The sequence below is a fragment of the Alnus glutinosa genome, chromosome 12, assembly GCF_958979055.1.
Source record: "Alnus glutinosa chromosome 12, dhAlnGlut1.1, whole genome shotgun sequence".
Lineage (NCBI taxonomy): Eukaryota > Viridiplantae > Streptophyta > Magnoliopsida > Fagales > Betulaceae > Alnus > Alnus glutinosa.
Window position 1 is genome coordinate 6,149,999 of NC_084897.1, and position 71,687 is coordinate 6,221,685.

A 71,687-nucleotide genomic window follows, 5' to 3' on the forward strand; every position below is an offset into this window, starting at 1 on the left:
AGAAATTATTGCAAGTTTGGCTCTTCATGGAAAACAAATCACGTATCTCAACAATTAATGCAGCGCATGACTTTTCCATGTCTCCATATATGTGTTGGTGAGTTATGCATGGAAAGAGTTGATTAGGTGCTGATCCTTTCATGGTAGGAAATATGTGTGAGTTAGGTCCCCACGGATTTATTCTTTATTTCCTTGGTCCTCCACGCGTCTTTCTCCTTTTAGTCTTCTACAAAATAGAAATTCATTGCATTAATACCAATTTAAGCTCAACTTTAATAATTAAACAACATTCCTTAATTAAATATAAAATGCAAGAATTATGATAAAACATAGTATGATAATGTTTATTTTAATAGAGAAAATATGCACTTTTAAGCTATTATCACTGCTTTCACAGGGATGCCGTATATTTCAGAGTCTTCAGATATTCAGAGTTTATTTCTCTGATGTGGAAAAAGCTGTATTATGACAAGTTGCAAGTGTCACAAGCTTCATGAAGGCTATTTCAGTGTTCAAGGAAGATTCTATGTAGATTCCAACTCAGAGAAGTCGGATCCCAAGCAACCGTCCGGACGATGTGGTGTTCCCGTCCAGACGCTCTTCAATTATCAACATCCGTCCGGACGACGAGAACTTTCCGTCCGGATGCCCATCAGTGTCTAGAAATTTCAAACTGTTCAAGATTGCATCCGTCCGAACGTAATGGCAAATCGTTCGGCCGCTATTAAGAGTTTGAGAAGAATCTAGTGTTCAAGTGCATCCGTCCGGACGACGTGGCAATACCGTCCGGACACCATTCAGTGTTCGACGAGTAGTTGGATTTCATGTTCAGACACGGATCGGGAAACAGCAACCGTCCGGACGGAAGGGCAACACCGTCCGGATGCTATTCATGTTTCTAGGAAGCTTTCTGCACACGTCTTAGTGTTTTTATCATAACTCTCTGCTTGAGTATCGGATTGAGATAAAATTGGTGTCATTGGAAAGCTAAGAAAAAATCCTACAACTTGAACATCCGGACGGCCAATAGAAACGCCCGAACGTCCCACCGTCCGGACGGAAAGAGAGTAGCGTCCAGACGGTCTCTAGAATTGTACTATTTCTGAAAGGCGGTCGCAGAAGACTGTCCGGACGAGTCTAACTTCCGTCGAGACGGTCCGCAGTCAAAGTCCAATTTTGAGAAGATTTAGGGCGCTGTTTCTGAAGTATATCACAGAAAATCGTCCAGCCGTGACTAACTTCCGCCCGGACGCTCGCCAGCCAGAGTCCGAATCTCAACAGTTTTTGAGGTCTCTTGAAGCCTATAAATAGGGGGCTCTAGGCTAGTGTTTTGTACAGAATTCGATGGTGAATTTCATAGTGCTTTGAGAGGGTGTTTAGGGAGAATCGAAGATCCACTAACTCTCAAGCCGGTGCCAGTGTGTGCTCAAGTGTTCGTGTGAAGTCTATCTTAGGAGTTGGCTCTAAGATAAATGAATCCATTAAGAACCCCTTCAGGTGGAAGATCTGGTTGGGAAGCGTTCGTGTTGAGTTACACGTCAGAGTTAAAGGTATGACTACTGCATAAGGTTATGTGCGTACGAGTGTCTTGTAACTAGCTTTGTTTTTGGATAGTGGATTTCCTGGGTTTGGCTGCCCCGAAATGGTTTTTTTCTCTTCATAGAGTTTTCACTTTGTAACAAATATCTTGTCTTATTTAAATTCCGCATTTAAGATATTTGTTTGCACACAAACACACACTTGGTTTTAATTAGAAGTCAATAAATTATTTTCATCAACAAAACTTTTCTTTGGACATTCTCAGTGATGTTGGTCACTTGGCTGCTAAGCCATCTAAATTTCCTATGGGTTCTAATGCCAAGTTTTTTGCTATGGATGGACTTTTGCTTGAGGATCCCACAGTTTATCGAAGGTTGATTGGACGATTGTTGTACCTCACTATGACAATATGACTAGACATTACTTGACTTGACTTATTCAGTTCATACTTTAAGTCAGTTTATGTAAGCTCCTCGGCAAACTCATTTAGATGCTGCATATCAAATTCTTAGATACATCAAGGCAACTCTTGGTCAAGGACTGTTCTTTCCAACTTCTTCCACTAGTGATTTGAAAGCTTTTTTAGATTCAGACTGGACTGGTTGTCCAAATACCCGAAGATCTGTTTTAGGTTTTTGTGTTTTCTTTGGTGAGTCTTTGATATCTTGGAAATCCAAGAAGCAAACCACTATCTCCCGATCTTCAGCAAAGGCTGAATACAAATCCATGGCTTCTACTTGTTGTGAGCTGACTTGGTTATTTCATCTACTCCAAGATTTACAGATTTCTCATCCACAAGCTGCACTTTTAATTTGTGACAGTAAAGCAACTTTGCATATAGCTGCTAATCTAGTTATCACGAGATGACTAAACATAGTGAAATCGATTGTCATGTTGTGCGAGAGAAAATCCAACTTGGCTTAGTTCGAACCCTTCATGTTTCTTCTTCTAATCAACTGGATGATTATTTGTTCACTAAAGCTCTTGGTTCTAAGGTTTTTCGACTACTTCTATCCAAGATGAACATTCTTAACATACATTGTTCCTGAAAAAATTTAAAATGACTTCTAATATAAATAAGTGTGTGTGTGTGCACAAAGTGTCAACAAAATAGTGTCAAGGCGGAATTTAAAAGACACAAGAATTTTGTTAATGAAGTGGAAACTCAATATGAGAAAAACCACTCCGGGGCAGCCAAACATAGGATATCTATTATTCAGAAGACAAGACTAGTTACAAAGTAGTAGCACTCACATACCCCTGATACAGTGGTCGTACCTCCCAACCAGGTCTCCTACCTGAAGGGGTTTTCAATGGAATCCTTTACCTTAAGGCCAACCCCTAAGATAGACTTCAGATCAACACAGCAACAACACACACAACAATGGCTTCAGAGAGACTAATTCATCACAATAACTTTACAATACCGAATTCTTGCTGTTCTCAAACCTAGGAACCTCTATTTATAGGTTGCAAGTTCAACTGAGTGTTTGGCTTGATAAAACCTAGGCGTCGTCCAAACGGTAGTCATAGGACGTCCGGACGGACAACTGTGCATTCGGCTTTCCAAAATTTCAATGAAATTCTTTTCTGATTTGAACCGCGTCTAGACGGTGGTGCCCTGTCGACCGGACGGTCACACTTCCGTTGCATGCAATTTCCATACCAAGGCTTCAAGCGTTCGGACCAAGGGAATGGTCGTCCAGACAGTTGATCTGATGCACGCAATTTCCATATCTGATGCACGCAATTTCCATATCTGGATTAAGAGGACTGATGTCCGAACATCTAGATTTTGAATGCAATACTTGCCTTATGAATGAGCGCGTCCGGACGGGATTCCACATCGTCCGGACGGTTGCAACGAACTTTCCATATCTATGTTTTGGAAAGAAATCTCGTAGCTGGTTGAACACTGAGTGTCGTCCGAACGTGCTGTTGAAACATCCGGACGGATGCAAGCTGGAACAGTTCAAAGCTTCTCGACACAGAGGAAGGTCCGGACGGAAAGTTCTAGTCGTCCGGACGGAATATGCTTTGGACAGGTGGGCGTCTGGACGGTATATCACATCGTCTGGACGGCTGCAAAGGATCCAATTTTTCTGACTTGTAAACTATGCATAATCTTCTGGAAGCACTCTAAATAGCGGAATCCCTGTTTAAAAAACATCATTACAAAGAAGTGATTTTGTCCAACAGAATGTGGCCAATTACAAACTAACAGTTCCTCTTGGGGGGTATTAAACAACACGTGGTGAATGTAACTGATGATGTAACTGCATGTATGAAACATGTGGTGAATGAGCTATAAATAAGCTGGATCTTAGTTACAATCTATTTAATTTAGTTACCCAGCTGGAAGTTAGTTAGTTTTTGGTTAATAGCTTTGGTTCATTACGTTTTTTACTCTAATAGAGAGTTGTTGTATATATATACTTTTTTAAACTCTGTTTTCAATAATACAATCGAGTTACATATTCAATCCAACAAATTTGTCTATTTTTGGTGTAAATGCTTCACCAAAATGCATCACGTCTCACAAGAAATCCTTCAAATAGAAAGAAGGTACTCCATTGCTCACCAAACCCACACAATGTTCTTATTCATAAAAACATCTAATTGAAGAAAAAGAAAAAGAACTCAGGACCTCATGTGAAGTGATTATCATAGTCACTAATTCAATCTGAACAATACTTTCATCAAAATTCGTCTTACACCATCAAAGATACACAAGAATGAACATGAATATCATTATGCACACTGTTGCTTCAACTTCATACATTTAAAAGACAGATTTCATTTGAACCAACTAAAGAAGAAAAGGAAAAAAACTAAGTCCCAACCTATATCAGACTTACAAAAACATAATAAATGGAGGAAAATATAGCAGATTGGCAAGTGGGATATATTTATAAGAATGAAAAACAAGAAAATATAAGTTGTATCAAGCTCAGAGACATTGTTAACTATCTTTTCTTGTCAAACTTTGTCAACTATCTTTGAATCCCAACTTGAAGATGTCATAAGCCTGAAACATTACTTTCAAAACCTTAACAAACTTCAATTGTGGAGCTCCAAACTACACACAAAAGTCATCGTCAATAAATAATTATTGTCAAAAAGAATTCATCTAACAAATATTCATCTCCATCCGATACCTCATTCTTCCCACGAAAGCGATCGTGGTATGTGTTAGTATTTTATATTAGCAACATTCTGGTTGACAAAAACACTTTATGTAACGGTTGCTTTTTAATAGGATTATCGGTTCTATTCAGAGTCTTCAAGTAATATGGACAGTGTCTCATTTCATGCCTTGTGTATGGCCACAAGTTTCTAAGAAGATGTCCATGAAGATTCCATGCAATTTCCAAGTCAGAACAGCCGGTTCCTGTGCAACCGTCCGGACGGGCCTTTGAAGGCGTTTGGACGCCCCTCAGTGTCCAGCAGATAACGATGAAGACGTCCAGACGTCAGAGCAACATCGTCCGGACGCTAGGTCAATCAGTATTCAACAAGGAGTTGGATTTCAGAAGTCGACACTGTTTGGGAAGTCTCTGCAAGCCGTCCGGACGATGTGGCAACACGTCCAGACGATGTCCAGTATTTCAGAATATTCCAGAGTTCCGTTCGAGTGTGGAAAGGATTTTAGCGAAGACCGTTCGGACGCTCGGTCAAGCCGTTCGGACGTGAACCTGATAAAGATAGAATTGTGCTGTTTCTGAAAGGATATCGCAGAAAACCGTCCAGACGAGGCTAACTTCCGTCCGGACGCTCACCAACCAGAGCCCAAATCTCAACAGTGTTAGGTTTCCTGTAAGCTTATAAATAGAGGGCCCTAGGTTTGTGTTTTGTACAAAATTCGACAGTGAATTCCATAGTGCTTTGAGAGGGTGTTTAGAGAGAATCGAAGATCCGCTAGCTCTCAAGCCGTTGTCGGTGTGTGCTCAACTGTTCGTGTGAAGTCTATCTTAGGGGTCGGCCCTAAGGTAAAGGAATCCATCAAAAACCCCTTCAGGTGGAAGATCTAGCTGGGAGGCGTTCACGATGGGCTTCGTGTCAGAGTTAAAGGTATGACTACTGCATAAGGGTATGTGAGTATGAGTGTCTTATAACTAGCTTTGTTTTTGGATAGTGGATTTCCTGGGTTTGGCTGCCCCGGAGTGGTTTTTTCTCTTCATAGAGTTTCTACTTCGTAACAAATATCTTGTCTTATTTAAATTTCGCATTTAAGATATTTTGTTGCACACAAACACACACACTTGGGTTGTTTAGAAGTCTTGTTTTATTTTTAGTATGCATCGATGAAAGGATTCTCACTCCTCAAACCTACCCCTTTGCTTAGTTCCTATGCTTTTGTTTAGTCCCTATGACTTGAATCTTTCCCTTTGTTTAGTCCTTATGCTTTTGATTGTTTAATTTCTGTAAGATACAATGTCTTTCATTAATTGTTTTCTACAAATTACAATGTTCTCATTAAACTCAATTCAGCTTGTTTTGCCCTATATAAGCTTGTAGATGTTGTATGGCAAGGACACTCAAGAACAATTACCTTTGCTTGAAACAAATATTGGAGGCCCGATTCCCTTAAAGTGATCTTTTCTTTCTCATTTTCTCCTATTTCTTTAATTTCTCTTTATAGAATCCATTGGATCCTATCAATCGATTGCCTACAGACACTAAACAGGCATAAGCACAGTAGACGAAGGGAATTAGTTTTACTTACATCATTCTTCAAAACTTGTTTCATGTATTTGGCTAATGAATTCTTCAAATATGGATCCAATTCATGTTTCCCTTTCTCATGGATTTGTTTCGTGTTGTCCACAAAAACCTCCATGGATCTTCCAAGAGAAACAAGGCGAGTTTGAGGTTGTTTTTCTTTGGGAGTGAGATTTCTGACATCTGGAGACTGTCCTTTCTTCTCCTCCTTCCTCTCCACTACCTTATCCATCTCTCTTTCTCTCTCTCTTTCTCTCCAACAAACAAAAAAGCCACCGTGCTCACGTTAGCAAACGACACCGCCTCAACATGCACTATCAAAACTTTTTTTTTTTTTTAACCTTACTTAACCCCTAACTTCCATCACATTTGCAATTACCCCCTAAACTTAAAAAAGTCTCAATTTTGTGTATCCATCTTTCAATGTTTTTAAAATTTCACCTCGCTCTTTGAGAATTTTGATAAGATTTAATGGAAAATTCTAACGGATTGATAAAATTGAAAGATAGATACACTAAATTGAGACTTTTTTAAGTTTGTGGGTGTAGTTACAAAAGTAGCTGACAATTTAGAAAAGTTGAGTGAAGTTTTCACCCCTTTTTTTTGTGTTAAATGCCCTGTCAGTCCTTTGATTAAAGACTTTATTTTTTTCCACTTAGGTTTCATTTTATATCATAGACGATACCTCGTTTATGGCTAAATACGGAGAGTGTACCTATGTTCATTAAACTAATGGAATTCCACATCAAACCAATCAAAACTTGCTACATGTCATATGCCTCATAAAAAAAATAAAAAAATAAACGTTAAATTTTAAAAATAAGAAAATATTAAAAATATTAAAAAACAATTAAAAGTATTTCTAGAGATAAGTGGTATATGTGACTACCCATTTTCTTTTTTCTTTTTATAAAATAGATCATCGCAATGACATGACAAAACGTCATGAACAAAACATCAACACTTGACAACTCACAATATGAGTATGACTCATCAGATATTACACATAGCAGTGGAAATTACTAAACATTAAACTCTCAGAAATATGTACAACACACAGAGCCAAATAATACATCTATATGATTAAAGCTTAATCATTGTATCTTTTACATAAAAAAAGTATGGCTATACAAAAGATGTCACATGATGTAAATTTTAATTGTACTCGCAAGTGCACGAATCGTTTGCAGTTAATAGATTGTAAGTGCGAAGTCGATCCCACAGAGAATTATTTTTTAGAACAAAAGTTATGTCTAAACTAATTAAATCTTAACCTAGTTTAAAAAAATTGAGAGATTGTTTTTGTGAATAAAAGAAAACATAAATTAAATAAAGGAAAATAAAACAAAAGAAAATGTACTAAAGTTTTAGAATCCACACCCACCAAATTATAACAACATACTCCATGTTCATCCATATTAATCCGAAGTTCTCACAATTAAAATCTTATTTATGTTTTTCTATGCTTCAAACAGTTAATCAAAATCATCACATATATCAATTCTTTACACAAATCACAAAAGAAATCCAATTTAAATCAAATCATCAAGTGTATCTGTAAATCACAGTAAGATATCCGATTTAAATCAAAACATCAATTGTATCCATAAAATAAATCACAAGGGATATCCAATTGTTTTATAAATAAAAACTAACCAATCAATTATATGAAATTATCTTAAATCATCAAATGTATCCTTAAATCACAAAAGATATCCAAGAATCATTCCACACATTGACAAAAAGTAAAAAATTAGAAAAATTAAATCAAATAAAATCAGATAATAAAGACTTACATGGAAGTATTGTTGTTCTTCATTGATGAGGCTTCATCTTCAACCTTAGTTGAGAAATTAGCTACACATGATTATGAAAAATAAAACCTAACCTAAAGAAAAACTAAACAAAAAAGAGAAAATATTTCTGGTCTCTAACTCCTCTTCCTTTTCTTAAGGCTTAGCAGTCTATTTATAGGAAGCAAACAAACCCTAGAAGCCCTAGAGATCCCATAAAAATCGTACTTCAATCTCCTAGTCAAATTAGGAAGCAATCCTAGTACAAATTGAAATAGGATTCGTTCAGATTTGGGTTCTTATATTGTGGGACACTTTTGGTATAGTAGACATCCGAATTAGGAAAATTCTATTTCAAAATGATTAGTGGTATTTTGAGTTAGCTTTCAAGAGCCACTGATTTCACCTTAATACGATACTTGAGTGAAAAGGTATGGCCAAAATACTATAACATGTGCAGAATCTAAAATTTAATCCAATCCGATTTTGACTCTAATTAGAGAAATTCCAATTTAATCATTTCATTAATTTGGTTAAACATAACCACATGATTTAGGTCTTTTCAAAGTGTGCTTTCTTCCAAGCTTCACATTTTTCACTTTAAAGCTGTCGTTTTCCTTTAGCAACCTATAAAACACTAAAAACACAAATCTAACACAAAATATTAGATTAAGATACAACTAAAGAATTAATTAATGTTACTTAAGAGGTTTAAATATACAATATTTGGCACTCATCATCACATACAACACAGCGCCATAAATATACCATTGTATCTATATGCTAACAAAAATGCCAATACCTGAATGGACTAAACCTATAGCCCGACATTAAGCTCCGACATAAACTACTCTCAGTCACGGTAGCCCAAGTACAAGGCCATGAGGTCTTCATCTAATCCCTCAACACTTGTATGAACAACATAGTCTATGTGATCATAATGGTAATCATGTTCACGTAGGCGAAATAATAAGTCAAGGTCTTAGTGAGTATATAAACCACTAAGTATTCGCATTGGCCGAATCACCCCATGGCCCACACCACCCTCATCTTACAATTTGGGGGTGGCTTGGCCTAGGGGTGGTTTCCGCCACCCTATACGGCTGGTTTAGGGGTGTCTAAGCCACCCCTACAAGGCCAAAAGAAAAAAGAAACAAGAAAAAAAATAATCTCATCTTAGAGGTTGGCTAAACCACCCTCAAAACACCAACCCTTAAAAATTTGTTTGGAGGGTTGGCCCCTTGGGGAGGTGGTTCGACCACCTCCCAGACAACCCCTAAGATGATTTTTTTTTTTTTTTTAATAAAAAAAAACTTTGTGGAAGTGGTTTGGCCACCCCCCCTTTTTTTTTCCCAATTGTTTTTAATGTTTTTAATATTTATAGTTTTCTATTTTTTTTTAAAAAAAACAAAATTAATGAGGCGTAGAGACACATGTCTGTTTTTTAAGGACATTGATGTGGATTTTCTATCAATTTATGAACGAATGTTAGACGAATGTACCATCTTCATTTTTAGCCATAAGTGAGATAGTATTTATGTTACAAATTGAAACTTAAATAAAATAAAATAAAACTATTAAACCACGCATGGGTCAAAGGTATTTACCCATATTACAATACATAACCACACTATTGATTCACGAATATATTTTTAGGAAAAGTTTGACTTGCTTGGACGAACGGTCAAGGCAACCCACAGAGGGAGGGGGAGATTTTTCCTTGTATATTCACAACCATTTTCTTGCTGACCCTGCAATAATACCTTTTTGGCTTTTCCCTTTGCCGATGCTGCGATGCACGTTTCACGGCGAGAGAGAGAGAGAGAGGGAAAGTGAGGGTGTTCTGATTGTCTAAAACTTCTTTTGGCATTTCAGATAGAAGGAAGACTGAAGAGATTTTTTTTTTTTTTTTTTTTTTTTTTTTTTTTTAATTTTTGAAATGAAGAGATAAGACTAAAGAGACCGTAATTCAAATAAATAAATAAATAAAAGACTAAAGAGATAGGCGTCTGATTGAATGCTCAATAGTCAAAACATGTCCACACTCGGACACTCCTACTCAACAAACTACAAGTAGAATGTTTCAACCAATATGATTCCTTACAATTTAAGATTTTCAAATTATGTGAATTTAGGTCGTTTTATATATCAAATGACATGAAAAATTTAACATATTAAAAATGTAACATTTTTTTTTTAATTTTTTTTTTCTTTATAAAAGATTTGAGCAAAAAATTTTGTTTTGGTTTAGCATAGAAGAAGTGTCTCTTCAAAAGTAAAGAAAAAGTTTTTTGATATAATTTTTTTTTATTGTCTCGATAACTTGTCATATATTTAATATGTGGCATTTTTCATATTGTTCGATGTAAAAAATGCTTGAATTCACATAATTTGATATTTTTTTTAAAAAAATTTGTAAAGGATCCTAATCCTAAACTTAAACATGTGTATAGGTGTCGTTTTGTCTTCCTGTCAGAACATTCGGGTAGTTGAGAACATCACAATTTTTTAATGATGCCACGTGTCACTGACGTGAAAATTCATCAATTTTGGACGAAAAAAATAGACAAAGGTATTATTTTTATCTTTTTTCATAGCACAAATACTATCTATGAAAAAAATAAAAATTAAAAAGATAAAAAATAAAGTTTTTAAACTAAAAGAGTTACGTGTGCCGACCATAATACGATTAAGCGTGAATATATATGAGGTGTTAAATCGCCATAACGTTAGGAATTTGGCTAAAAACCTAGAAAAATTTTGGGCTTCTAGTCTGAACTAATCATTCCAACTCTAAGACCCGTGTTGTATTGGGCTTCTAGTCTGAACTCAAACCCCTGATGCTTTGACTAAAATGTAGAATATTATTCCACAGTATAGGCTTGGGCTTATTACCCACACAAAAAAGGAGACTAATCTATACATCTCCTAATCACTTTCCCATAACCCCAATTTCATGTGGGGGACTCCCTACAATATTTAGTGTATGAAGATTGATTTTATGATCATTAAAACCACGCCACGTAAGATTGAGATTTGTTATTTGCACAACTCTCATACAACTGTTACGTGAATGATTTCTCGAACATGTAACGAGATAGTTTGTTAGGATTTGAGGAAACTTAGACCCTTTAGATTCATTAAAAGAAACCTAAACATTTTCAAGCAGAATGTTTGGGATTAAATTTACATGCTTTATTATCCATCAACAACTCTTTTTAAATAGAGATTACAACTTGACTCCTAACTTGAAACTAACACTTAGAGATAACTCCATTACATAATCTCACGACCCGCTTCTAAAACATAGAGATACCCGCTAAAAGATAGAGATGACTACTAATACAACCACTAACTCATGAAGATAAAAGATAGACTCTACTCAAACTTAAATAACCACAACAATTTAAAAGACTACAATTATCACTACGGTACTGTACTCAAACTAGAAGACTGCATGCAACGTCATTTCATAACAACAACAATTGCACAATAATGTTAATATGTTCAGTATTTTTTTAAATAGAAAAATAAAAATGCTGAACACATCAATATTATTGTGCAACTAACGGATCTCTATAAGATTAGGGTTATGGAAAAGCCATTTAGGGGGATGTATAGATTACTCCTTGTTTGGGCGGGTAATTAGCCCAAGCCCAAGCCCAAGCCCGTAGCGTGAAAAAATATTCTACATTTTAGTCAAAGCAAGAGAGTTTGAATTCAGACTAGAAGCCCACTACAGCACGGTAATGATTTTAGTTGGTAAGTAGGTCACGTGTCCTCTGCACAAATCATGGTATCTAAATTCAAGCGCTCAGAACCAAAAAAACAAAGAAAAAAGAAATGAAACAGAGCGTATCTAAACCGTAGATTCATGCCAAGCACACACGCGGCGCACGTTAGGTCACTCTGAATATTAGCTTACGCCCCGGTGCACATTAGCATGCCCCCCACCACTTAACCAACACATATCTCTGTGTGAATCCGCTTCTTCCACAAAATAACACACACTCTCTCTCTCTCTCTGTCCCTCCCCGCCCCTCCTCTCTCTCTTTCTCTCTGTGAATTTAGGGTTTCACACAGACTCAGTCGCATCCTCTCTTTCTCTCTCTCTCTCTCTCTCTGTGAAGCCCTTGGCGATTTCATTTCAATGCCTGGGAATCTCTGCCTGAAACTCCGTACACAGAGCCAAACCGCTCAATTTATTTCACGGGCTGTTTGGGGCGTGCGTCTGGGACTTGCGCGTCGAATCGGTTGAGCTGATTTGATTGGCGAGGATTCCAGTCTCTGATGGCGCCAAGCCGGAGGAAGGGCGGTAGCAAAGCTGCGGCAGCCGCCGCTGCCCGCCGGCAATGGAAAGTCGGTGATCTCGTGCTCGCCAAAGTCAAGGGCTTCCCTGCCTGGCCTGCCAAGGTATGCGCTATGGGTTAATACGGGGAAAAGTTGGGTTTTTTTTTTTTTTGGTAATTCCGCTGCTGAAGTATATGCCGCAGCTAGGGTTTTGGATAGCATGTGGATATATTTTGTGAGTTTGTGTATGCTTAGTTGTGTGGTAGAGTCTTGGGTATTGTTTTGATGGATGGTGTTGTGGATTTGAAGGAAAAAGTATATACTTGTTGATGTTATTGGGGTTTCAATTGCATGAATATGGGCATGATAGAAAATAAAATTGGATAAGTTGGTGTATGCCTCATATTTTAGTTCTATACCAATACACAAAGTATCGGATCGTTGAGACTTCTTAAGTTGAAATACAAGTTTGGGGTGAATTGTTTGATTTGGGCTGGGGATGTTGAAGCTGCCTTCGAAATTTGCCGTAAACATTCAGAAAAGCTTTTAGAAAAGGGGGAAAATGAGTATTCAATTTAGCTTATCAAGTTGTTTGCTGATGGCAGGTAGGAGAGCCGGCAAGTTTGGGTTTCACAGCTGATTGGAAGAAAGTAGTAGTCCGCTTCTTTGGAACCAAGCCGGAACAGATGTAAGTTATTTTGTTGAATATTTTGGTACAATTTGGTACGAGTACGCAGGGATTCTGGTAGGTTATGTTGTTGAATGCTTCCCCCCCCCCCCCCCCCCCCCCCTCTCTTCTCTTGTCAATTTCTGTAATTTTCAATTATGTGGAACAAGGCTGGGAACTTCTTTTGATTGGGATTCTAGTGTTAAAGGAGAATTATAAGAGGTTTGAAACTGAGGTGTAGTATTGGTATAGTGTTGCCATATTGTCTATGTTTGCCTGTATGTGTGGTACATACATCAAGGTAAAAAAGTGATTGGGATTAACAGATTTTCCAGGCTTAGGATCTTCAATCTCACCTTACCGTAACTGAAATGAATTGGTTTGTCACATATTGATGGTACCAGGGTACCATACATATTTCCTGTATTTTTTCAATTATGAAAAGGCTGTTTGTTTTTGGTTGGATTAAACAAAAGCCATAATTGGTTTCTAAGACAATAAATATGAGGGACATGTGTTACCCTGCTTTAATTACATTTGGAAAATAAATGGACATTGATCTTTTGAAGTTTCAATTGTTAATTTCCAATTGAAAAGGTTTCCTTTAAGGGGGTGGCTTGGGCTGGATTTGAGATAGAAGCTACTAATGCTGTTCTTGTTCAGGCTGGAGCTTAAGCTGGTCTTTCTGCATGACCTTGTATGTTTCAATTTTATTTTATTTTATTTTTTATTTTTAATGGGTTCATTAGTGGTCCTTTGGTCATGTAGAAGGGAGTTGACCTTCTTTGTTTGGTATGCAATAATGGTGTTAGTGTGGTGACGGTGTCCTTCGTGGAGCTCTAGGGTGTTTCCATCATCATCTCCACATTTTAAATGATGCACTTAAGTACATATTGTTTAAATGAAGAATTTTGATATCCAAGAATGTAGCAGAGAAAGCTGTTTTTTTATTCTTTTCCATAGCTAAGTGCATAACTCACACACACTGGATTGAAAGACTCTCGGGTTTTTTGGAACCAATCTCTTCAAGGGTTCCCTCGGGTTCTTGCGCAACGGTGCTTCAACAGACATGGCGGTTTTCTGGTGGTTGAGGAATTCGTTGGTGACAGAAGAAGTGATTCAATTATCGTCCCGGTAGGTAAAACTGGTAAAGGTTGGGAGCGTTTTGGCTCAGAGTTAAGGCGGGTTTTTGATTTCTTCAGAGCTGGGTCCAAACCAGTGGCAGTAGATATTAAGGCTCAGGCGGGGAAGGAGAAGAGGAGAAGTTATGCAGAGGTGCTGGTGAGGTCGGCACCACCGCTGGAAGAGCCTTTTGGTGTTGTTTCGGAGCCGATAGCTAAGGTGCCTAGGTGGGTAAAGGAACATTGGAGGGAAGGCACTGTGAGGGGTTGCCCACGGCCAATTTTGGACAAGTTTCAGTATTGGGCAAACGGCGGTTCATAGCTCTGGAAGCTTCTTCGGCTCAAGTTAATCTTTCGGCAAAAATTCCTTTTTCAAATGGTGCTGGTCAGGTTGCTGTGAAGGGGTATGGGGCTTCTGACATGACTTGCCATCTTGGTGATAGAATCGATTTTCTCAGACTAAGAGATACGTTGCTGTAGCTAAAAGTAGACGTTGGTGCTTGCTTGGAGAGGGTAGATGGGTTGTTGGGCAGTGTGGAAAATATAGCTGAGTTGTCTTTGAAATCTTGTCCCACATGTATGATGGATAATGCTTTGGGACCTCAGCTTAAAAGTGTAGAAGCTTCCTTGGGTGGGATTGGTTTGGAGGCAGGTGTGTTTTCTAGTTATGTTGGGAGGGCTAAGCCCAAGCCCAAGCCCAAGCCCAAGGCAGTTTTCAGGCAAAAATTGAAGTTGGGCAGGGGCATGGATCCTAAGGTCGTGGATCCAGCCCAGCCAAGTTCGCAAGCCCATTCTTTCTCGGACTGGCCGAGGGTGAGGGTGAACGTGGGTCAGTCCAGCGAACTAGGGGGTGTGGATCAGCAGGAGCAGGCTTGTTTTGAGCCTGATCCTAAGGGAAAAGCTATTACCTAGCCGAATTTTCGAGTTCTTTCTAGCTCGGACTGGTTGCCGGTGAGGAGTGACGCGGGTCAGTCTAGCGATTTAGAGGCGTCGACGTCTTCCGGTGTTCCTCCGGCTGTGCTGCGATCGTCCTTGCTCTCAGGTAACTCTCTTTCGTTGGGTGGACCGGTGGGTCTTGCGGTTTCTCCGGATCCAGTGGTTTTGATGTCTGTTGTGACTATCGGCGAGTTGAGGGAAGTCATGTCGCCGGCCAGGGTACAACTGGAGCTGAACCAGGCGGTGAATAAGAGCAGGGTCGACGGTCCGGCAGATCTTTCTCAAGAGTCGACAAATATACGGTGTCTGAAGGTAGGGATCGGATGTCAAGGCTTTTTGGTCCATGCTCAGGAGGTGTCAGGGGAGGTTCATTTGCTTGGCAAGGGAATTTTTCAGGGGAGCTGGTTGTCTCTGGGTTGAACGGGTGGGGGTTGCCGTTGAAGCCCCTTCAGAACTATCTTTTTATGCAGGCGAAGGATGGTGTGGGGAACTCAAACAGCCAGCCAACTGGGTGCTCAGATTTGGTTGTGTTTCAAGAGGGTGATCAGCCTAAGGCAGTGGCAGATAGTGGGAAGGTTCTCTGTGACGTGGATGTGGGGGAAAGAGAAGGTAGGGTGGGATCGGTGTCTCCTCTAAATTCCTATACTAATTCAGAGGGAGATCTCTCAGGTTACTCTGATTGGGTCATTCAGTGTGCAAATGAGATTTATCCCATTTTAGGGATATCGTTCGAGGGTCATAACTTACAATTGCTGGATTTCTTGTCTTTTATTGAAGCGGACCGTCTATTAGGTGAGGAGGGAGCTCTGTCTTGTGGGGGGAAGAAAGGAAAAAGGGAGGTTAAGAATTTGGAGTGTTCCATTAACTACGATGCTAGAGGCTCATGCTCAAGCCGCGGGAAAAGGAAGACGAGAGGGCATCCAGTTGTGTTATTTGCCAAGAATTCTGTCTTGGAATGTGAGGGGGCTGAATAAGAGAGAAAAACGCCTAAGGATTAGTAACTTGCTCAGGGATTGGAAGGCAGATATTATTTGCTTCCAAGAAACTAAGGTTCATGGTATTTCGAGTAGTTTTGTGCGCAGTCTCTGGGGCTGCAATTATGTCGATTGGTGTTGTCTAGACTCCAGTGGGGCCTCAGGGGTCATTTTGATTATGTGGGATAATAGGGTGGTGGAGAAAGTTGATGTGTGTTTGGGGGATTTCACTCTTGCAGTTTCCTTTAGGAATGTAGTGGATCGTTTTGTCTGGGCTTTTGCAGGTGTTTACGGTCCAAATTCTGATATGGATAGGAGTCTGCTTTGGGATGAGTTGGTTGGGATCCTTAGTTGGTGGAGCTTGCCGTGGTGTATAGGAGGCGATTTCAATGCTACTCGTTTCCCTAGTGAAAGGTCTGGTGAGGGCAATAGGCCTGCTATGAGAGAGTTCTCTGATTTTATCTTTGAGCTGGGTCTCATGGATTTTCCTCTCGTTGGGGGTGCTTTTACTTGGTCACGCACTTTTGATCCCCCTGTTTGGTCTAGGATTGATCGTTTTTTAGTCTCCCCTGATTGAGAAGCTCGATTTCCTTTGTCGTCTCAAAAGAGGCTTCCTCGCCTTTATTCAGACCACTTTCCGATTCTTCTTGATTGTGGTGATTTCTCTAGGGGGAACATGTCCTTCAAATTTGAGAACACGTGGCTTAAAGCAGAAGGTTTTATCGGGAAGGTGAAACAATGGTGGGATTCTTACTCGTTCCAAGGTACCTCTAGTTTTGCTTTTGCTTGTAAGCTAAAGGCTCTGAAGAAGGATTTGAAGATTTGGAATGAAGAGGTTTTTGGTAAGGTACATAGGAACAAGAGGAAGTTGTTTGAAGATCTTCAGGCTTTTGATGCTATTGAAGGAAGTAGGGCTTTAGTTGAGGAGGAGCTTCAGAAGAAGACAGAGATAGTCGGAGAGATAGAGAGGTGTTCTCTTTTGGAGGAGGTGAGCCGGCGGCAGAAATCAAGAGTCTTGTAGTTAAAAGAAGGGGACAAGTGTACTAAATTCTTCCACTCCATAGCAAACTCAAACAGAAGGTACAACTCTATTGACTCGTTATGGATTGGAGATACTCTTACTTCTAATAAGTCAGATATTGGCGATCACGTGGTAGAGTTCTACCAAAAGCTCTTTCATGAGGCGAGTAGGTGGAGGCCTAAGGTGGATGGTATTTCTTTTGATTCTATTTCAGATTCTGATGCTAGCTGGTTGGAGAGAGCGTTCGAAGAGGAGGTCAAGAAGGTAGTGTTAGCTATGAATGGTGATAAGGCACAGGGTCCCGATGGCTTTTCTATGGCCTTCTTCCAAGCGTGCTGGGATGTCGTGAGAGTGGACATTATGAAGGTTTTTGATGAGTTTCATGCCAGAGGTTTGTTTGAGAAGAGCTTGAATGCTTCGTTTATTTCTCTTATTCCGAAGGTTCCAGGGGCCAACTCCATCAAAGATTTCTGGCCTATTAGTTTGGTGGGAGGTATCTACAAGATTATTGCTAAAGTTCTAGCTAACAGATTGAAGTCAGTCTTGGAGAAGGTCATCTCCAAATCTCAGAGCGCTTTTATCAAAGGGAGGCAAATTCTTGATCCGATTCTTATTGCTAATGAATGCATTGATAGTAGGCTTAGATCGGGGGTGCCAGGCATCATCTGCAAGATGGACTTGGAGAAAGCATACGATCATGTTAACTGGGATTTTCTTTTGTATATGTTGAGGAGGTGTGGCTTTGGGGAAAAGTGGTGTAGGTTGATCGCTCATTGTATCTCAACTATGCGGTTTTCGGTGTTAATCAATGGCTCCCCTTTTGGTTTTTTCAGTAGCTCCCGAGGACCGAGACAAGAGGATCCTTTGTCACCCCTTTTGTTTGTCTTTGTGATGGAAGCCTTGAGCCGTATGATCTCAGCTGCAGTTAGGGGGGCTTTGTTGGATGGATTTAAAATAGGTGACGTAGATTTTTCGCATCTTCTGTTTGCAGATGATACTCTGATTTTTTGTAGTGCTCATTCTTCTCAGTTGCGTAATCTGCGGAGTCTCTTCCTCCTGTTTGAAGCAGCTTCGGGTCTGAAGGTTAATTTGACAAAGTCAAATTTAATTCCAGTGGGGCATGTTGATCAAGCGGAAAGGCTAGCCGACATTTTAGGGTGTGGGTTTGCCACTTTGCCGGTTAAGTATCTTGGTCTTCCTTTGGGGGCTTCCTATAAGTCCACTCATATTTGGGACGGGGTTGTTGAGAAGATTGAACATCGTTTGGCTAGTTGGAAAAGGATGTATCTCTCTAAGGGTGGTAGAGTAACCCTTATTAAGAGTACCCTTGCCAATGTGCCTACTTACTTTTTGTCTCTGTTCCATCTCCTGAGGAGTGTTGCTGCTCGTTTAGAGAAGCTTCAACGGGATTTTCTTTGGGGTGGATTGGGTGAAGAATCTAAAATTCACTTGGTGAGGTGGTCGAAAGTCTGTTCCCCAATTTCAAATGGAGGGTTGGGTATTCGGAATTTGTTGTTGTTCAACCATGCTTTGTTAGGTAAATGGTTGTGGCGGTATGGGATAGAAAGAGAAGCTTGGTGGAGAGTTGCGGTGGATGCCAAGTTTGGTAGTTTGTGGGGTGGGTAGTGTTCTCGTGAGCCGGTTGGTGCTCATGGGGTGGGGCTGTGGAAGAATATCAGGAAAAGGTGGGGGATTTTCTCTGGTCTCTCTAGATTGGAGGTGGGAGATGGGGCTAGGACAAAATTTTGGCATGATCTGTGGTGCAGGGATAGGGTGTTGAAGGAAGCATTTCCTATTCTTTTTGGTATAGCTTGGATGAAGGATGCTTTCGCTGCGGATAATATGGAGGTTTTGGGCGGCTCTATACAGTGGAATGTGAGCTTTGTTAGAGAGATACATGACTGGGAAGTGGGTGTCTTTACATCCTTCTTTCATGTGTTGCATTTAGCCAGGGTGAGTAGAGATCGTGCTGATAGGCTTAGGTGGGTCCCTTCCAAGAAAGGGGTGTTCAAGGTTAAGTCCTATTTCAGCTCCTTGGCCGGCTGTGAGCAGTCATTTCCCTTGGAAGAGTGTGTGGAGGACTCAGGCTCCTTCGAGGGTGGCGTTCTTCGCGTGGTCGGCAGCCCTTGGAAAGATTCTTACAGCGGATAATCTTAGGAAGCGAATGATCATCATTGTGGATAGATGCTATTTGTGCAAAAGAGACGGGGAAACTGTAGACCATCTTCTTCTTCATTGTGATGTGGCTACTACTTTGTGGAATCATGTCTTTTCTAGGTTTGTTATGTCTTGGATTATGCCTAGGAGAGTTGTCGATTTATTCGCATGTTGGTGGAAGGCGGGTAGGTCAAGGAGTGCTGCAGTTTGGAAGATGGTGCCTATTTGCATTCTTTGGTGTGTTTGGAAGGAGAGAAATTTTAGGTGTTTTGAAGACTTGGAGAATTCCATGGAGAATTTTGTTGCTTCGTTTTTTCATACGTTGTATCTTTGGACCGAGGCTTTTTTGTCTCCCATGTGTATTAGCTTTTCTGATTTTCTTGTTCATTTTTCTTTGCCTTCTTAGGCGTTTCCTTGTGTATATTTCCAGTGTACTTAGAGGGGCGCCTTACGCTTTTATAAAATTTCATTTACTTATAAAAAAAAAAACAGTTACATCCTCACCTTCAATTCTTTACGTATTATGGGATGAGAGCATTCTCAATGGCTTATGTAAATTTTTAGGTAAAATAGCTAACCAAAAACCAATTTTGCTAGTTTAGGTAAGCACTTTTAAAACTACCATCCAACCGATTATCTAAATTTCTATCTATTTTATTAAAATAGTCATTTTTAATTTTTTTTTTAATTCTTTTTGTTAAAACCTCATATCCATTCATCTCGACAAACCAGAACCAGAATGAATTGACAACCTCCATCTTCAACGAAAATTAGACAAAACCTGAACATCAACCTTCTTCAACGAAACAGAACAACATCAACCTTTTTCTTCAACGAAACAGAACAACAGCAACCTTCTTATTCAAGGAAAACTAAAACAAACATCCCACAATTTTCCTTCTTGAAACTCAGACGAAAAAGCATAAATGAAAATCAAAGAAAGATGATCCAACACAGTATCAAAGAAACATGACGAACACCCACTGGACCAAAATCAGGCGAACGGGTCAGAGGAAATTGCAAACATCCACCAGACGAAATCGTAAACACCCACTGAATGAACAGGCAGAGACAAAAATTAGACGAAATCGCAAATTAAAATCAAAAGAAATACAACCCAGTGGATTAACCATCTTCTAATCAAAAGAAATACAACCCACAGCGGAGCAGGTTGTCCTTGATGCCCATCTGGTTGAAGCTGGTTAAAACCTGCACCTCCCGCGACGTTTCGAACCCCAGTGTCTCCGGCACGCTCACTTGCTGCGTGTTCTGCCGCACCTTGAGAGAGAGAGAGAGAGAGAGAGAGAGAGAGAGGCACAGAGACACTCACGAGAGAAAGAAGAAGAAGAGCTGAAAGATTGAAGCTGGTCACACCTCCCGGGACGTTTTGAACCCCAGCGTCTCCGGCACGCTCGCTCACCGCGTGTTTTGCTTCACCTTGAGAGAGAGAGAGAGGCACAGAGACACTCACGAGAGAAAGAAGAAGAAGAGCTGAAAGAAAAGATGAGGAAAACAGTAATGGGCGTGAGAGAGAGAAAACGAGAGAGGCCCATCCGTCCTTTTCCACCGTGAAGAAACAATAACAAAATAAACCCATCTGTTAACAGTGCAATACCACATGTGGCATTGCACTGTTCGATGGGTGAAAAATCGATTTTAGATTTAGGATACATAATCCAATGGAGTGTGTTTTTAGCCTTTTGTTTAGCTATTTTAGCCTAAAGTTGCAAATAACTAACCCATTGGGAATGCTCTGAGGAGATGCCTTTTAGTCTAAGGACTGCTGTTGGGAAAAATTCTTTTATGTATCTTACTCCTCATCCTTACCATGTTATATGGAATGGCTCATGCCAGCATCACCATTTCTGGAAAAGAATGTTAAGAATGGTTATAATGCTTTTATGCTCATTGATTGGAATTGATATGAATTTGCTTCCATGGGAACTTTGATTAGTCATTAAATTATTTTACTGTATAAAAGTGATTGTGTTGTACTAGAAGAATGTGTTTCCCCTCCCCCCTAACCCAAAGAATGTGCTCATTAGGAAACTGATTTATTCTAAACTTTTGTTCATACAAAAGAAATCTTCATCTAGTTTATATTTAAATGTCCTCATCCTAGCAGTTTTATAGATTTAAACTTCCTGGCTTTGCCAAGGAGCAGTTGATTAACTACTATTGGCCCATGAGGCTAGTGGTAATTTCACTACGATTATTGCAAGATCTGTTTATAGTCTCTAAAAAATGTTGTTGACATACGTGCATTTTTTTTTTATTAATAATAATTTATTAGAAAGCGTAAGGCGCTCCTAAGTATACAAGCAGTATACACAAAAGACTCCAAAACGGGCAAGAAACCCAAGACATCAAACCCAGAACCCTCAAACCTGAAGCCCACAAAACAGAATTAAAAAAAAAAAAAAAAAAAAAAACCCAAGACCCTCAACTCCCATAACACTAGACAACATGAAGCTTGCCTTTCCCCTCGCCTTGAGAATGCGCCCTTCGCAATTCCGGCCTAGGAGTCCAATCTTAAAATGATTGTGTTGGCCTTTGTTTTGTGGACCATATTCATCATGAGAAGTTGCTATGATGATAAGAAGTAAATGATGTCAGTGTGTGGAAAGTCAGAAGTGATCTTATTTATTGTACAGAACTATTAAGTAATTTTAAATGTCATTAATAGTTTAATAAAATGATTACCTAAATGCATCCTTATCATTTAAAAAAAAAAAAAAAATCTCTAAATACATACGGCTCGAATACTGCCGATGAGCTCTAGCTCAGCATCTCGTTTGAGCTAGGTGGAGGTTGAGAACGTTGGTTCAAACTGTCTGGATAGTAATTCTTGGCCCCCTTATATTTTTTAAGAGATGGATGTTGGTTGTTAATTATGTGCACTGAAGTGGCTCATCTTTTATGGGTTTGATGTTCGGGATAATTTTCCCCCTCTAGGATCAAGATATGTGTTTAGATCTTGGTTAGATACTGCACTCTTTCTATTGTGTATGTGAAATTTACTTGTCTAGGATGTGGTCAACTTAATCAGTTAATTTTCTGGGGTGTGGTCGAATTGGTGGTTTTGTGATTTGCTACTATTGTTTTTAGCTATAGGTAGAGCTTCGCTAAAAGTCTACATCTGTTTGGCTTGAAACTTAGTCATCCTAAATATGAAATTTAGGCTTTGGGAGGTCTTAATCCACACCTATGGTTTTATGGTTGTTCTCATAGTGTTGGTGGACCACAATCATGTTTGCTGCTTTCCCTTCTTGTATGGGATGGAGCCTTAATAATGTTGGTTTGAGTGTCTTATTTCTGTTTCATTTCTACTTGTCAAAAACGTAATAATTTCTGTTTCGTTTCTAAATCTCGTATGTGGCTAGTCTCCTGATGTTCTAGGATTTAAGGGAGAAATGCTTTACAAAGTTGTCCATCTAAGCTTTGTTATGTGGGTTGGGAAGAAAATCCAAGAAGCTCTTTGGGGGGCTTTCTTCTTAAGTCTTCAATGTGGCTTGATTGTTTAACAAAGTGTTTTTGGTCAAGTTCCTACTTTTTGAGGGATATTTGGGATATCTATAGATTGGGTATCTCCTTTGTTAGATATTCGTTATTTCTTGGCCTTTCCTTTCCTGCTAGTTGCTTTTCTGATATTTTCCTTGCAACTCTTTTTTTTGGTGCTCTGTCTGATGTTTTAGTTGTTCCCCCCCCCATCCTTCACCCGTTCTTACAGGGGGAGGAGATGAGTTTGCTACACTAAATTTAAGGAAAAGTAAATATTTCAAACTATTGCTGTAGCTCTCTAAATCTATCCTTTTAAAAGTAATCAACACGTAAATTGAGGCACATAGACATCCTTCTCTAATAAAGGGTATTATGGGAAAGTAATGCTTTCATTTTTAAAATATATATACATTATTGGACAGGGGAAAAGGCAGATTGAGCCACTCATTATGGGAGGGAGAATTGTAGAAGAGATTCTTTTAAATTTTAGGGGTAAATTCATATTTGGTACTTGTGGTTTAAAAACTTTATTTTATGGTACCTCAGTTTCAATTCGCATTACAGATGGTACCTGTGTTTTGGGAAAAGATGGACTTGGTACCTCTGTCTATTTTTTCGTCCAATATTTAATGGTTTGCCACGTGTCAACACTCAGGGGTTGACACGTGGCACAATATAAAAAAAAAATTAAAAAATAGAAAATAAAAATTTTAAAAAATTAATTAAAAAATTAAAATTAATAAAACTTAAAAAATATAAAAATATACGACTGTTAAATATTGGACGGAAAATTAAACGGATGTACCAAGTCTTTTTCCCAAAACCTAGGTACTATCTGTGATGCGAATTGAAATTGAGGTACCAAAAAATAAAGTTTTTAAACCACAGATACCAAATATGTATTTAACCCTAAATTTTAAGTAATGTTGGTTCTGTGCCTCCTTCGAATTTGTTTGTCTGATCTTTGGATGTCCCCTAATATTGTCCGGCTTGGAAGTTTAGAGCTTCCAAATTTTGTTTGTTTTCGCTTCTCTAAATACCCTTTTGTATATTGAAGTTAAGTTTGAAAGGTGTGGCAGTTTTATCTAAGGTTTACCTGACAGTAGTGGGTACATGAAGTGGCACTGTCTTGGAGGAGTTCTTCTTCATAAAAAAGAAAAACAGGAAAAATCATATTTAGTCCCTAGGTTTTTATCTGATTTGAATTTAGTCATTGGGTTTCTAATTTGAAAATATGGTTCTTATGTTTTGCTCAAATTTTAAATAGGCCCCTCTATCACTTTTCTGTCAAAATGAATGGTTTGTCATACGTCACGTGTGTCTCAATTGATACGCTAGTGTTCATATCAACACATAATATCATTAAATGCCAAATCATCCATAAAAACAAAGAAGACCCAAACTTCAAATCTTAATCTTCTAAATTTGTAGTGTTAAGAGGAAAAATCATTAACTTTGACGTTGAGATCTACTTTGGCATGTCAAATGAGACACATGTGGCAAATAGAAATTGTTAACTTTGACGGTAAATTGATAGAGAGAGCAATTTAAAACTTGAGTAAAACGTAAGGACCTTATTCTTAAAATTGAAAACACGACTAAATTCAAATAAGATGAAAACTTGGGGGTTAAATATGATTTTTCCCAAGAAAAATGGGTGTGGCAGTTTTAAACTTTATGGTGCTTACTTCCATTATGCTTAAAAGTCTGGAATGGTTTTATAATATTTAGTGAGATAGAGTTGCAAAATAATTTGGTACGTCTTCAAAATTGACTCACAGCTTACAAATGCTGAATTGTAAACTGTTCTTTCAAGAGGTGGTGATTAACTTCCATTTTTTCTATGGAAGGCTATAGCCACTAGTTTCACTTTGATGTTCAGGACCAGAGAAAATTAACTTTTCTCTCTTCTGATTCTTCTTTGTTCTCCTTTTTCTTTAACCTCTTTTTGAGGGAGGGAGGATAAAGCATGCAAATTTTCTAATCTAAAATATTGTTGAATTGTTATTTTTATAATATTTGTGTTTTGTGTGATCTGACATATTTAATATTCAATTTCGTGTTAGGAAGATAAATATTATTTCTTTATGAAATGCATCATGCCGTATTAATATGTCATTCCAATGTGCTATACTATTAATTATGACTTCAACTTTTATGTTCAAAGATTTTTCTAAATTTTTTATGAAAGAGGGTTAATGCAAGATGAATTTTGATATACGAGCTTGTCAGGTCCCACTCACTTTATATGTTTTGTTACTTTTCTGGGTTGGATCCATTTTGGTGGGGAATGCACTTGTTTGGCTGATTTTAGTCACCTCTATGCTTGTTTTTCTCAAAGTATGCCTTATAGGAGTCTAATTTGAAGTGAGGTAGCAACTTTCCTTATTCTAATGGATATCATGTCATGCAGAGGCTTCTGCAATCCTGCTGATGTTGAAGCATTTACTGAAGAGAAGAAACAATCTCTTCTGGTCAAACGTCAGGGGAGGAGTGCTGATTTTCTACGTGCGGTACAAGAGATTATTGACAGTTATGAGAAGTTAAAGAAACAGGACCAACTCAATGATTTTAACTCTGGTGATGAAGTTACACCAGCAAATAATGCGAATTCAGTTGACTTATTGCCTGACTTTGGATCAAATGATCAGACAGAAGTTCCTGAAGTGACTCCTAATTCACAATTAAAAACTTCATATTCTACAACGGATAAAAATAAGCCACGTCTTCCACTCGAGGATGCCTTAGCTGCAACAGATACTGTTGCTTTGGTTGATAAAGAGGCCTTAGTTGAGGAATGTACTGAAAATGCGGTGGTTCCAGAAACACCTTTGCCAACTACTTACTCTTCAAAAAAAAGATCTAGTCTCTTACAACCACAGAGCTGTGTCACACACAGAAAGGCTCAAAGGTCTAGAAGCTCATCAAGGCTAGAATCCCGGAGATCACAAAGCTTCACAATGCCATTTAATGATGTTGGCAAGAATGCTGGAGACATATCAGCTAATGTAGTTCGGAATGGTTCTTTAAGAAGGAATAAGCGAATCAGGAAATCACCAGATGTGTCTGAGTCAGATGATGCTGATTCTACTGCTTTTGTTTCAAATGGTAGCGTTGAAGAAAATAGTTATGAATTTGTCACAGTTGACTCCGACACGTTTAGTCAAAATGAAGGCAGCACTGTAGAGTCTGGTTGTAAACTTGAGCAATCTGACACAGTGGTTGAGTGTTTGGATGGAGATGTTGAGTTGAGCAAAGGGCTTGATCTCCAAATAAAGGCTGTTTTCATTAAGAAGAAAAGAAAACCAAGTAGAAAGCGAGTGACTAGTGATACAGCTGGGGCTCCTTCGCCATTGGACAAGGAGATAGGTTTGGAGGTTGGGGAGCAGAATAATTGTCAAAATTCACAAAGAGGTTGTGAAAAGATGAAGGAAACTTGTTTGAAGGACGATGGAGATGAGCACCTGCCATTGGTGAAACGAGCAAGGGTGAGGATGGGAAAGTCATCTTATGTGGAGGAGGAGCTCAATGGCTCTTTACACACAGAAGAGAGAACTGTAAAGGAAGTTGCGGTTGATCCGTCAAGGCAGATCAGCATGTATGCAAAATGTGACGATGATAATCTTGCTGACAGAGACTCACTTGCTGTGAATGGAGCTCCGGATAATGGGTTGTCACCTTCAAAACAATGCACTCAAGTTTTGTTAAGTAGACCTCAGCTTTGGAAAGTTAAGAAAGAACAATCATTTGGCTGCTCAGTGGATGGTGAAGCTGCTTTACCTCCTTCTAAACGCCTTCATCGTGCTCTGGAAGCCATGTCAGCTAATGCTGCTGAAGAAGGTCAAACATGTAATGAAGCATCACCAACCTTGAAAACTGTAGGTGGTATTTCTTCTATGGAGAGAGGCCCTCATATGGCTGTGGAAACCAAAGCAGGGAATGGTCTGGAATTGCTGAGCATGGACGGTCTGGACAATTTTTCTCCTCAGGTTGGTGGTTCTGGATCCTCTACAAGTTTGAACCCAATAATCTCAGAGGACAATGTTAAATCATCAATGGAGGTGGACTTTTACAATCAACCAGTTGATTTTTTGAAGATCCAACAGCATAAACTTTCCGAGGATGTCTTTGCTGATGCTAGGGACAATGTTGGTGGTTCTTTTGTTAGTCATGCTGTTAGGAATACAGTCCCTCCTCAAAGTCTAGGATATTTGTCTCCTAACCTTGATGAAAGACATGCTAATCCTGGTTCCAATGAGACTTCAATGCACCCTTTGTCACCTCCAAAGGATGAAGGCGATACCAAAAATAATAAATTGAGCAATTGTAAAGCTGAAATCTCTGATAAAGAAGTTGGTACTTCAGAAAATACTGGTATGAGTTTGGGTCCTGTCTCTCGTCCCAATAAGATTCTTCAAATTTCACCTAGAAATGGTACCATTGTGCTTCAGTACGGTGCAGAGGGTACTGTTTGTGAGGATAACAAGTGTTTGAAGCCTCCACTGGATGACAAAGGCGAAGTAAACGACATGTAAGCATATGTTTAATGCTTCTCTGTAGCTTTACAGCAATTTAATAGAAACTTTCTTGTAATAGTATATCACAAACATCTATTATATATATATATATATATATATATCACAAAGGTTGGGTCCTTGCCATTTGTTTTCTTGTATCTACTTTGAACCTTGCCATATCATAAAGCAGGTTTTCCTCAGTAGACTCAAATGTTGAGGAGACAATACTGGAAAAATTAAAAATGTTAATAGTTGAGAGTTGATTGTTAGGTGAAGTCTTATAAGAAAATTGAAAGAGGACAGTTCTTGTGGGATGTGGCGTGCAACAAATATCATAGGGTATCTGAACTCAATTTTGTTGTTCATAGAACTTAATCCAACCTCTTTAGTCTGTTCATTTCTAATTGTCTGTTGCTCTTGTACTTATTTGATTTAGGTATGAGGTTATGAAAGAGGTCAAAAATTATCAGACACTGGAGGAGCCAAGTTCCAATTCTTCTTCTAATGATCACCTTGGTGAAAAGGATATCTTGGGCACCCGGTCAAGTCCGTCTCTAACAGATGCAGGAGATTCTCTTCCTCAGGCATCTCCACCCCACACCTCAAACTACAACATGTCTACTTCAGATAGTAGTAATTTTGTTCAAAATAATGGCAGTTGTAGTCCTGATGTGCACTTACACCACAAGAGAACTTTGTGTGCTCCACTTGATGAAGAAGAAAAATTAGAATCATCAATGACTCAAAGACCAAAATCTGTAGGCAAGCATGGGGAAGCACATGTTGCTCTATCGTCCTTTGAGACAATGCTTGCAACTTTGACAAGGACAAAGGAGAGCATTGGTCGAGCAACACGCGTAGCTATTGACTGTGCAAAGTTTGGTGTGGCTGCTAAGGTAGGATACTGTCATTCTAGATTTTCTATCTAATTTTCAGTTCAGTACTTGGTTAAATCATGGATATTTTGGATTTAGCTAGAAAATGAACTACTAAAAAACTCCTTATTTTTTCCCCTTTTCTTCTCCTTTTCTTTTCCCTTTTAACTCATGTAGTCAATTGACCCCTTTTTTAGGTTACAACTGCAAGGGATGAGGTAAATAGTATATTTTTTATATAATATTTTTCAGGATGTATGACCCTCTTAGGCTGTGTCTACCTCTTTTGAGATTCTGTCTGCAGTCATTGATACTGTCAATCTTTTGTGAAGTTTTTCCTAGACTGAATTCTCTTTCTACAATATTTTCTTTTAACTCTATTTCCTTTTATTTTCGAATTTAAAATGTGTAAAACTTCAGAAGGGCTAGTAATCATAAATGTGATCCTTGTTTATAAAATTGTGTTTACTAGTTGACAAGAAGTGTGAACGTGGTATGATTATGTGGAAATACCGAGTGTAATTGTTAACTTGTGAAAGTTATTGTAGTTTGATAAATTTGAGAACAGAATAAATTTAACATTTGAGATTTCCATTGGTTAATTTGAATAATTCAGCAATGGAAATTACTTGCTAGAAGTAGATAAATTGGATGCTTTGCCTTTGATGCATTACTACATGGGCTATGTTATCTGTTCTCTGCCAATAAATTCAAGATTTTACAAGCCCTTGTTTCTTGATTGAAATTTTGTTCTTTAAACTTTTCTCTTTGCGCAAGTTTTACCTAGAATAAATTTGTTGGTCAACTACAGTTTTGAATTTGGAGTATCTATATGGAACATTTATGAAGTTATTAGATGGGACGATCAAAATGTACAAACGGGAAAAAGTGTATTCTAACATATTTCAAGAGGAAAGGGTAGTTTTAGCGTGCTATGATATGGACATGTCATGTTTGTGGTATTCCATTTACTGTTATGTGGTTCGTTTGGCTTGACTTGCATCTACTGCCTTATGGCCCTCGTATACTTCACTGTTAATTTCAGGGGAGTTTCAGCCTGTGGTTTTCTTTGTTGAGGGTGAATTGGGTGATGCCTAGGACAGTTCTAGGTTTGATGGAAGGTAATGGAATGGAGGTTTGGAATGAATAAGGGCTGTTTAGCTTGGAAGATTTTGCTGGGCAGTATCTCTTCGGAGTAGAACAATTATGTATTACAAGGTTTGGAGCTTCCTTCAGGCTTAGAAAAGCTTTTCAAGTTCTTTGTTTCGTAGTATTTTTAAGTTCTCTCACTCGTTGGCGCATGTCAACATCTTCTTTCGTCTGTGTTTGCTCTTTGATGTTGGCGTGGCTGTAGCCTTTGGTTTTGTTGTCTACATGGGTTTCTTGAGCTTGTTTGTTGTTGAAGCTAAAGCCTTTGAGCTCTCGATAGCAGAGGAGTGTTCAGTTCTTAGTTTGGTTGAAAGAATCTGAGGGTTTTCCCAAGCAATATTGTTGGGTAAGGTAGGTGTTGTTTGGCTGTTGAACTCAGTTTAGGAGCTGGTCCGAAGGATAGAAGTGACCGAGTTTGTCAAATCGTCAGGGGATGGAAACAAGGCATTCATAGCTTAGAGAGGCTCTTATAGGTCCGGCTAGTTTATGGAGGTGCGGAGTGTGGGAGTAGCGGCCGGAGAGGCCTTATCGTAATCACAAAGGGGTGAGAAGAGAGGGGATGGAGTCGCTTTGCCGCTGAGATGCGAAAGGTGGTGTCTTTCTTCAGATTCCCTTTCGGCGAAGGGAGCAGAATTTTGCCCACTAGTGGTTCATAGTCAACCGCCGTGGTGGCTCTTCCTCGTCTTCAACAGTTAAGGAGATGATGAAAGGTGGTTGTGACCTTTGTGGAGGTGGTAGGTAGGGCAGGGTAGTTGCAGGGGTGCCCTTCGGTGCCGGGTGCAACAGTGGAGCGAGCACCTTGTACATTGGGCCATACTAGGATTGTTGCCTCTGTACCTCAAGCTCAAAAGGAGGTTGCTCGAGGCAAATTTGCAGGTACGTCCACTCTCAACTTTCATGTTGCAGAAGGAGATGAGGTCGTTCAAGGGATGACGTGGTGGATTTCGGTGGGAACCTTTGCAAATGGAGAAGTCAACTAGAGAAATTAGAAGGGGAAGTGGACCTAGCTCTTTAGATAGTGGATGAGGGTTTGAACTCTTTGGGATGGGAAGCATATAATTTTTTGAATCAGGCTTTTTCTAGTTCAACGAAGCATTTAGAGAAGGCTCAATGTATTCACTAAAAGAAGCCCAATTCCTAAGATGAAAGGGACAGGCAGATAAAGAAAAACAAGGTCCTCCTCAACAGCAAGTGAAACATGTGTTTCACATCAAGCCTACCTTTAGGTGGTTTAGGCTCTCATAAGCTAGGAAGGCCTCTTCTTTGGGTGAAGACCTGGTTGTGGAACGGGCTTGGAGAGCTCAGAGGTGATTTGCTGTTTCGAGCTCCACCTTGCCTAGTGGTCCTCTGGTGGTCTCGCCATCAGCCTTTTCGTTGCCAAGGATGTTGCACGAGTTGTTCAAACTTCTTGGGGGGATAGACATTGCGTCTGTGCCTGCCGTTCTTCCCTCCATGATGGACCCTCTAGCAAACCGGTCGCAACCACCCCCCCCTAGAATTTTCTGATGAGAAGGTTGAGTTGGTCCCCTTACTTCCTAGGCTATCTAGTTTGCACTCTAGCGGCAACGTATGTAGGTCTGGTTCTTCTAAAGGTTTGGCTCGCCAAGTAAGCCTGTTCAAAGGTATGGTGTCTGATTATGTTTACTTTAGAAATGTGGATTTGAGTGCCAAGTTAGTTCCTTTATCATCAGAGGCAGTGTTTACCCCTAGCTTGGGCACTTTTTCAAAACACTCATAGTGGGTTTTTGTTGCTAAAAGATCTTTTAAGTTTGAGAATATGTGGTTAAAGGCCAAAGACTTTGTGGACAGGGTGAGGTAGTGCCAGAGCTTGATGTTATTCAATAGTACTCTTTTGGGACAATGTCTATGCTATATGCTTGTGAGAAGGGCTTGGTGGAGAGTTAAAGTGGATTCTAAATATGGCAGTTCGTGGGGTGTGTGGTGTTCTAATGAGGCTCATGGGTCGTATGGGGTGGGCTTATGGAAGAATATCAAGAGGAGTTGGGGGGTGTTTTATAGTCATGCCAGATTTGAGGTAGGAGATGGCTTCAAGATTAGTTTCCGGCATGACTTGTGATGTGGGGATTAGGCCGTTAAGGGAGCTTTTCTGGATTTTATATAATATTGCTAGCGTTAAAGATGCTTCTCTAGCGGTTCGGTTGGAGCTTTCTAGTAGTGATTCCCTTAAGTGGAATGTAAACTTTACTTTTTGATAAGTAATGAAAATTTATTAAAAACGTAGAGGGGCGCAATCCTAGTTCATAGGAAGTATATAAGAGAACTCCTAAAATCTAAAAAAAAAAAAAAAAAAAAGATCAAAAAACAAAAAAATAACAAAATTTCAAAAAATAAAAAAAATTAGAAACATGCAAACTACTCCATGCTACTTTCCATGTATAAAGGGATTGTTTTCCATCTTCTTCAGCTCTAACATCACAGTCTTACAGTCTTCAAAGCTCCTCTGTTCTCTCCAAAGACATCACATTAAACACAAATGAGCCAATCTCTATATTTTAAAGGTAGTACGGTTTCCCAATTGTTCACTTAACTCACCAATAACTCACTAACCCTTCGAGGCATAACCCAAGCAAACATCAAACAACTGGAAAAGTGCTCTCCACAATTTTGTTGCAACCCCACAATGAAGAAAGTGATTGATAGACTCCCCACATTTTTTACACATACAACACTACACATTCATCTTTCGTAAATTATCCAAAGTTAAGATTTTTCCTAAAGCCGCCATCCACATAAAAAAGGCTCACTCTCGAGTGAGCCGTAACTTTTGGAAGTGGATGTCTTTGCTTTGGTTTTTAAGTTATTGTACTCCTTTATTACTTATATATATATATATATATATATATATAATTCCAAAAAAGAAAAATGATACTCCTATGGCTGTATCCTCCTTCATCTCTTCTTTTCTTTTCTTTCTGTTTCTCTCCCTTTAAATTCTTCACAAAGAATTCTTGGATACATTAAATCTTGGGAGTTTGTCTATTTGGGACTGCTGATTTGACATTGTATACTTGGGGTTGTGGCCTCCTTTTTGGCGTTTTTCCATTTTCTTATCCATTTCCTTTTGCTTAGCATTTGAACTGCTTCAAGGAGAGTGCTGTAAGACCATGGCAATTTGACTAACCTCAACTCGCACTTTCTGCCATTACCATCAAGAACTACACACACACACACACACACAAACTGGTTCAGGTTGGCAGGCTCACCACCAAAACCTCTATGATGGATTCAATTCCATAGAAGAAAGGCCTTCCACTATTGTATCCAAGCATCTACTTCCACAGGGACCCAACTGAGCTCTTTGTCCTTGAATATATCTGTGTATCAAATTTGAGCTTTCTGCGGCCCACTTCTATGATGAACTCAATTCCAAAGTGTGCATGGTATCGTTTATCAATCTTGTCTTTACCTACGACATTTGGAAATCCATTCAGGATGGTGTTGTGTTTTTCTCTGACTGCAATTGTTTAGGTGATCTACTACTAGGGGTTGGAGTTGATTTAGATTTAGCAGTCAGGGTGATGTAGAAAATCTTCAAGTTGAAAAAGAAGAAGAGGGGAGTCTAGTTTTAAGCATGTAGATAATGAGTTATTATTTTTCATACCGAAAGCTACCTTTACTGCCATCTATGTTGAAAACCACATTATGAGCCAACAAGATCTCTTGAATCATCTCTTACATATTTGATGTTTTGTATGCAAAATACTTCTTTGGTTGTCTGTGAGTAGTCAAATGGTCGGTCAGTTTTGAGATTTAAGTGATAAGGAAGGCTGGAGTAAACTTAGTGGAGCTTTAGTGTACTTGATGGATCTCTAATTATGTAAGTGTGCATACATATAAACACATACATACGCTGCCTAGAACTAGGATTATGTGAAGTATTGTATACGAACTAGGATTATGTGAAGTATTGTATACTAGGTAGCCTGTAAATCTACTTTGTTATGTCTTTAGTTAGGGGGCAAGTGTGGTGATATTTTCAATGGAGACAGGATTTTAAGGTGGGGGGGATATTATTGGTTATTAGTTGTCGGTTTCTAAGAGATCATTTAATAAGTCACTTCTCTGTACAATATGCTGCCCTGGTTTTGTGTTTTATTTCTTGCAGGTATTCTATTCATTCTTTTAGTGGGGAGGATTTTAAACGCATTTTGGAGTAAGAAGGTTGTAAAGAACCAATGCTTTTTGGAGGTGCTCCCAAGAGGTGGTGCTCCCGAGAGGTTGCTGGGGCGTTTGGAGTGGGGTTGTGGAAGTTTATAAGGAAAGGTTGGGAGAATTTCTCCAAATTCCTTAGATTTGAGGTGGGGGATGGGAGTAGGATTAGATTTTGGCATGACTTGTGGTGTGGAGATACGATTCTGAAAGTAGTGTTTCCTGATCTCTTTGGCATTGCTCGGGTCAAGGATGCGTCAGTGGCTGATAATTTGGAGATTTTGGGCGGGTCCATTCAATGGAACGTGAGCTTTGTTAGAGAGGCTCATGATTGGGAAGTCGATGTTTTTGCCTCTTTCTTCCAGGTGCTGGACTCTACCAAGGTGAATAATGAGAGGGCAGATTGTCTTAAATGGGTCTCGTCCAAGACAGGTGTGTTCAGGGTGAAGTCCTATTTTGGTTCTATGATGTGTTCTGGAGGTAGTCGGTTCCCATGGAAGAGTGTGTGGCGGTCTCAGGCTCCCCCGAGGGCAGCTTTCTTCACTTGGTCTGCAACTCTAGGCAGAATTCTTACCTTGGACAATCTCAGGAAGAGGCACATAATTATTGTTGATAGATGCTGTCTTTGCAAGCAGGATGGGGAATCAGTGGACCATACTCTTCTGCATTGTGATGTGGCCTCAACTCTATGGAACAACATTTTCTCTCGCTTTGGTATTTCTTGGGTCATGCCTAGGAGTGTGCTTGACTTAGTTGCTTGTTGGTGGAAGTCTGGGAGATCTGGGAGCGCTACTTCTTGGAAGATGGTGCCTATTTGCCTGTTTTGGTGTATTTGGAGAGAAAGAAACCTTAGGTGTTTTGAGAACCTAGAGAGCTCCCTAGAGGAGGTGTTAGAGTTGTTCCTCCATACCTTGTATGTCTGGTCGATGGCTTATTTGTACCCATTATCAATCAGCTTTGCTGATTTTCTTGCTTCTTTTTCGCTTTCTAGTTAGGTGTTTCCTGTTGTATACTTCTAGTGTACGTAGGGCGCCATACGCTTTCAATAAAACTATTCTTACTTATCAAAAAAGAACCAAAGCTTTTTTTTTTTTTTTACTCGGTCAAACCTTTGTCAAATTTTTTTTTTCTCCTGCAGAATTGTATTATATGTTACATATGAGATTGTAATTTTCAGGGTTGAGACAGTGGATGGGTGGGTTGTAGGATTTGGGATTTTTAATGGAGACGGTTTAGGTTGGATGAGATAATATAGATGATTACTTCTAGCTTTCCAGGGCTTTTAATTTAGTATCTCTGTTGAATATTTTACCCTCTGGTTTTGTAGTTGCTGTATTGACTGCTTTACAAATTCTTCTTTTACTGGTTGTTGCATGAGCATGGTCCTGTTTAATGCTCTTATCAGCCTTTCCTTCTTATGTTAAATACTCATTTTACCCTATCTTAATCTCTTTGTTAAGTGCATGTAAAGTTCTGTGTACAAAAATCCCTTTCTAGAGGACTAAAAGGAGACATTTTTTTTGCCTAATGAAGATGAGACTGCAGGGTCTTTCTTTGCAGCATTAATATTGGGTTGCATTTGAAGTATAACACTCACCATGCGTATTTCTTTGTGTATTTCTTTATAATCTTTAAATTAGGTGGTGGAAATTCTTGCCCGTAATTTGGAAACTGAGTCAAGCTTACATCGGAGGGTGGACTTATTCTTCCTTGTCGATTCTATAACTCAATGTTCTCGCGGTTTGAAAGGTAATACATCTGTATTCTGTACTACAACGTAACAACTAACTAGTTAACAAAATGCAAGTTGTCTGTGTTGGTTTTTGTTGATGTTTAAATGGAGTTTAAATTTTCAGGTGATGTTGGTGGTATCTACCCCTCTGCTATCCAAGCAGTGCTTCCACGCTTATTGTCAGCTGCTGCTCCTCCTGGAAATACTTCCCACGAAAATCGCAAGCAGTGTCTTAGGGCAAGTGAATTCCTTTTGAAATAAGGAAAAAGATCATTCACATTAATTGTATCGTCATCTACTTATAGTTGTTCACTATTGTTTGTTGCTTACCCCTCTCTATTTTCCTCTATTTTCCGGTATAGGTTTTGAGGCTTTGGTTGGAAAGGAAGATCCTTCCAGAATCCATTGTACGTCACCATATGCGAGAATTGGACTCCCTTAGCGGTTCATCTTCTGCAGGTCCCTACTCTCGACGCTCGTCAAGAACAGAAAGGGCTTTAGATGATCCTGTTAGAGAAATGGAGGGTATGCTTGTTGACGAATATGGAAGGTTTGAATTTACTTTTATCTCATATACTATTAAAATACCCCCCCCCCCCCCTTTTTTTTTTCTTTTTTTAAATTCCTGTAACCCTTTCCCAATTTGCTTAGAAAAAAAAAAAGAGCAATCTTTTGATGTTTTTTCATATTGCACAGCAATTCAAGTTTTCAGCTTCCTGGGTTTTGTATGCCCCGTATGCTCAAGGATGACAATGAAGGAAGTGATTCTGATGGAGAGAGTTTTGAGGCGGTCACTCCTGAGCATAATCTTGAAGCCCGCGAAGAACGTGAATCAATCCCAGCAATCGAAAAGCACAGACATATCTTGGAAGATGTTGATGGTGAGCTTGAAATGGAGGATGTGGCTCCCTCTTGTGAAGTTGAAACAAATTCATCTTTTCGTGTTGCTGAAGTCAATGCTATACGGAGTTTGCATAGTCAATGTGAACAACATGTTCCACTGCTCTTTGCTCCCCCACTACCTCAGGATGTGCCACCTTCATCCCCACCACTTCCATCATCCCCCCCACCTCCTCCTCCTCCGCCCCCTGTCCCTACTCCATCTGCTATGTCTGATCCCTACACCAATGGTGTTGATTCAAAGCTTTACATGGATACACATGTGCGTTCCCATTCTTGGTTGCCTTTTCTTTTGTTGTTTTCAGTGTCAATATAGAAGAAGTGAACTCATTATGCACTCTTTTCTTTTTGATTTGCGTGTACACTTGCAGAATATTCGAGACAACTTAGTTCAATCTGTGGTTCATCAGCCCATTGCACCAAGAGTTGACCAAACTATGCATTATCGTTCTCCTGAATGTAGAGATCCTCAAATGCAGATACCTGAGCATGCCTCTTGCTCTTTCAGCAATTATTCTGTGCAACCAGTGAATAATGGTCAACATACTAATGGTGCTACCTTGCATGATAAGGCCTACAATTTACGGCCTCCTCATCCTGCGCCATCAAGTCAGTTCTCTTATTTTCATGGAGACCAGCATGTAAGACCTCAGAGGGATGCCCCGCCACCTTCCTACTCCAACAGATTCCACTTTGTGCAGAATGTTGAGAGAGAAAACTCTGGCAATAACCATGAGAGAATAAAACCACCCCCATATGAGCGTCACGAGCACTGGAGGTTTCCAGCACCTCCTTTTTCTGGTAAGGTTCTTAAGTGCAGTTACTAAAAAAATAGAGGGCTCTGTGGGCAATGGCATTGTTTGCTTTGATATTTTCTGTCACAACTTTTAATTAGCATTCATGGTTTTCTCTCCACCTAGGTCCAAGATATCCTGACAAGGGCAAAACATCTTATGCACATGTTCCGTATGACGGCCTTCCGTATGACGGCCCTCCATATGAGCCCACAAGAATACCGGGCCAAGGATGGAGATTTCCCCCTCGGACGATGAACCACAGAAATGCCATACCTTTTAGACCTCCATTTGAAGGTCCAATTCCAGTGGCAGGCAGAGGTGTGTGTGTGTGTGTTTTGGAACTTCTTATTTAATGAGAGTAAATAAAAGGTAAACAATAGTTGTGGCTTAGGTAGGCAAATAGTTGGGGTTGAGTGGCTGGGGTAGGGATCGGGAAGGTGTTTGGTTCATCTTATCAAATATAAAAATTGCTAGTTGGCTCTTTTCCTTTAGCCTCCATTTGGTTTCTTCACTCCTGGTAGAGAAGTTATTTTCCAAAAAAGTGAATTTTTTGGAAAAAAGTGGTAATTTGAAACTGAAAAGTAGTTATGCTATTTGATATTCTGTTTGGGTATGACCAAAATAATAATAATACCTTTACGAAATATTTTTTTTGTAGATGGAAAAAGGAAAATTCTATAATACTTTCAGTTCTGTAACGTAAGCCATGAAAGTGACAGAAGTATAAATCTATATCAAGCTATTATTATTAGTATTACTACTATTGTTATATCTACCCACCTGTTTCTATTTATATCTTTATTTTCCTTTTTTTTTCAATCCTGTTTTCTTATCTTTTTTAAGAGGACAGCAGGCAGACCTAGCCAGAACACCCCCCCCCCCCCCCCCAACCAAAAAAATAAAGAAAGAGGAACTCCATAGGCCCTCCACCTTTCTTTCTTTGATCCCCACCAGAAAACCCATAAATGAACCAATTCCCCTACCTCATTCTAAATTTTTGTTGTCTTTTGTTGATGTTGTGATAAAATGGCATTAGAGGTTGGGTGTAGTTGTGGTTTTACGGAGAGGATTGGACAGTTATGGTGGCGAGAGACAAAAGGGTGATTGGTAATGGGGCTCAGTGTGGGTGAATGTAGGGTGGCTTGGGAAGGGGTGATGGCCAAGTCCAGTTACTGGTCAAGGGTGGGGTGGTGTATGAAGTGAGAGGGGGTGAGACTGAGAGTGGGAGGGAGAGGGAGAGTGGCATTTATGAGTAGATTAGCCCAGGAAGTGCCAAGATGGGTACGGGAAGGGTGACATTGGCATAGTGATGGATGAGTTTCGTAGCTTGTTGAGGGTGGGGATGGGGGCTGCTGGGGTGAATGGGGTGGGTATGTGAAATGAGGAGAGGAGAGAGGGAGGGCCTCTTTTCACCTTTTGGAAAAGTTGACTTTTTTGAAGTAAAAATTTGAACTTTTTTCTCTTAAAAGTAGAGGACTTTGCCTAAATGCCTTAAAACTAAAGGACGCCCATTTTGAACAAAAAGTGGCTGAAAAGTAGTTAATCAAATTGGGGGGGGGCGGGGCTTAGCTATTTAGGTGATAGTATTTATATTTCTATGCCATGCTATCAGCTTAACCATAATTGGATCACCACTTCCTCTGATATTGTATATTATTATGTCATGTGTGTTTCAGGTCCAAGCTTTTGGCGGCCAAGATGAAATTAAATTAAATCTAGCTACTATGACTGGTATGTCATTTTAATATCTCCATCTCCATTGAGGATCCTGTTTTTTCTTCCCTAGCAAAATATCATATCCGACTAGCATATTCCCTTGGAATGCTAAATATTTTTATTAATCACATTGCTGGACAATAATTGTTTAGGTATGACCCTTTTTTTCATCTGGGTTCTGCGGCTTGTTCAAAAGCGTCGGTTATTTATTCTGGGCCATTGATGTTTACGCTGCAAGGTACTGATCTTCAGAAGACGGTTTGGCACAGAAGAATGGCATGTTGGCATGCCAGGTCTGTATATATTTATTCTGTCATCTCTTCTGCAAATGCAGAGCGGAAGACGGTCATTGTAGAGACGGGTGGAGAGCTGTAACTTACTCTAGGCTGTCATTTGTTTTTTTTTTTTTTTTGTTTTTCCTAATATTTTTTGCCATTATTAAATTTTCCCTTCAAATTTTTAGTATATTTTATTTATTGGAAACCCTACATAGGAATTCTATCAAGATATATATATATATATATATATATATATATATATATATATATATATATATATTTTTGGGCCAGTTGGCCGGTTGTTGAAACATTTACTTCCCAATGCAATCCTTTTTGGGTATTTGTGGTTTTTCCTTTTCTGTATCAAAATTGAGAATAGGTTGCCACAGATCAATGAATGGTTCATTTTATTTTGGTGATTTTTCCTTATCGTTTAATGTATTATGGTTGGTGGATGGAGCCCAGGGCTGTAAGCTAGCTACTCGTGAACATGCTCGGGCTTGGCTCAGATTAGTTCAAGCTCCGCTCGACTCGTATAACTTTATTTTTATTATTTTTATAATATTATTTTTAACTTTGTAAAGAGAACATGTTAAGTACTTAAAAGAAAAGAAAAAAATGTTTTTCATAATGTAATAGATATTAGTTGAATTATTGTATTGTAAGTCTGGATATAGATATGAGTGCATTTGTGTGTATATGAATGTATAAATATATTATAAAATAAACGTGTAAAATTGAGATTTGATTATTTAAGATTTGAGTTAATTTCTCTAATTATTCAAACAATAAATCTTAACCATAATTAAGTAACTAATAATGAGTACCAATTTTAAAAAAACATTAAATAATCACGATATTTACTTTATATATAGAATGACTAAATAAATTGAGTAGTTCTTGAATAAGCTTGAGTTCCTTAAAGAAATAAATGAATCAGAGTTTGAAAAGATTATCTGGTTCGGTGATAAATTCGAGTTCGGTTCATGCTCTAAAAAAAATAAACGAATTGAACTTAAACATTTTATACTCGACTTGGTACGGTTGGATTACAGCCCAGGATGGCTGTTAAGGTGATAAATATAAAATAAAAGCAAATTATAAGATTCAAAACTCTTGGGTTTGCTTTTATTTGTTCCAATGGTATAAGATGATGACTCGCTTTGAAGAGATGTGCTTGAAATTAATAGGGTTGTTGGTAGCTGCAATGCGTCCGAGTAATTGTAATGTGGGATGCATGATTTAATGTCGGCACACCTACAACCTGTTTGGCTGCTGTTTCAAAACAGCAGAATTAATTTGCAACTCATGCGTTTTGCTAATTCTTTTAGAAAACAAAAACAAGTGAAAACCAAAACAAGAATATATATATATATATATATATATATATATATATATATATATATATATATATTTTAAGTCGTTCCCGAAAACAGTTTTCTCGTCCATAAAGAAAACACATAAACCATTCTCTAACTTAAATGCACAGTAAAGAAAACGATATGAGATCATAGGTTCTTTTGAACGCGGTTTCTTTTTTTGCCTCATTCATTACTCCACCATTTTTCTGTCGTCTGCAGCTCCTTGGTCTCTCTCTCTCTCTTTGAGTGTTTATTTTAAGGTTCAGTGAGGGTTTCGATTGGAATTTGAATTTACAACTTGGTTTTAAAGGAGCCTTAACGGCTCGAGGATATGTTGCATATTTATGCTTTAGAGCATCTCCAACAGACCCTTCATATGGCTCATAAGAACTATGTTTAACTATTATGAGTCACTTTATCCTTCTAGCAGATGCTTCAAAATAGAGCAACTCCATCTATTTTGCTACAATGAACTTTCATATATGAAAGTTTAATGTAGCACATTTTAGTCTTATTATTATTATTATTATTATTATTATTCTTTTTTCTTCCCTCTTTACTCGTCTATTTCCCTTCTCTCTCCATCTCCCTCGACTTTTACAATAAAAAAAATACATTGAAAAAATAATATTTAAAGAAAGTAGAGGATGAGATATATAATCTATTGGAATTTAAATTGAAAATTAGTAGCTAAAATAGAAAAAAAAAAAAAAAAAAAAAAAAAAAAAAAAAAAAAAAAAATTATTTTAAATAGCTACAATAATCACCGCTGCTGGAGATGATCTAGGAAGGAAATTCTTTGGCAAATTCATTGCCAGCAGATTCGTTTGTGATGTCCTTATGGGTTTTGAATTTATATTTTTGAAATTTTGTTGTTATTTTTAAAAGTTTTATGAATTTTGTTTTTTGGGGCTGTATATATCATTTTTTTTTATTATTTTTTTTTTTTTAAATGAGTTGGGAGGAATATTGGTGGAAAAGATTCTAAGATGACAGCATATTGTTTGTATAAATGTATGGGGTACAAAGAACAGTAGCAGCATAGTGTGTGATGGCATGAATTGGAAGGTTGTTGAAGATAAGGATAGAGATTCAAAGAAATTCATGCAAACAATGATTAAAAGAAAGGGAGAGGGAAGAGTAGTGATGACTTGGATTGTTTTCACCCACTTTTGTACATCATTTATGATATTGCAAAATGGGGGTTGAGTGGGACTTAAAATTTCAAAAATAATTTGTCACTTCATCTAAGGACGGAACCGAAAATTCTTATGGGCATGGATCATTGACAAAAAAAAAATTATTAATAAGGATCAGTAGGCTAAATTTTAGAAATATTTAAGAGAAAACTTTCTATAAACTTTTTAAAATTACCCTTAAGAGGGTTTTTTAAAAAATTATCACCCGTCCGTTAAGATTTAATGGAAAATCCTAATGGATGAGTGAGATTACAAATTTTTAAGAGTTCGATACATTAAATTAAGAGTTTTTTAACTTTGAGAAAAAATTGCAAAAGTGATGAAAGTTTAAAAGGATTAAAGAAAGTTTTTCCATATTTTAATGAAGTAAAGAATGCATGTAAAAATTATTTTTCAAAGAAAAATATTAATACTTACCCAAAAAAGAAAAGAAAAAAAAAGGGTTATATATTGATTGTTATAGAGGAAAATTACCGTCATCGTACGTGAAATCGTTCATGGTGAGAGAGAGCATTAGCATAGCTTCTAAAAATAATAATACCAAAAAGGAAATTTCACTTAATTTTCAAAATTGTTGTCACTTTTATAATTACTTTCTTTAAACTTAAAAAACTTAATTTAGTATATATATCTTTCAATTTTTTTCAATTCAACTCACCGTTAGAATTTTCAGTTAAATCCTGTCAATTTTTTCAAAATACTCGTTTTCTTTTTAAAAAATATATAATTTTTTTTTTCCAAATACGTATGTATGAGTATTTTTATAAATTTCATTAAACTATACCTAAATTTTTGCAATTTTGTCATTTTTTTCCCTAAAAAAAATAATATTTTGGGAGTTTTAACACCCATCCGGTAGGATTTAATGAAAAATCTTAACAGATGAAGAAAAATAAATAAATAAAATTGAATGATGGATTCACTAAATTAAAAAAAAAAAAAATTAAGTTTAATGAGTAATTATAAATGCTATAGAAATTCATAGGGTTAAAGTGCAGTTTTCCAAATAAAAAAATAAAATGAAGCAAAATTTTATTATTTTGGGATAGGCAGGAGAGTGAGCTAAAATTAGAATGTAGAGAAGCAGATGTTGAAAAGATAAGCAGCAGGGAGCAAAAAAAGGTCCTCAACGTAAGCCGCTGACTTACTTTCGTAACGCAGTCCCTGAAGCCCCCCCACACCCGCAGCTCTCTGCCTCTCTCTCTTCTTGGTGCTCAAACTTCCAAAGGAAACACCAATAAATCAGGGCCAAAAATATTTACTCCACAGAAAATATTGCCATCAGAAACACGAAATGGGTGCTTCCCAGTCAACCAAAGAGAAATCCATCCATGATTTCACTGTCAAGGTAATTTTTTTTTTTTTTTCAATTCAATCTCAAAACCCCGCCATCACATCGCCTTCTTTTTCTACTTATTGCAACTTGATACTTTCTCGATGGATAAATTTGCAGGACGCGAAGGGTAAGGACGTGGACCTCAGCATTTACAAGGGGAAGGTCCTTCTTGTGGTTAACGTTGCTTCCAAATGGTTGGTTCTTCACCTTTCCTTAATTTGCTTTTTTGGGATTTTGTTTTTTGTGATTTGGGTCTGAATTCAGTTAACTAATTGAATATGGGTTGGTTGATTTTAAATAAACAGTGGGTTTACAGATACGAACTACACCCAGTTGACTGAGCTTTACAACAGATACAAGGACAAAGGTTTGTGTTCATAAGATTAATTTTTTGACTTATCTAATATCTATGGATGTATGTCTCTATGTATTTTCTTTTTATGTAAATAGCTTTGTGATCCACCCGTTATCGACTTTGCTGTTTTTCCTATTTTTATGAGAAATTATAAGAATCCCATGAAGGATTCTGCTTTAGTTTCATTCTTTGTCAAAGATCCATCTCAGACTTTGCTTGTTTCTGCTATTATCTGAGGCTTTACGAAATAGCACCTTCAAAATATTGTTGTAAAAATGCCTTCATTTTATTTTTTGGCATTGGTGAGGGAAACTTTTGTGTGGTCACAAGTCTCATACATAGTTTTTGTTATGGCTTGTTAAGGTCATCAGATTCATGCATTGGACAGCAAGTAGATCATTTATATTAGTTTTTATTTAAATTTGTTTGTAGTTGAGGATTGTCTTGGGTGATTGCAGGTTTTGAGATCTTAGCATTTCCATGCAATCAGTTTTTAAAACAAGAGCCTGGGTCAAGCGAGGACGCTCAACAATTTGCATGCACAAGATATAAAGCTGAATATCCAATATTTCAAAAGGTAGTTGGATGTGTATATATCAGTATCACACATGTGCAGGCACACAGACACACAAAAACATACACTGGCTGCTTTTTGTGTGGATTGCAAATTGAAGTATAATTAAAGCTTTTTGGTGTCACATTTCAGAAAAATATGTTCTGTCAGAGTAATTTTTGGAACTTTTTTTTCTAAAAAAAAAATAACAACTGAGCTAGAAGCTTATTCTCTTCTTTGTCAAATGCTACAAGATGAATTTAAAAGTTCATGTGAATTTATCAAGGTTTTAGCTTTACTCTGGAAATTCTTGAAAGAGAGTGAGTTTAATTAAGAACTGAAAGAGAGAGCTTGAGTGATAGTTAATTAATTATTACTCGAGCGGTAAAATGGATACTTATTTTTCCCATCAATATGGAAAATTGGTAAAATGATTTGGATCAAGCATATAAATATTGTATGCCTATATCCACTTCTTTATGGTTTAGAGCTCTTGAAAATGTCCTTTTTTTAAGGTTGATCATTTAGAGTTAAGAAAGAGAGAACCGGTTGCTAGACCACTTTCTGCCTCCTTATACGCACCACCCAGCAGTTGGAATGTTGAGATTAGGTTCAATAGTTACAGTAGTTGCTTTTACTTGCTAGACGTTTTCCCAAGTCGGTTCTCTCTGCAAGTTCTGTTTCGGATGAGGCACGTGTTACCTCAAAGAGTTCTCTTGTGGCAGCTTGATTTTTACATATGTTGATTGGTATCCATTGGTTGAGATGGATGGTATCACTCAGTTGTTTTGATTTATGCCAAAGGGACATTCTTTCTTTGGAGAAAGATTTGTGCCAAAGAGATTTCTATTTACCTTTGGCCTTGAGCACTGCTAAGTAGGAGGCCCAGTAATGGTTGGGCCAGCTTAATGCCCTGACTTCAGACTGTAAAACCTACATCCTGTACTGATGAGGTGGGGGGACTGTATCTCTTGACTTTGTAACAAAATGAAAATCAGCATGCCTTGCCAGCCTTTTGAAGCTTTCAACCAATGGACCAGTTTTATCTGATTATTTTTTCAGAAACTATTATTTTTTCTTCTTCTTTTCCTTTTGGTTCTTTTCCAAGAGATCAGATGATGTGCTTGAAGACAAATGTTGGTTACCTGCCTGGCAGCTACATGCCTCACTATATTGTGATGTTGGGTCCATACTCGGCAGGTTGGATTGCCTTGTCTTCTATTGGTGTAATCATTTTGTTACCTGTTGCCCTTCAATCAGTTAGCATCGATTATGAAAGACTGTGCCAGGGGGATAAGTTTTCTGAAGTCTTTCCAACCATAATGTGATCTTTACTGTCTGCTGCCATAAGTAATGGGTTACACAAAATGGAAGAATTGAGCTGGTTACGGTATTATCTGAATTCAGAATGGGAGGGACAGCTATATGCTTTTAGTACAGATTTAGGAACTGTTGACATTTGAATGATTCCTATCTGGGGCATTACTCTATAGATATGGAACATAATCTTGTACAATCCAAATATAGATGTGAGAATGAGAAAAGAGCTGCATGCTAAGGATATAAGTTCATTCTTTCGTCTGGGAAGTTCAGAAGTTGTTAGGGATTAGTCTACAATTATATGTTTGGGATTTGTCAAATATATGGGATTAATTTGGATTTCTTTTAACTGATGAAGCATTGGAGATGATTTTGGGAATCTTAGGAATGTATGACATACGTCAAGGTTTCTGAGAAGTTGACAATCAGGCTTTATTGGGCATTGGAACAACCACTAAACAGATTAGAAGTCATGAAACTGGTTAAGAAATTCCTTGCTCGTTTACTTTTGACAATTATTCTTTCCATCCTCATTCCAAATTCCAGAGGGTAAAAGACTAGATGCCAAGTTCAATTTTTTGGGTACGAAGCAAAATAATGACTCGGGACTATACGATCAGACTCTCAAAGCCTGTTACAGATACGAAGACTAATGCAATGGTTCTAAAAATAGTCTCTCTTTACTTAATGGAGAGAGTAGCAGAAGTTGGCATGACATCAGAACTACATATTTTACCTTTCATTTATGAAATTGCTTATATTCATCCTTTATGATTGCGCCATCCATGATGGCTGTTCACCCATGCTTATTGCTTGCCTAGTGAGACAGCTGCATTCTGTGATGTACCTTGAATTCACTTGTTAACAATAGATCTCCACTCTCTTTTCTATCTAGATTCGTTGCAATGGGCCAGACACAGTACCTCTCTACAAGTTCCTAAAAGCAAGTAAAACTGGATTTTTGGGCTCTAGGATAAAGTGGAATTTCACCAAGTTCCTGGTGGATAAGGAAGGGCATGTCATTGAACGCTATGGCACAACCACTGCTCCTTTGGCCATTGAGGTACTCTCTTTCTCTCTCTAGCCCTCAACATTATTTGCTTGTCGTCAAGAATGCTATTTTTTATCAATTCATTGTTATGTTTGACACAGGTTCACATCAAGAAAGCACTGGAAATTGCTTGAAACTTTCAGTAGTCAGTTCTGATCTTATGAAGATGTTTAATTATAGACACCAATAAAAGGGCATATGTATATTGGCGCCACTATTCTCAGCTGTTTATTATTTTTAAATATTTTGTCTTGAAATCTGTATTTTCTTTTTGGCACTTCATTTCCTCTGTGTCAAGTGTTTATTGTAATTGCCAAGTTCAATGTTTTTGTATGGTTTAAATAGCATTTTAATAGAAGTGTGAATCATTATGTATGGTTTTTTGTCGTCTTCTTCTTTTGGCAAGATGAGATTTCCATTGCATCAAAGGATAAATACAAAGAAGTTCCAAGCAAATATGGGGAAATCCAAGTGGCAAAAGTAAGGTTTCCTACAACCACTTCTACCTAACCAGTACAATGCAAGTGGATACATTAGGACATTGGAAATGGGCCGAAACCCAATCCAAAGGAATCCTAGTGTGCACCAAAGCATTTGCAATGGAGGGGCGAGAGTCACTGATCCGTCGGTTAGCTAGGGAGGAGGTATGGAAGGCTGAAGGTAGGAGGGTAGGGGTGGAGGTGGAGGGATGAGGGCGTGTGGTTGTGGGAAGAGGGGGAGGCGTGTGTGGAAGGTGAACGGGGAAGTGAAAAGAGGTGGGAGTGGGTGGGCGCTTGGCAAAAGGAGGGAGGGGTTGGGTGGTTTAGGAGCTTTGTCACGCGTGGAGATCACGTGCGGAGGAGGGGGTGGCATAAGTAAGGCTGGGAGCGGAGGAGAGGTTAGGGTTGGTGGCAGTGAGCTAAGAGCAACAGGCTTAGGGACAATAGTAGAAAATGAAAAAGGGGGGGAAGGAGGGAAGCCAAGGGAGGGAGGACGTAAATCTCCTCCTTTCCAAAACACTCATGGAGGAGAGATGAAAGAAGGGAAGCCAAGGGAGGGAGGAGGTGAATCTCCTCCTCCTTTCCAAAACTCTCATGGAGGAGAAGGGCTCTCGCAGGGGGAGGGGGGGTCTGGTTGGGAGAAGGAAAAGGCTCTCTAGCAGATGAGAGAGCAAAAGGTGGAGTAGAATGGTTGATTGGTTAATCATTACATGTGGGGGGTTTTTTCTTTTTTCTTTTAATGGGTAAGATAAAATTACTTAAAGTACATGAGGAGGGAGTGGGGGCCCTAACAAACACCCCAATTTAGTCAATATAATGCTCCAAAAAAAAATTAGAAACATGGAAATGGGTCAAAGAATTGGCAAAATTTAATATTTTCTTGGCCCAAAGGCTAAGAAAAGGGCCGTTAGATGAGATCAACGAATTTTTTAACAACCAAATGAATGAGTTGTTTAGAAAGTCACTTGCAACGACAACAAGAGAATTTGGATGCTACAACAGGAAAGATTGCACTGAAATCAATTGGACTTTAGATATTGAAGAGACACTCCACTTTTAATATTTAGAGAGAGAGGTGCCCGATGGTTGTGCAAGGAACATCAAATCTTGCTGTCTCCATAAAAATAAAAATACTTACTATGGAGAGGTTAAAAAAATAAAATTAAAAAATTAAAAAACCATAGGAGGGAGGGTGGTACGTGAGGCCCTCACACAACTGGGTGGCGTGTTAAAATGTAGTATTCCAAGTCTTTCTTCTTTTTTTTTTTTTAAAAAAAAAAAAAAAAAAAAAAAAAAAAAAAAAAAAAATTATACTAGAAATTGTAATATCCCAAAGTTTTTTTTCCAATCTATAAACATATGAGGATGAGAAATATTCCTCCGACTGCACCAATAGGAAATGGGTTCGCACGTGGGCAGGCCCAGAAACAGAATCTCATGACATTTATTGTGGTCCATGGAGAGAGAGTCGGAGCACACGTGTCGCAATCCAAACCGAGTAACTCGAAAATGGGGTGCCTCAACTGGGGACAATATGTCTCTACCTTAAAGCGAGGGCTCAACCATCAACCCATTGGTGTTGCGTGAAAGGTGGATGAGTGGGGCTTGAAGTTGCATGGAAATGACATTGAACTGGTTTGTCACTGCCGGCAATGATAAGTGGCCAGCCGGCGTGTCAGATTGACTGGGACAATCTCTTCTTTTGGTTTAACTTACCAAGACATGGTGCACGTACGTGAAAACGGAGTTTTGTGAGGATAAGGATGCCATTAAATATTGCCTCCATTCAGTCCAGATGAATAGTTGGTACATAGCATTATATATCTCTTTGAGTAATGCTATATGTTGGAGGACACAAGAGGGACATGAGGTGACAAGTAGCATTACGATTCATTGGAAATAATCATACTCCAAGTCAAATTGGATAGTAGTCTCAATTCAGGTCCAATAAGGACTCTTTGAAGAATTTGGTTACAGTTCAACTCCCAGTTGAATGAAGATAGGACTCTCGTACCAAATCAAACATCATGTATTCTTAGTTTAAGTGAAAGTAATAAACTCAATTTAAGTTTTACTCTACCTCTTTGCTTATAATTCCTTCTAATTTTTTAGTACGTTTGGATTTTTTTTTATTATTATTATTATTTTTTATAATAATTGATCCAAAAGTTGGTTGTAACTGGCACATCAACGTTTTGGAAGAGAGAGAGAGAAAAAAAAATTATAGGAAGGAAAGGGGTTTTCTCTCACTTGGAGGAAACAAGACACTCGTGCAAGGAGAGAAATGAGAGCTTTTGCCTCCAAAAAAGAATGGAGAGAAAAATAATAATCAATAGCAATATTATATAATAAAAAATTGATGTCTAGTAATTAAGCATAGCAAATCTATATATTAATCAAAAGTACCTGCAAAAGATGAGAAAAATAAGCAAATGAGCTTGTCGGTGTGAGCTGACAAGGAATAAATCTGATGCTTCAGTCAATATATATATAAAAATAGACTAGAGTTTTGGAAAAAAACCAAAGTCCATTTTACCCGGTTGTGGGCCGGATTGCCTTTTATTATGTCTTCCTCTCAACCGCTCACCCTCGGTTCTCCATGATGATCATTTTTGGGATGGTTTCTCCCACGTTTATTCACATTCTATATATCATGCCCTACGCTTGAGGTTTGGAGCTCGTGAAGTTATAAAAATTGCCTAGGTGGCACGAAAATGGCAAGTGACATGGAAGTGGTGTGGAAAAGAATCCTATATTTCAACTGTTTGACAAACTCGGGTTAGTGGGTCAGTGTTTCGGTTACGTGGGCTTTGAAGGGCATAAGCCCAACAAGATTGATGGTAGAAAATTTTCCTCCTTGAACCCCACCTCAAAACGGTCAACATGAATGAGCCAGGTAATGTGATCGAACATCCAGCTGGTTGGGTATTATTTGACTAGTTTAGATGATTGTGCTCATTAAGTTTAGCTTCTCAATTTTCAAAATAATTTCTAACTTCTAACCAATCATTCTTTATAATGATAGCTTCCCATCAATGAAACATGTAAGCTTTTGTGATAATGTTTTTAGTTAATATCCTACTATTTAATCCACTTTGACCTCTATCTCATCACATTAAAAATGTTGTCACAACCTCATGAGAACCAACAATCAGTGACCTCAAATAAATCTCCAAAATGGTTGGACATATATTAAGGTGAGAGTTCGACTTTCGAAATGAGAAATTCACAATCCTATTAGTATTAGCCGTCTTGGGTCTCACTGATGCATCTGCGAGTCTCACCGTCGAAACCCCTCCTATGCAGCTCCCAGTGAGCTAAAATCGCTACAATTGATCTCTCTGTCTTTTAGCCTTAAGAAAGGAAAAAAAAAAAAAATGATATGAAACGGATATAGTTAAATTATTGAAGGAAAGTTGCATGAGTTCATTGCACCCATGCGAGACAGGGGTGACCCTCCATAGGCAGGAGTTGATGGTAAGTCCCCATCATGTAGAGACAAGCTAATACATCTGCTTTGTCATTTTACTTGGACCATTGCCCCAACCAGGGACCAACATATGTCACTCACCACATATTTGATTCTCTCATATCTTCCACTATTAATACCCTCTCCCTCCTTATATATACATATACAAGCCCTTAGCCCCAAACCAACGCCATTGCCTCTTCAAACCACAAAGACAACTTCACCCACCACCGACATTGAACTCCATCCTAGACATGGCACCCAACACATTCTCCACAAGGAGTTTGAAGCTTCGCTCGTGGGCGCGGTGTTCGAGGCAAATTCGAGAGCAGCGGGCGCGGCTTTACCTCATATGGAGATGTACAGTCATTCTCCTTTGTTGGCATGACTGAAGCTATTGCAAGATTCATATATTTTTGGTTACAAGATTGAGATATCCAGTTGATGTATAATATATATATTAGTGTACCATAGTCCATAGGAACAGAGCTGAATCGGTAACATGTCTTTGTTTTGTTTTGCTATTGTGTTGTGAATTCACTCTCAAAAGCTAACGTTTAGTCTGGTCAATGGATGTTTAAACCATGAAATATTGCAGTCAACTCTGCTATTGCCTAAACGGGTCTATCAGAGTTCTAGTTCAAACAGTTCAGAAGAAAGCCCTTTCACTTGGGCAAGCAATTCTAATACGAACCAACTAGTACAAAACACATGAAAAATGATAGATTTGTTCGTTCAAGGAAGCCGTGACCTTCAATGGCTACTTCTAAAGAGCCGTGTTCTCTTAAATACAGTAAACTATATTATACCAAACAATATTCATTGTGCATACTTCTTCATTAATAATCAAAATATGACTCTTAAATTATCTAACTGATCGACTAGGTTTAAGACCGACTCTATTAATTTTAAACTAGAATTCTAACTCTACAAAGAACTTAAGAACAATCGGAATCAAACTCCTTATTAGGGATCATTCTTTATTGAACTCTAACACAAGTACTAAATAGTTATGATTTGACTGAGTCGGGTTTTAAGCCACCGAGTATGATGAGAGTTTAAGCAAGAAGCTCCAAACTCCATGCCCCCACAAAGAGACTATTGGAGGAGAAGGAATTGGCACAGTTTTTGCGTGGTCGTCCAAATGAATTTCTAGGTCCATTAAATCTGATCAAGCCTTTGGGATAAACCCAGTTTCCTTAAAATACCCAATTACTGATGAGGTCAAATGTCAATATAAAATTGAATTTCTATGGAAGTAGGGCAGTGTGGGGCATATCGTATATTCTGACATGCCGAGTCTGACCGGGACAAAACAAATAGATTTTGATAGCAAAACATGATGGAATATACAGTAATTACGGGTGAAAATCCGGTTTCGATTATTAATTATTGGCTAAAATTGATAACCGTAATTAGGAATGCCGGTTGACCAAAATCGTCAACCGACCCCGATAATCGATTAGTCAGTTAATCGGTTATTTGATTACTAGCGATTACCGGTTGGTACCCAATTATCCGGACCGGTAACGAAAATTTAAAAAAAGTAAGTTTTTGGGGCCTAATTTGAGTATTGGGCCTACTTTTAGGTTTAATTTAAACTTTTTTAGCCCTTTAAAAAAAACATCTAAATCTTTTTTGGTCCAAATGTTGGCCTTTGTTAAAATGGAAGTAAAAATATAAAATCCTAAATTTTATTATTTTATATATATATATATATATACCCGGTTACCGGTTTTAATAATTTTTAAAATCGGTAACCACTCCGGTAGGGCCGGTTACCAGCCAGTTATAACCGACTGACTTTACACCCTATCGTTTTTGAACTGTTGAAATTTCGTGTCAATTGGCTAAAGGTTGCTCGGATTTATTATTATTATTATTATTATTATGAGGAACTCCTGCATGGGTCCACTTCAAGTACTTACCCCTATCGAATAAACCTCGAACCCATACAAAGCACCTCCTCCATACGGATTGGATAATATTTTGATTTTGCCGGCGAGCTAAACCCAAAGAATTATTTGCACCAAATGAAACTGAATCTTAAACTTGATAGAAATGCCACCAAGACCAAGTCCCTTACCATTTTGAGCTGGTCAGCCAACCCTTAGGATTAAGATGTGTCAATATGCTGACATTAAATCCTGACCGACCATAAAATAAAGAGAATCACATTCCCAGCTCACTACCATAACTACTTTTATTGTGTAGGCACAGTAACCGACCAATTCCCCGCAGTCACAAAAAATCTAAAGTTCTTAACATGCAATATTTGTGGCTCAATACTTTAAAGAAAATAAATAATCCATATAAACAGGTATGGAGAACTCATCACTCAGAGAATTTTCTATTTAATATTTATTGTTTTTATCATTTGCACTGTACAAACAAAATCTGAAAGTAGTAATCAGCCACCAATCTACTGTATATATAATCCACGGTGCTAATATCAAAATGCTAATTGGCGAACGAAATTGAAAAAAGGTAGACAGCTGACCACTGCAAATAAAACCTGGAAAAGAAGGTTCATGAGTTTTATTCTGTTTGTATTAACAATATATTGGCAACCTCAGATGTCCAAGTCTGCATCTTGGTCAAAGAAATCCCACCCTTCATCCAAAAGCGCTTTAACAGCTCTGGCTGCTTCTTCCTCTTTAACTCCGGTTCCCGGTGATGGGCTGTGAACAGAGGATGTTGGGCTCGTCTTCTTTGGGGTCTTAGATGACTCCCCTTGTTGCTCAGGTACCACACTTCCGAGGGATGAGCCTGAAGAAGCTAAGCTGCGCTCAGGAACCAAATCAGATGCCAAGCTTTTCACAGATGATCCTGAAGTAGTAGCTAAGATGCAACTAGTCTGGCTTGAAGAAACGGATTTGCTTAATGGAACACGGTCATCAAACTTATCTTTCAATAGCCTCACGTCCTGACAAATAACAGAAATTTCTCCTCTGCGCAAAGAAAAATAACTCTACATAAATAAACCTTAACAGATACACATAAGAAAACCTTGATACATACACATGTTTATTTGCAATTATGAGGTTTTACTCAACAAGAAGAATTTGGGTCTCAATAAATGTTTCCATTAAAAATAAAAATTGAAATCAGAAACTGGAAAATCAAATTAAGTTCAAACAATGCAGAGGAAAAAGATTCACTACCAGAGAAAAAGGATAGAATTCAGTGATAAGAATAAAGACTGGAGACTTTTAAAAATAAAAAATTTCTGTGCTCAATGCACCCACTAATCTGACCCCGTATTAAGGATGCTGATTATAACATACGAAACAACAAAAGCAAAGTACTAAATTTAAAAGAAATGCTGATATGGTCTTCTTTGACCAAACTTTCCTATAACAACCAAGCGTGCCATATATATGACTTCATCAAATGTATCAGACTTGGAATATCCCAAGCAACAATGAATGCATCATTACGATTGCCATGTTCTGCAAGTGTGCATGAACACACACACCCGTGTTTGATGGGGGGAGGGAGAGGGTATTAATGTTTAAAATATTTCGCAAATCAATCACTTTGGATATGGATGGAGAACCACTATTGAGTGTCTGAACAGTGGGGCACAGATCCAAACTTCATCTAAAAGAAAAAGAGACAAACTTACTGCAACATATCAACAGTGCGTCCTCGGTCCATCAGAAACTCCCGTAACTGCAATAAAGCACAATTTTATTAAGTTATAAATTATTGTCATTCCTATTTGCTTGAAGAGGTCCATGGTGAGTAGAAAAGGTTGCTACCTTGGAATTCTCCTCTGCCTCCTGTTCTAGCATCTTTGACTCCCGAATTACCTTCTCCATAATAGCTTCTTGTTCAGCAAGAGCATTTCCTGCAGATTCTTCTTTTTCAATCCTTTCCTGCTCAGCTGATTTCCTCAACTCTTCTGCTGTGGCTAGTCGTGCTTCTAGAATTTGGTGCATCTGAAGAGGGGGGGATCCAAAAGAAACAAAATCTTCAATGTGATTACATCTAGTTTTTCCATTCCGACAATTTGACATAGAACTATCATCATCCATGGGTAGTATTGCTAAAATTACACGCACACACACATACAGTTACATCAACCTTAGTTTGGAGAGCTGAAACCAAAATCAATTATGGGTAAAGCTAACGGGCCCATTTGGCAACGCTTTTTATGGTAGCTTTTTGCTTTTTAACAAACAACTCGAAACTACTTTCACCTTTATGTCACATTACAACCAAAAAGCAAAAAGCACAGGCTAAAAAGTATTGCCAAACAAACCCTTTTCTTGCATTTCTTGGCTGTTTGCTGACTTTTAGAAGAAACCTTCAGCAGTGTGGATTAATATGTCATATAACATATTTAGGTAAAATAAACCTCCCATGAACATTTAAGAATTAGACCTAGGGGCAAGGATAGGAAAAGAAGGAAAAAGGAGGATTTATATCCTTTGGTATGAGGTAGGGGAAGGGGAAAGTGAGAGATGAATCTTCTATCAAGTGTAACCATTTCAGGAAAAATCAGAAAAGGGTGCTAGAATTTTCTATCTCAATGTTTATCTCCTCTCCCTTTTCCGCCCCTCTTGCTAAAGAAATGGTAAACAGGCAATAATAGTTACAGTTCAACAAATAAGTACATGAGTAAGCAAACATCAATTACATTAGTGAGCATTAACTTGTTGTAGAACAAAGGGATGGTATTTGGCAGTGAAATATAACAAAATGTTAAATACCTCATCAAGAATTGCAAGGGATTTATCCCTTTCATCAGACAAGCTGAGCAGGCGAGACTGAAGCTCCCTCGCTTCAGTTGCTAAAATTGACTTCTCTCCATAAACTTCTCCCGCATGCTGCAAAAGTATAGATATAGGCTCAGCTTTTATCATTATTAACTGAAAAACAGATCCATTCAGGAAGTCTGTAGTTCTAAATGCTATATTCTATCTAGTATTTCACAACCATGTTATTTGCTTCCTTTGCACGTGCCAACATCTGTTTCATTTCTTCCACCTTGATCAGAATATCAAACTCTCCCCTAGAAGCTTCCTCTTTGGCTTGTTCTGCAGCTTTCTCCTGAAGTTCCACCTCTCTCATCATGTTGATCACTCTTTCCATAGCTGAAAACAAGATTTTCTGCACCATTGATAAGAACTTAGTCATTTTCAATTTAAATATCTATTACATACAGGGGGCAGAAGGGAAGAAATGTTTTTTCACTTATACTTATATTTTACTCAAAATATCTGTATGCATAGAACAGAGCTAGCATTGTGTATAGATGATTCCGTGGCGCACACAAAACCATCCAACCCCAGCTTGTTCAAAACAAAACAAGCTGAAAGATCACCAAACCAGAATCATAATCTTGGTCAAAGTATACCCAAAGCCAACAGTCACATTATGCATCATTCCCTATTCATTATTTCAAAGTCAGATTGCAATACATTTCACTAAATGTAATCACCAAAAGAAAACATGGTTGTAGTCTAATTTTTATGAAAGTTCAACCCTCACAAATGAACACAAATAAAATAGCCTTCTCTCCTATTCTGTGAGGAGATAAGCAAAGACAATAATTTATACTTAATTTTTATCTGATAATTCTCCGCAGATCTTCCTATTCTATCCTTTATCTGCTGTATTGTCTACACGCGTATGTATCTCTAATCTAAGAATAAAAAATCTTCCTCACTTCTCAAAGTAGTGAAGGGTACATGAGCTACAATCCAGTTTATGATTTGCATCGATGAAGGTTTGACTATAAATAACTCTACAGCAAGGTGCTACAACATCAAGTATCTTCATCATCTCAAGGAATTTGAATTTAACTAGGAAAACAAACTGATTGGAATATAGCCATATGCAGAGAATTATAACTGGCTGCCAATCAGGAGAGAGAAAATTCACAGGACTCTCCTCCAACTGCTTATACAGAAATACAAAGAAGCTTTGAAATGATATAACTGCGTTGAAAAGCAGCAAAAATCCAATATCAATTGACTTTCAAACAGACTAATCAATACATCTTGCAAGCTTCACCGTAAAAACATGCAACTGCACATAAAGAATATCAGGAAGCACCATTTACTAGCTACCATTTATTGAATCAAGTTTAACTAGAATTAGATTTGATGTACTGCTCATGACAAACAGTACAGCTGGAATACTTAAGTCAAAGGCTTCAGCCAGTAATTAAACTTTACAAGCTTAGAAGCAGTAAATCTAATAGTACCTTGTTATTCTTGGCATCTTCAATAATCTCTTCAAGAAGATCAATTTTACATACTTTGCCAGAATGGGTAACCATGGTGTCCCTTTTAGGCTCATCCTCAACATCACTCATTTCGCTAACAGAATAGTCTTGCTTGAAAGTAATATCTGAAGAGCCACCAGCCACTGGAGTATGCCCTTCGGTAGATAGGGGAACCAGTTGAGCCACAGAATTTCTCACCTCCGTGCTGCTATCCAAACACAATTCTGCATTGTGGCTTTCTCCATGAGCAACTGCATCCAAGTAGTCAGCCACAGGAAAGTCAAAATAAACTTTCCAATCATTTTCCAGATGGTCTTGCCATCCATTTATTGAAGAGGTCATGCCAGGGGGGGTCAGCTCTGGCTCAACTTTGATATCATTTTCTTTAGAAGTTCCCCAAGAAATCAATTCTTCACTTTTAGTATTTTCACAAATTTGCTTCTGATCATTTGATGTGGCATGGAGAATCTGATTCAACCCCACTATGACACTGTTTTCTTGAGCCTTCCCCAATAAAATCACTTCCTCGTTTTCTGTACATACACATGATTGATCATTACCTTCATTTGCCTCATAGAAATCAGAAACAGTAGATTCATTCAGCGCCTCAACCAGAGGTGTTGCATCACCATGAAGAGCACCACCTGTATGATCTGCCTCCTTGGCAGCCTCACCATCTATTGGCTGTGGTTCTGAAGAAGGTCCCATGTCTGGTTTGTCAATTACCTGCTGCTGGCTCAACCAGTCCATCTGCTCCCCAGATTCAACTGCACGTTCAGCATGTAATATATAATAAATTAATCAAATCAATTCACCCAATCTAATGGCAACCTTTTTTAACTACATGCACGAAAATTCAACCAAAAAAAGTAAGAAAGAAAAGTAAGAGAGAAAACCCAACTGCAATCTATTGGCGGATGACACGTGATGATTTAAGAATTGTGGAAATGAAAGCAATTACAACAATCAACTGGATCACAATTCCAGAAATTGTAAAGGGATATGATTTTCACTAACAATAGAGCATACCTTCAACATCCTCAGGAGAATAAGTAGGACTGATGGTCTGATAGGACAAATAAGGGATGATCTCCTTAAGAACAACATCCACAGCTTGATCAGCATCCTTGGGATGTTCAATAGCAACAGCCCTCAGCAAGCGAGAATCAATCTACGCAGAATGAGATGCAAAACATGTCTTCAGTCAGAAATTGGGAAAAACGAAGTGGAAAAATTAGATTAGACGGGAAATTACAGTTGATCACAAGACAAGCTATGTGAAGAACAATGAAAAACATTTCATAGTCAAATAAACCGTTAAGTAAATACTTAGAATTTAAAGCTTCCAAGGTCATTAAAAGATCAGGGGAAAAAAAAAGGTTCAAAGAAATTTCCAAAGCCACTTTTTTTTCACTCATCCACAAATGATTTCAATTGATGATGATATCTCATTCTATTTAATCAAAAACTCGTCCCTGAAATTTTACGCCAGGAACAAAATGCTATATGTAACCCAATAACGCGGAGAACAATTAAATAGCAAAAAAAAAAAAATCTTAAATTGGTTCTTTAATTAATATACCATATGCTTCAAAGTACTGAGAGTAATACCTTTGGAAATACCTCCTGCAAGCATCGGTAAACAAAGTTGAAACCCATTCCAAGGACTTCCAATCTACCAAAAAAAAAAATACAAAACAAAAACAAATTCTCGCATTTAATTGGGAATCCCAAACCCTAAACACAAAATTACTAATGATAAACAAAATGAACAAAGAAACAGAGTAGTCTAACTCAACATCCGCGAATTAATTCAGACTAACGCAAAGAAACATAAAACCCCTTATCCCCTGTTTGTTTCCCGGGAAAAAACATAGCAAGCAGGAAAAAATGATGTTTTTTTATTCAATTTTGAACTAATTCAGTTGCGGAAAATCAACAACTACCATTCAAGTGAACACAGAATTCATGTTCATCAAGGACGTACAAACTATGAAAGAAACCAAAATGCTCTGCTTGGACGCCTAGAAAAGAAAAAGGAAAAAACTATTTTTTCAGGGTTTTCAATTTTACCTTTTCAGAGAGAGAAAAAGGGTGAAGGAAAGGATCGGTATTTGCAGTGTTCGATTAAATATATTATATATATATATATATATTAAAAAAAAAAAAAAAAAAAAAAAAAAAAAAAAAAAAAGAGAGAGACCTTTGTAGCTAAGAAATCAGCTGGGCATAGGAGTCATTTGGGTAATTATTGCATGGTGGAGGTGTGTACGTTAAAAGGCCGTGCTCTTGGAAACTTCACGGTGCTTTCTAAGTGCTGCGCTTTTTGTCATGACTTTTTACTTCGGTTAAAGGATACAATGATAAACCCACAAAAAGTTATAAACAAGTTTTATACGTATTATAATTCTTCCTTTGATTTCTTTTTATTAGGTAGGATTGAATTTTAAAAGTAATTATATTAAGAATTTTTTTTTTTTTTTTTTGTCTATTTCACGTGCATCTATGTTGAGTTGGCATGCTCTACTAAAACTCTAACGACAATTTAACTGTCTTTTTTAAGTGATAACACAAATAGAATTAGTACTTTTTCTGGGTTGTTATACTATAAAAGTAAAACTCGTTATTTTGAAGTAATATATAGATAAATTTAGCGTTTTCCCTATGTTGTTATGCTATGTTTTGCTTTTATATGCTAAGTTACAACTTTAAAGAAAAAGAAAAAAAGGAGAGAGAGAGAGAGAGAGAGGGTGCTAAAATATGGATTAAATAAATAACTTTATTTTTTTATGAATTTAAAACATTCATCATTCTTATAGGCTATCAATCACATAAATAAATGTGTTTATTTTTATAAATTTAAAATTTTGAAGTAAGTGATAATTTAAGATAATATATGTTATGATAATAAGTTATATGGAACGTTGCATGTCGACAGATATCTATTTTAGCTAAGAGTCTGAGTCTGAGTCTGTATCATCGTGTAGTTTTTTTTTTTTTTTTTTTTTTTTTTTTTTTTTTTTTATGATAATAGATTTCTATTGCTAAATTCTAGTTGCCGTATGAGTAGGAGTCTATCTCCAAGTCTAGGTGTCAATAAGAAGTTTATCTCCAACTAGGAGTTATCTCCAAGGATTTGTAGGAGTTTATCTCCAATTTTATGTTGTCATAATTTTCCTATTTAAAGATGTGTGTGATTAATATTTTTCTATTATTAAAAAGTACTAATAAAGGTCTAAATTTTCCCCAAAAACCTAAACTAGATTATCTGGAACTGACAAACTATCAAATTATATGTTTAAGAAATTATTCAAAAACAATCTTTTGAGTACTTATACTTACTCCATGCTAAGAACTTGATATTTGACAAATCAATGCTTCCAAGGAAGCTTGGAGTGTGTTTGGTAAAGATTTTTTAAGTGATTTATTTTTATTTTTTTGAATAGTAGTAAAAAGTTATTAATGTGATATAAAATATTACGGATTTTTTTGTAAAGGAAAGTGGAAAAAAAAAATGAAGTGGATTTATTTATTTAAAAAGTAATAAAAAGAGGCTAATGTAATATAAAAAGTAAAAAGGTAGAATATTTTAAAGTTAACTTTTTTTTAGAGAAAAGTGGGTGTGGGGAAAGGGGTTAAAAAACAAGAATTAAGATCCTCTCAAATTATTTGTCCAAATTCTCTCAAATTCGGACAAATAATTTGAGAAGATCTTAATCTACCAAACAGAGCTTTGATTGCTTTTAAGTAGTTTTTAGGTAAAAACTCACATTAATCACCTTTATGGTCCTCACCTCAGGAATGACCAAAACATATTGGAGTAATAATTGCTCAAAATCTATAATCACTGCAAAAATTGAAGTGATTTGTGACTAACTTTTAGTGGCTTTTCAGGATGCCTAAAAGGCCACTAAACATCAGTGACATGTGATTAGTGGCCTTTCTAGAAGGCCACTAATTAGGGAGTCAGTATTTCTAACTTTGTAGCGTGCCATTAACTAACACGCCATAAATTAGTGGCGTGTCATTTCGGCTCGCCACTATATATAATAGTGGTATGTCTGTCTGACACGCCACTAATTAAGGTATTTTTAAAAAAAATAAAATAAAAATTTTGCAATCTAAAACTCTTCAATCCGAAATTCTGTATTGATCTACTACAATTTTATCAATCCATGATCAACATAATTGCAACAATTTGAATTTTTATCAACAATCACAACTACAAAAAAATCATTCCAAAAGTTTCACTAAACATATATATATATATATATGACATAAATTCATAACAATCAAACTAAAACTTACAACAAACAAAATATACAATCAATCTTTGTCCTAGATTGATACTAAAAAGTCATTCCAAAAGTTTCAATAAACATATGCCATAAATTCATAACAATCAAAACAAAGGTTTCAACAAACAAAATATACAATCAATCTTTGTCATAAATTGATAACAAAACCGGAACAAAAAAGGCAAGTACGTATTTGCCAACTAAAATAAGCCTAAATGTCCCAATATCAATCGTCAGCAAGATTTTCATAATCGAATAACTGCACAGCATTTTCAGTAGGATCTGCGAATGATAAAACAAATATAGTTAGCAAACAATATCATCGAATCATATCAAGTCCTAAGCATTCAACAACGTGTGAATTTAAACAGACGTAATCATACCACGAAAAAAAAATCCATTAATTATCACCTCATCTGCTATCAACAGATGATACATTCATATGATGCGCGGAATGTTTGTCTGGCACTGCATTATCATTAGAGACTCCGGGCACGAATACTGATTGGCGTCACAATGACTCCATTTGGCTAAAACGGGACATAATCTGAGGATTATGCTGCCAACACCTCATCCATTTGTAACTTGTGTCGTGCCTGCTCACCCTCAAGTACTCTCTCGATCTCAGAAGCTTGTCATGCCGCTCAGCCTCAAGTGTTCTCTCCATCTCAGAAACATGTCGTGCCCGCTCAACCTTGAGTGCTCTCTTCATCTCAGAAGCAAACATTTCTTGCGAAAAGACGGCGTGCCCTTGATTTTGTGAACGTGGCTGTGATTGTGTATGGTATGAGCGTATGGACCCCCGCACAGGCCAAATCTTTGGCCAACCTATCGAACTCTGCCGGCGTACTCCGGCTTATTGCCGAGCGCTTGGGCGTAAGCATCGTCATGTCTCCAACGTACCGTTCCTTGTGTTATGCTTGACGATTCGGCAGAGTCGGTTGGCATTAGCATCACCATCACCATCCTCTCCTGCATGTTGTATTAAATGTTGGTGCGTCAAATTAATGTGCATCGTAAATAAGTAATCACACATATAAGTAAAACAATATATGAAAGGTGAGTAGCATACACATCTCTCTTTTACTATATCATTTGGATAGCTTCTATCCTTCCTCGTATGAGTTTTTATATACGATTGTGCTCGCGTAAGAGGAGTGTCATCCTTGACAACCTGCCAAAAGAATAAAACATTATAACACATGTTTATATATATAAAATGTTTACATTTATATGTACGGGATAACTTGGTGCACATACTTCTTCGTGTGACAACCTCGCATAACTTTTGGTCTCCGTGCAATGAAGAGTATTTTGCAATGCTCGTAATTGCTTCATATGGTCAGCATACTCCTACACAATTAACGTTCTTATTATGTAAACACTAACACAACTAAATGAAATTAATGAAACTACACAAAATAGTAATATAATTCATGACTAACTGATACTCCTTGTCACACCATTTATTCAACAACGTATCCAAGTCCTCGGGCTGGTAGTCGGAGAATCTTCTTGCACCTACTCTTGCTCGTACCATCTCAGGAGTATCGCCCCGTTGAATGTCTAGTTTAACATTTGTGATGTGTCTCCAATTCTTAAGTTTTTTACCCATATCCCGAAACGCATCCCGTTTTACTTTTTGTAAATCATAACTTGGCAAGATGTAAAAGTCCCCTTACACAAGTTGGAAATTGATAAAGAGAAGAAGAAAAAAAAAAAAAAGAGAAAAGAAAAGAGCTTGGCGGTATGTAAAAGTCCACTTACCATCAAGGCTTCCCATATATCGTCCTTTGTACGAGTCGATACATGCGCCCAGTCGTCTCGTATATACACATAGTTCCTGCTCCTTATTAGCTTTTCGGTTTGCTGTCTAAATTTATTGGCGCTAAATCCTACGGGTTGCCAGCCTAGATTATAGTCCATCACGACCCTCTTCCCCGCAGGAATCTCCCATGCCTTGTGTGGGTCTATAATGGTCATAACTTTGAAACAAGTGCTACCATCCAAATTAGTACCTATAACATAATAGATATCCATGTTAATTATTTCGAAATAAATATAAAATGCAAAACAATAAATACGTGTATATCCTTTAAATTTATAAAAATATGTATTTACTTATCGTCTGGATCTGATGCGAGCCCAGCACTTGTGTAGCAAGCTCATCCTCGGGCTGTGCATCATGCAAGCCCTCCAAGGCTTGTGTCTCACTATAGTCTGAAAGATGTGTCTCGGTGTCATGAGAACCCGATATGCTGTAGTCAAATAGCCGCGCCACGTGACCAAGGGAACACACCTCTAACTGGCTCACCGCCTGCTGCATATGAGGCAGATGATCAAATGTATTATCTTACATGTTGTACTGGTATCCTGAGTGATCATCTGCGAATACTGGTCTGTACCCTGCCTCTGTGTGCGTAGGGTCGCTAGATCTCGATCCTTGGCCCCTATACCGCTTCATAACACTTGGGATTCTATAACTCATTGTACCCTGCAAAATACATCATGTATTTATACATTATATATCAACCATATGCACCACAATATTTAAATGAGTCACATATTTAACAATCACCAATCAATGTAGAAATAAATAATTTAATATTTCAAATAGAACTTTTTTTTTTTAACACATACGCTAGGATCGGATCTACGTCGAGTTGGATGTGATCGAAGTCATCTTGCAGATCATGGTCATTATTACTGGTCAATAGGAGCGGCTCGCACTCATGGTAGTTAGCACATGCATAATCATGCCCTTCACCACTAACATCGTATACGTTCCTAGGTTTAGTTCTTACAGCGCAAGCCCAACCTGGGTCCCGTTCATCTTCAACGTAAAAAATTTGGTCAACTTGTGTAGTTAGCACGTATGGCTCATCAGTGATCAGATTTCCCGTGTGGACAAGTTTTTTGAAATTGACAAGCACTAGCCCATACTCATTCACCTTGTACCCTATGTCCCTCGTGGTATCCGCCCAATTACATTTGAACAAGACGTACTTGGTCCTGTCGTAGTACTCGACCTCAATTATTTCTATTAGCTTCCCGTAGTACATTTCGCCATCAACGGTCGGCACACACACACACCGCTGTTCTAAGTCCTCTTTCCCGCATCATGTGCTCGAGTGCGAAACAGTTTGCCATTTACAACATATCTGTTATATCTTATTGTTGTCTCTTTTGGCCCTTTACAATGCATCACCAATTTGTCACCTATTTCCTTCCTACCTCGATCGTCCACTCGATTGACCTACAAGTATATTACGTACAATGTAAAACGCACAAAGTTAGTTTGGTTAGTTTATATGATGTACAAGTTCAACATTTAATAGTTTTGATTATAATTTGTACATATTCACGATACCAATCGCATAATTGTTCATGAAGTTGGGCTTCTAACTGATCATCCGTAGTTCGCCTCCTATTATATGATTGCCTAAGCGTATCTATGTGCATCCTACAATTGGAAATTAGTCGCATTATTATTCACCCTAAGGCTGTAACATAATTGAACATATATATTTATGTAACACAACTTATGCCCGGAGCTGAAGGAACTCGTCAGAGTTCTTCATAATATATCGGTGAATCTGTGTCAATGTGATACGATCGAGGATGACTCGTGTTCCCGCCCCTTTTGAACCATCGGGATTTCTTTGGATTTTGTTTTGAAATGTTGGTGTGTTATCTAGATACCTCGAGCAAAACGTCATCAACTCGGTCGCTATGTAGCCTTCCGCAATGCAACCCTCGGGAGCTACTTTATTGCGCACATTAGATTTGAACCCCCCAAGGTACCTACATAGGAACATCATTCAAGCAGTGCTAGTTAGCAATTGTATTCTAATATCGAAAAAAAAATTAAAATAATTATTAAGCATGCATAAATTTTACCTCTTTGCCGGATACATCCACCTATACTATACGGGTCCCCCGAGTTGGCATTCACGGACAAGATGCACGACCACGTGAACCATGCTAGTAAAAAAACCGAGGGGGAATATATGTTCCATCTTGCATAAAGTGATACAAACATCACCCTCTAGTCGGTCTATATTCTCTTGTGTTAAGTTTGTAGAGTATAAGCCCCTGAAGAATGCAGACATCTCAACAAGAGGTCTAACCACGTTATCTGGCAGTGATCCGCCCAATGCAATAGAGAGAAGTTGTTGCATCCGTACATGATTGTCATGACTCTTTAAGCCCGATATTGTACATTATTTAAGTCTTACACAACGAGAAACGTTAGAGACATATATGTCGGGCACCCTCAGATTTCGAATCACTTTAAAAAAATGTGTTTTATCATCGCAGGACATCGTGCGGCATGCTGCGGGCATATAAGTTCTACCATCATCGGCCATGAACGGATAAAGTTTATGTCTCAAACCCATTTCCATCAAGTCTGTGCAGGCTGCAAGGTCGTCCTTTGTCTTCCATGGGATGTCAAGAATTATGCCAAGTATGTTGTCCATCACATTTCTCTCTATGTGCATAACATCAAGGTTGCGCCGCAATAAATTATCTTTCCAGTACGGCAACCTAAAAAAAATACTTTTCTTCTTCCAAACTACATTTTCAATTGATGTTTCTCCCTTCTTCCGCTTCTTCCTTTTTTTTTTTTTTTTTTTTTTTTTTTTTCTTTTTATCCTTGTTTGCCATGCCCGCGTTCTCATCCCCAAATACCATACCTTCTAACTGTCCCAGGATTTCATCTCCACTTTGCACATGGGAGGCACATTCTGATTCTTGGGTTCCGTCAAATGTTTTTTTGTTTCGCCTCCACGGATGATCCATGGGCAAGTATCGTTTGTGTCCTATATAACAATGTTTTTTACCGTGTTTTAACCATTTAGATCGTGTTGAATGCATACAGCAAGGACATGCATACTCACCCTTGTTAGGCCATCCAGACAAATCTGCGTATGCCGAGAAGTCATTTATTGTCCACATCAACTGTGCTCGCGTCACAAAATTATTTTTCTTCAAAGCATCAAATGTACGTACCCCTACATTCCATAGTTCTTGTAACTCCTCAATCAATGGCTAAAGGTAGACATCTATATCCATTCTAGGTGAACTTGGGTCCGGGGTAATCAAGGATAATATGAATGATGTTTGTTTCATGCACATCCAAGGAGGCAAGTTGTATGGAACAAGCATTACTGGCCAAGTGCTATGAGAAGTGCTCATGTTCCTAAATGGATTAAATCCATCTGAGATTAGACCAAGCCTGACGTTCTTACTGTCAGCCGAAAATTCTGGATGTAAGAGATCGAATGATTTCCATGCTTCACCGTCAGCTAGATGCCTCAGCACGCCGTCTTTAGTGCGGCCGTCTACATGCCATCTCATGTGGGGCGCTGTATGTTCCGACATAAAAAGCCTCTGTAGCCGGATGATGAGTGGAAACTACCGCAATACTTTCACTGAACGTTTATTTCTCGACGATATGGGTTGACCATCCTCGTCCAAATGAATTTCATCCTTCCACTTAGATTCTCCATAGACGATGTATGATTCTAATTCTTGATTGTCCTTCCAGAATAACATACAATCATTACGACATGCAGGAATCTTCTCATAACCAAGCCCCATGTCACTAAGAAACTTTTTCGCCTCATATGTATTAGCTGGCAAAGCGTCATCACATGCAGGTAGCAACTGGATGATGAACTCAAGCAAATTCGAGAAAATCTTGTTGCTAAGTCCGCCAACGCACTTCAAGTTGTACAAATGTACAATAGCACTCAGATTGCCATGTTTAGTACCCCCATGAAGTGGCTTCTTCGACTTTTTTAGCATGTCGTAGTACTTCTGAGCGTTCCCTTCAGCTGATTCTTCATTCCACCCAATTTCTTCACCTCCCTGAACCACGACCTCAGGCTCACAATTGTCTTCTCTAATTTCGTGCATGCCGAATGCATCACGCAACATTGAGTGCATGTCACCACCCTGTTCTATGCTTCCACTAGCCGCATCTGCGGCTAAGCGATTCGAGTAAGAACCTGCAATAGGACCCGAACATGCTTCTCACTATGCCAAAACCATGTAGTGTATGTAGTCAGTATTCCCTTACCCCCTGTCAAGTGGGCAAGTACGACATCGGGCGGGTGACATTGGTTATTTCGACAAGACTTACAAGGGCAATGTATATTTCCACTTTGGATTCTACAATTACTAATTGCGAAATCAACAAACAATCTACACGCATCTCAATATTCCCTCGTACCCCTAGACTTTGTCATCCAAGTCTTATCCATCTTCTTCTCTACATACAATACAAAATAGTAACAAAATGAAGTAAACAACATATTAGGAAGGTTATTATTTTTTTCCTCATTAATATTAACAAAATTTTATTTTTTAAACATGGCACATTCTCTAGTTAATGCAGTTTTTGTACAAATAAGAACCCACGATTAATTGAATAGAAATAGATAAATAATGAATTCTTTTAGAAATCAGTGATTGTCCCAAAGGGTTTGTTTTCAATTTTTTTCAGTTTTGTATCTTGGGTTTTCTTGGAAGGACGAAGAAGGTAGAGAGTTTTGAACGCTTCTGCATATTTATAGGGATATTTATGTTCTAATTAACTTCATTAAAGTTACAGAATTAGTCTAAATTATTTAATCTAATACATCTACTAAAATGTTGTAATATCCCATAAGCCTCTAATTATGGAACATGCATTCTTCTTGTTACAATGTCCAAAACAAAGTAACAGGGAATTTTCTTGCTCATGAAACCAATCATGTATTACTTGATGCAAAATACAAAGGAAGATAGTTGAAACTATAATTTCAGGTGAATTTCACCATGAGGAGGTGGAGGGGGGAGGCTGGGAGCTTAGAAGCTAACTGATTTCTGACAACCATTCTTTCTTGGTTTCGCTTTTTCGAAAGCTGTAAAGTTCTTTGCGCTCACGGCAAGTCGGCAACCACTACAAGGAAGGGTTTGATTACGGTCGCAAGGTGGGTTTCTTCTTTCTTTGGAGATGTTGATATGCATCACATTTAAATAAGTTTTTAGTTAATTTTTTAGTGAAGATTTATCTGTTTGAGTGTTTGTTATTGTTGCTTGAGAACTGGTTGAGTTAAGTCATTTGATTTGTTTACTTGCTATCCGGATGCAAACTGTTTTTTGTGTAAATGATGGTTTAGGGGCAATTGAAAATTAAACAACCACAACTAAAGGGCCAAGTGAAGAAAAAAAAAAAAAAAAAAAGCACACTGTACAGTCTCTTTTCAAATTAAACAAGTACCAAAAAGAAAATTGCGAGTCAACTAGATGACATAACTAGACCTTTCAAACTTCAAATAAAACATAACTTTCAGGAAAACCATAATGCTCCATTTAGTTCCTGAGAAAGGGGTCTAATAGAATTCAGAAGAAATTAAGTGATATAAAGTCCATAAACAGTCCAACTTGGAGTAAAACAACCATTTTTGGTTTTTGAACCTTCCATTTCCAAGACACGAGAACTGGATTTTCAATTCTTTCCCTCAGGTTTCTCAGCTGCCAAACATAGCGTAATCTTCACCAATATTACGTAAAAGAAAAACACAACAAAGTCCATACTTAACTATCTTCAATTCCTTCCTAGAAAGAAACATAAGAAAGCGGAAAAAAAAAACAAAAAAAAAAAAAAGTTGAAACATGGCTGAGAAAAGTTTCCTCTTCAAGTCTTCTTTTCTTTGTATCTTTGCCACTTTGGATTTGAAACCTTGTCTCTGGTGGTAGCTGCCGACCTTGCGGATGGACGGCGTCGGAGGTCTTGGGCGGCCGGGGATAGACGGTGTCGGTGGTGGCCAGCGTCTGAGCTGGGCAGAGAGCTAGAGATGAGAGAGAGAGAGAGAGAGAGAGAGAGAGAGAGAGAGAGAGAGAGAGAGAGAGAGCTAAAGAGAGATATTGAGAGGGAGAGAGGAGATGCATACCGTGTGGTGGTCGGAATTGATGCGGCGGCCGGCGATAGAGAGAGGCAGACAGAGAGAGAGAGAGAGAGAGAGTAGAGTCAGAGAGGGAAATTTTTTTTTTTTGTTGCAGGAGAGAAAACAGGGAGAACTGCGCATCCCCGTGCGGTTCTATGAAAATTAGTGGCGTGTTAGTTTATGACACGCCACTAATTTAATGGCGTGTCTTACTGATATGCCACAAATTTGTGGCGTGCCTTATAGACAGGCCACAATTTGTGGTGCGTCCTATGGACACGCCAGTAAAATACTGGCGTGCTGAATCCAACACGCCACTAATTAGTGAAGTGTCAAAAAGTAATTTACTATAGACGTGCCATTAAATGCAGAGTCTTTTGTAGTGAATATAGGGTTGTTTTGGTAAGACTTTTTAGAATGTGCGTTTTGCTTAATGGTTATTCTTTATTATGTAGCATAAAGTAAAAAATAATTTGTGAGTATTTTATATTTTAAATTATTTGTTAATATTTTTATTTTTTATTTTTTGTTAAAAAGAAAAAATAAAAATTGTTACGAAAAGTATTGCCAAATGAGTCTGCCTACACTTTCTCAAGGGTTGGGGGAGTAGAAACTAGAAGGGACCCAAAAACCCAAGATTCTTGTGGGCTTTAATAATAAATGCGGGAGTAATGCTATTTAATAAATTTTTATAAATTGTCATACAATTATGATGATGTGATAGTAAAAATTAATCATTAATATTTTTTTTTTCCTTTTACAAATTCTTGTTGATCTAAATGTGATAATTTTTATTGTTACATCATCATAGTCGTATAACATTCGGATAAATTTGATCACCCGAATACTGAATATGGTTTTATACTTTTATATACAAATAGTTATGTTTGATAGTTAGCAAAAAGGGAATGATACATACACTCATGGTGCACAACAAGTGTACAACCACAAGGCACAATAGAGTGAGTCCCACTATGTGGGGTCACTCCATTGTGCCTTGTAGTAATGCACTTATTGTGCATATTGAGTATTTTGAGCATTTCCTTAGCAAAGGGAAAGCATGAGTGTTTCCATTTGGAGACAGCAAAAGCAATTCATGTAAACATGTCAGAGAGACAGAGAGCGACAGAGACATGTCCAACATCTCAGCAAGAGCTCATGATGCACATGATCTAAGTCAAGACTGACTTCACACACAAGTTAGATAACATTTCTATCATCTTATAAATTCAAAATGTTTTAGATCCAATACTTGAGAAATTCCAAAACCTTCCCTTAGTTTACACGATAAAATAATAATAATAATAATAATAATAAAATTAAAAAAAAAAAAAAAAGAAAAAAAAAAAAAAAAAAGAAGCATAAGAAGAAAGAAAGAAGGAAGGAAGGAAGAAAAAAAAGAAGGAAACTTCACTTACTCCTATCTTTCATCATTTTTGTAATCGTACCATCATTTTTGCATTTGCAACTTTTTAATGATCGAAGGTATGATTGCAAAAATGAAGAAATGTGAAATGAGTAATTGAAGTTTCCCCAAAAAGAAAATTGAAAAATAAGTGGAATAGTCAAAAGGAGAAAGACTTTCTTCAGTCCATGTGAAGCCTGCTAAACTTTCCTCAGTGATAACTGACAATGGCAACTAATGATTTATTTCTCCAAATTTTCACATACTAAAGTACAAAATCTCAGTATGCACATATATGACACAGAAATGATAAACCCTAAAAACTATACAATTTACAATCCACACTAGCAGGTGTCCTACAGAAATAAAAGCCTACAACTTCATGGCTATTTTTCCCAAGCCGAACTCTTAATTCATCTCACTCTTAATTCATCTCTTGCCCAGAAGAGGCTCCTCTGGAATCCCTGAAAACTTCAAGGAATGTGAATCATCCTCCACAATTTTCTTTGGGGTTTGCCCTTGCCTATTTTGACCTCCCTGAATGATAACCAATATAAAATCAGATAAATCTCAGATTAGCTCTATGCACTAAACAGATGGTGCATGAGTTGTCAACCCAGGCTTTCGACTCATCAGGCAGTTTAGAATCCTGCTATTGGCTAATGTGTATAAACGAAGTTATTTTAGCCAACTTTTCTCTGAATTACTTTTTCAGACTACCACAAAGATATATGAAGCTGAGAATCATGAAATGTGGGCCAGGCACATTAAAAGGTACAGAAAAAGTTGGGAGTCATGCATCCTGATGAGAGATCTGGTCAAAAACAAAAATTCCAAGAAATACACAGTTGATAAGCTTTTTGCTAAAAGGGAAGAAGACGAAATTTTATGGATATCAAAATAATTTTTCATGTAAGATATGACTAAAAATAAGTGTTCCACGAATGCAGAACACCAAATAGGTTTGTTTATGTGCCCCACTTTCTTTCTTTTTCGGGGAGAAGTTCACTTCTCCACTTGGCAATTGACATTCCAAACATGTTTTGTGTGATGTCCAAACCCAGCCCACTTTCTGGTTCTGGTTTATGTTCCCATGCTCGATCAATATCACTAACAAAAATGTGAAATTAATAGATAAATTATGTAAATCCACAATTAACAGATAAATGATGTTTAACTCACTGCTGGCTTTTGACCAGTCAACTTCCGACTTGATGGAGGACGTGACACAGATGATACAGCCGCAGCGGCTGCGGCGGCCACACGTATCCTGCAAAAGTCATTATATATTTCACAGTAACTTGATGAATCATGACTAAGCATAATAAACCCAGCAAAATCAGATGACACCATACCTTTTATGTACATCAATATACACATCTGTCTCATCTACAATTTCCTCCTGCATTTGGGAAGGTGATCAGGAAAAAAAAATTCCATAAATTATGGAAAAATTGAAAAGTGAAACAATATAGTCACTTCTTTTTGAAACATCTAATATTAAATTGTGAACAACCCACTTGAAGATCATCATTGTATTTTTGTCAGAAGATTGGATCGGGTTGTGGAAGCATCCACAGGTACACTTTTCTGTAAACCTGGGCTGCTACTTAGCCAAAGGTCCATTAAATCGCTTCTTTTTGAAACATCTAAATATTAAATTGTGAACAACCCACTTGAGGATCATCATTGTATTTTTGTAGAAGCATCCACAAGGTACACTTTTCTGTGAACCTGGGCTGCTACTTAGCCAAAGGTCCATTAAACCAATAGAGATTTCCAGATCTAAGTAGTGTTGGAAGCAGAGCTTACTTGCAGAAGCTCTTCAAAA

At 37.9% G+C, this 71,687-nt stretch overlaps 3 protein-coding genes across 10 annotated transcripts in view; 1 reads left to right on the forward strand and 2 right to left on the reverse strand.

Moving 5' to 3' along the window:
- The first annotated feature begins 12,038 nt into the window (after positions 1-12,038).
- Positions 12,039-46,405, forward strand: LOC133851163 (protein HUA2-LIKE 2-like). 3 transcript variants are annotated; one of them, XM_062287481.1, is made up of 16 exons: positions 12,045-12,467; positions 12,950-13,032; positions 25,135-27,252; positions 27,675-28,134; positions 35,073-35,181; positions 35,289-35,401; positions 35,527-35,714; positions 35,861-36,326; positions 36,436-36,865; positions 36,985-37,193; positions 42,701-42,763; positions 42,869-42,945; positions 43,057-43,118; positions 43,565-43,683; positions 45,875-46,042; positions 46,132-46,405. In XM_062287481.1, the coding sequence occupies exons 1-16, from the start codon at positions 12,345-12,347 to the stop codon at positions 46,162-46,164; spliced, it is 4,821 nt and encodes a 1,606-aa protein (XP_062143465.1). In that variant the 5' UTR covers positions 12,045-12,344; the 3' UTR covers positions 46,165-46,405. The 3 variants fall into 3 exon arrangements, with proteins under 3 accessions (XP_062143463.1, XP_062143464.1, XP_062143465.1); XM_062287479.1 differs by lacking the exons at positions 42,701-42,763; positions 42,869-42,945; positions 43,057-43,118; ... (1 more) ...; positions 45,875-46,042; positions 46,132-46,405 and adding exons at positions 38,538-38,592; positions 38,730-39,074 and having other exon boundaries at positions 12,039-12,467; positions 36,985-37,179; XM_062287480.1 differs by lacking the exons at positions 42,701-42,763; positions 42,869-42,945; positions 43,057-43,118; ... (1 more) ...; positions 45,875-46,042; positions 46,132-46,405 and adding exons at positions 38,538-38,592; positions 38,816-39,074 and having other exon boundaries at positions 12,039-12,467; positions 36,985-37,179.
- Positions 46,406-52,301: 5,896 nt separating this feature from the next.
- Positions 52,302-58,504, reverse strand: LOC133851415 (uncharacterized). 5 transcript variants are annotated; one of them, XM_062287838.1, is made up of 10 exons: positions 58,290-58,457; positions 57,828-57,891; positions 57,246-57,387; positions 56,861-56,983; positions 56,196-56,749; positions 54,923-55,096; positions 54,697-54,813; positions 53,743-53,922; positions 53,607-53,653; positions 52,302-52,929 (listed from the first exon to the last, which is right to left on the reverse strand). In XM_062287838.1, the coding sequence occupies exons 2-10, from the start codon at positions 57,873-57,875 to the stop codon at positions 52,551-52,553; spliced, it is 1,764 nt and encodes a 587-aa protein (XP_062143822.1). In that variant the 5' UTR covers positions 57,876-57,891; positions 58,290-58,457; the 3' UTR covers positions 52,302-52,550. The 5 variants fall into 5 exon arrangements, with proteins under 5 accessions (XP_062143822.1, XP_062143819.1, XP_062143817.1 ...); XM_062287835.1 differs by having other exon boundaries at positions 56,196-56,983; positions 58,420-58,504; XM_062287833.1 differs by having other exon boundaries at positions 56,196-56,983.
- Positions 58,505-70,074: 11,570 nt separating this feature from the next.
- Positions 70,075-71,687, reverse strand: part of LOC133851815 (putative DUF21 domain-containing protein At1g03270) — an 8,248-nt gene continuing 6,635 nt past the window's right edge. For both annotated transcript variants that reach the window (XM_062288402.1, XM_062288401.1), the window contains 4 exons: positions 71,669-71,687; positions 71,212-71,258; positions 71,039-71,126; positions 70,075-70,393 (listed from right to left, as the gene is read on the reverse strand). The exon at positions 71,669-71,687 is cut by the window's right edge and continues 354 nt beyond it. In XM_062288402.1, the coding sequence (XP_062144386.1) occupies positions 70,286-70,393; positions 71,039-71,126; positions 71,212-71,258; positions 71,669-71,687 (262 nt within the window). In that variant the 3' untranslated portion in view covers positions 70,075-70,285. The remainder of the gene's footprint in view (positions 70,394-71,038; positions 71,127-71,211; positions 71,259-71,668) is intronic.

Coding starts and splice junctions, on each gene's coding strand:
- LOC133851163 (XM_062287481.1), top strand. CDS start 12,345: ATGGCGCCAAGCCGGAGGAAGGGCGGTAGCAAAGCTGCGGCAGCCGCC. Junction 36,866..36,984: donor TCCAGCACCTCCTTTTTCTG/GTAAGGTTCTTA, acceptor CTCTCCACCTAG/GTCCAAGATATCCTGACAAG. Junction 43,119..43,564: donor CAACAGATACAAGGACAAAG/GTTTGTGTTCAT, acceptor GGGTGATTGCAG/GTTTTGAGATCTTAGCATTT.
- LOC133851415 (XM_062287835.1), bottom strand. CDS start 57,875: ATGGGTTTCAACTTTGTTTACCGATGCTTGCAGGAGGTATTTCCAAAG. Junction 54,814..54,922: donor CAAAGGAAGCAAATAACATG/GTTGTGAAATAC, acceptor ATACTTTTGCAG/CATGCGGGAGAAGTTTATGG. Junction 53,923..54,696: donor CCCTTGCAATTCTTGATGAG/GTATTTAACATT, acceptor CCCCCTCTTCAG/ATGCACCAAATTCTAGAAGC.